The sequence below is a fragment of the Diadema setosum genome, chromosome 19 (assembly GCF_964275005.1).
Source record: "Diadema setosum chromosome 19, eeDiaSeto1, whole genome shotgun sequence".
Lineage (NCBI taxonomy): Eukaryota > Metazoa > Echinodermata > Echinoidea > Diadematoida > Diadematidae > Diadema > Diadema setosum.
In genome coordinates, this window is record NC_092703.1 from 25,676,377 (window position 1) to 25,737,324 (window position 60,948).

Genomic DNA, 60,948 nt, shown 5'->3' on the forward strand with positions numbered 1-60,948 from the left:
TTTTTATTTTTTACACTATTGAAAATAGAGCCATAGACACACGTGACGTTTCGGTTGATCGAAACGATGATACTGCTGAATTGTTTTTTTTTCAGGTGAATGAAGGTCAAAGTTTGGCTCCTATTGTTTTTGGGGTTAATCCGAAAATGATATAAGGGTCATTATTCATTGTTATTGGGAAGTTTCGTCAATCCAAATGTGAAATACGGCCAGTTTTTTCCGGAGGTTCGCTAATCTAACAATTAAGAAAGGGTCGTTATTTAAAGGTTCATAAATCTGAAAGTGAAATCAGTTTCGTTATTCAAACAATGTGTTAATCCGAGTATGAAATAAGGTTTGTTAATTAGGTTTGTAATTCTGAAGAGGGTTGTTAGTCCTCAAGTTCTGAATTAACGAACCTTATTTCATTAACGGACTATCAAACCTTCCGAATAATGAACCTTCTGAACAACGGTACAAATGCTCCTTATAACGAACCCATTTCATTGTCGGATTAATGAACATCTGACTCGGCATTCATCCGTTTCGGAATAACAAACCCTGTTTCATATTAGGATTAACGATCTAGCGGAATAATTCTGAATAACATAACCTTCAGGATTTCTCGTGTATTTCCGTGTCGCTCCCTTCTTAACTTTATATGAACCAATGATAGTTCGAAAATAATGATTTTATTTCTATTTTAAACACTCTGCATTTTAAAATGTTGGGCCACAAAGAAAAACTCTATAAATGTTTCTTCTCCCTCGTAATTTCGTAAGCGATGCGCATTTTGTTATAGCGAGACACATTATAATCAATTGTTGTTTTTCCTTATCAATGGCGCCTAGAAATGACTTCGCAAACGAGAATTTGCTGTAACCGTGTTTGCTTTAAGGTATATACATCAATATGCGGAAAGGAGTTGTAGTGCATTTTTACATCTTGATTGTTGAAACAGCAAACACAACGTATCCTATCATTCCAGACATCATTGCTACACGTATCGTATATTTCTACACAATCACTAACGCTTTATGATTTTAGATTAAAATTGGATAGATAGTAAAGCTTTATGGTGTATTCAGTTGTAATGAGGTCTGATTTTGTGGGGGATGCAAAGTACATAATTAGTCAGTATTAATAGATTTCACTGAAGCATTCATTGGTCATTGTCCTATGACAGATAGGACCATAGGACCATAAATCTCATTTTCAATTTCAATTTTAATTCAGTTACATGTCATTGACTTGAATGTACTTGCTACTGAACATAATAGCAACGTAAATGAGAAAATAGTTTGAGACCCACAATGACAGCAAATGAATTATTATTTTTTTTTTCAGTTTTCTTGATTGTGTTTTCTGGTATATATGTTAAATTCAGTTACATGTTATTCCAGTCAGATCAATCACAAAGTAAAGGGGAACATTCATATGGGAAAAATGATAGCAATATAATGTTTAACGTCAATGAGGTAGTGTAGGTAAGGGGAACATGACCCGAGAAGTTACACAAACACGCAACTTTTGTTGGGATGCCCTGACGTATATGCACACACGGTTACAGTTCGTTATTCCGAAGGTTCGTTATTCCGAAGGCTCTTTAGTCCGAAGATTCGTTATTCCGAAGGTTCATTGTTCCGAATTTCATTTTCGGATTAACGAATCTTTGGAATAACGAACCTTCGGAATAACGCCACAAATTTTCGGATTAACGAACTCTTTTTCATTTTCGGATTAACGAGCCTCTAGGTATAGGGAATTTGTATGTTTCGGATTAATGACCCTTCGGAATAACGAATCCTTGGAATAGCGAACCTTCGGAATAACGAACAACACCCGCACACACACACACACACACACACACGCACACAAATTGAAAAAAAAAAATCGTACTAATGAGAAAAAAAAAAAGAATACATATTCACAGACTTCGCCAAGCATAACAATAGTGTGTATGAATAAGTGTTTATCTACCTTGGATTAACAATTCTGACAAATTTTATTTACTTATTTATCTATTTTTAAAATGTACTGATAAAAAGGTTTTTTTTTTGAAAATCTGCTTTTGAAGTCATTCACAGATAAGACACTGGTAATATGGAGGGGTAGGCCTAGTGAGTTCGGCATTTTTCGTCCAGGAAATGGAAAAATTATACCGATATGACATTGTTATTGAAAGAACACGGTGTGCCACAGTGTGAGAAACACAGTGTGTACACATTGTGACCACAATGTGAGTCATCAATTCATAGTGTGAAACACAACATTACTGTGTGAACATTCTGTGAAAACCACGCCGTATTGTGAAATCATCTTCACACTGTTCAATTCGAGCGTTTTCACGTAGTCGAATATGTGAACACACTGTAGGACACTGTGTTCATTCCAGTAGGGATATTACTTGCAAGATGTATAAACACAAGCCGAAGATTGTGTGCTGTAATTATGAAAACTCTTGAGGGGAAAAGCCTCTAAAACAGGATGGTATGGTTTTGTTCATAGTTTTGTACGCAAAAAACACCTTGTTGAAAAAGTAGTACCGAGTATTGATAGACTGTCATCAGGCTCATTTCATAATAGTATTGTTCAGCATTAATTCTATACGGTATGCACAAATTAGTATTCGAAAAATATTATGCTTTATGATACTTTCTCAACTTCTCTTATAATTATGATACTTCCAACTTAACTTTAAAGGATCCCAAAACCCCAAAAGAAATGTGGACTGAGTGAAAGCATCCGCATTAGCAGAGCACATCAGTGAAAATTTTAGGAAAATCAGACGATCGATGCAAAAGTTGTGAATTTTAGAAGCGTTTGCGTTGGAACCACTGGATAACGAGACTACTTGAGTTTATGACATCATGTGGGGACAATAATATAAAGAAAATACACAGAGAATTCAACGTGCTTTCACTTTTCTAGCTTAATGAAAGACCACTTCCCTAACCACTTTCAGAAAGCAAGGGGAATAATGACTACTCTTAACATATTTCAGTATTAATTAAAATTTGATGGAATGTGTAATTTTCACGAATGAAAATGAATTCAAAATGAATTTTTGTGGAATTCTCTTCCTATTTTCTTTATATTGTTGTCCACACATGCCGTCATGAACTCTAGTAGTCTCCTTATCCAGTCATTACAACACTAAAATTCTAAAAATCGATAACTTTTGCATCGATTACCAGATTTTCCTCAAACATTTTATCAGTATTATTTTTACTATTATTACAGTTCTTATATAGCGCATAATTCCTTTGACAAGGTCTCTATGCGATTTCACTGTGTTCTGCTATTGTTGCTGCTTTCACTCAATCCACATTGATTTGGAGGTTTTGGTTTCCTTTAACCCTAAAAGGGCCGGGGGGGGGGGGGCGGAATCCGCCCCCCCCCCCCCTCGACGTTTCGCGCTATAATTCTGTAACGCGAGAAGGCCTCATCGCGAGGCTTCTTGACTTTCTTCGTTCAAGTCTCGCGCAACTTTTGAGACCAAATTTGCAACGTCCGCGCATACTTTTGCGAAGCCACGCCCATTTTTGTAACGGAATGTCGCTCCAAAACGGGCACAATTTTGTGATTTTGTGTACATTTCCTATGGAAAACAGTGCTCTGTCATGAAAGGCATAAAAACCTGATTATTTTTACAATTAATCACTTTCATTGATTAATTTTGTGCTAATTATGGTAGAAAAGTGGTCAGTGACAATTTCCAATGAAAAAAACAAAGAAAAAACAAAAGTTGAAAAACAAGGAAATACATAAGAAATTCTGAAAACAATAAAATACATAAGAATTGAAATGAGTTTTGGAAGTTTTTGTGATGTACAATTGTTGAATATGCTAAAACACATTTACAGATCAAAAATTAGACTCTCAATGCTTTTAATTAAGCTAAAATATCACCTTGAGCTTAATTTGCATAATTAATTAATTAAAATTAGAAATTGATTGTTTCAAAAAATCTTATGACACAATCTTGTAGATTATGACGCGGGTCTCACGCATGCAAAATTTCATCACGATCGCACCACCGATGGCCGAGATCTCGGGGGGGGGGGGCGGATTCCGCCCCGACCCCCCCCCCCCCCCCCCCGGTCTGAGCATAGCCAAAAAAGCCCGGCCCCTTTAGGGTTAACATGTTTAAGTCTCTTCATAAGCACCAAGGAACTTGGTGTATTGAACCAAATGTATTGTTACATCATTAATATAAATTCAAAGTGCAATTTAAGTCATTGAATCTTCTCCGATCACAATTTATTATTAAGATATATACATGTATTTTACTTTTACGGATTAACTGACAGTTTAAACACTTGCACTCACTCTCTGCAAATCATCATTTTGATTTTGTCTGCCTTTTAACCTCATTCGAATCTTTGTGTTTATGAATAATATTAGTGTCGTCTGCTTAAAGATGAAGTAAAGAAATCATACGGAATGAATTATCAAATGTCGTCATTGTGTAAAATGAAGAATGAAGTTCCTAGCAAAGAGCTCTGCGGGACACCACAAAATTGTTTGAGACGTGAAACAGAACATGTAAACTTAGAACATTGAGAGCGATTGGAGAGATAACTTTACTTTTGAACCAACCACTTCTACGAATACAATGGTGTCTCAATTTTGATATCGTGATACTGTGATTAATAGTATCAAACGCCTTTGATAATGTTTTGATAATGTCAGCCATAGCTCTAAATATGACTATATTCTTTTTAGATGGACATCCATCGACTCGTAGCAGAGTGTCTTCTTAGTAGTAGTATAGTTGTTATAATTGTTCTTCAAAAAAATTTGCATGATGGTAGTCATAACACAGTGTTTGGGGGATGGCGCCCGACTGCACTACTTAATGATTTTTACCGTTCGTTGTTTTGTGGTATTTTTTCCTGCTGAAAAGTATTTGACTCCGTAGTGAAAAACGGATGGTTCCGATTGTCAGCTCGTTTGCATTTGAAAGCATCTCTTATGGCGGTCCGGAACCTTGGGTACTGGGATGCGTATATGAAAGGGTTGGCGCAAGAGTTGACACAAATCAGCACAGACAGAGCGCTGTGAAGAGGGGTGTACAAGTACGAGTACAGATTTCCCTGTAGAACATATACCCCGGCAGTCACGTGATGGGGAGCAAAGGTCAGGATGTACGTCAAGACAATGAGGAAGGTCAACCTGGTGATACGGTTTCGAGCCCGTATGTGAGTGGACGGTATCCCGGTAGCCTGAGAAAGCCCCTTGCGAACGCGGTGTGATTGACGATGGAGTGACCACGCCGTAGCCGCTTGCGTTACGATCATGATGGTAACAGGTGTGCCAAACCTTATCATGAGCAGGTAAAACACGACCGTTTTACTGGACTCGCGTCCACCATGCAGGAGCTGGCAGGTGTTGCTGGCCACCTGCATTTCAACTAGATAGAGGCAGGATATAAACGACAGGACACACACACTCCATAAGTAAGTGTAAATTTTGCGAGTGGTGACATAGGATCTAAAATGAAGTGGACTCACCACTGCAATAGTGCGTTCGATGGATATCCCTACAAGAGTGTAAATGGACATGTGTATCGGGACCCACACATAGTAACGCGGGTATGCAAACTTACAGTACAGCGAACCAAGCGGCGTCCGCGGCACTCTTACAGCAAGAGGTAAGGGCATGATGGAAATGGATGTCAGTAGATCAGAAACTGCCAGTGCTCCGATTAAGATGTCGGTCGAGTGTTTTATGGTTCCTACCTGCATCCTGAGTGCGAGTATAACAAGCAGGTTTCCCAGTACCCCAACACAGGCACAGCTCATCTCAAGGGCATTTACCCACGTCCACCGAAAGACCCACGTCCACTGCAATGGGTCAAGCTTTGGTGTATCACCCGATTGAATTGTCTGTTCCATTTCTGCAGAGGAACTCCATGACTGATCGCTTGTGAGAATTCCTGAAGTTCCTGCATCTCCAACGTCTACGGCTGGGTCATTCGAAACAGCGGCTTCACCAGAAAATGCATCAATAGGCGGTAATAGGTTTCCTTGGACAATGAGACTAATGTATACAACCAAAGACCACATGATAGCGAAGACTAGGTAGTCTATCTTAATATTCCCTGAAATAAAAAAGAAAATAAACCATTTGAGTCGAATTACATTTCACAATTACTTGTTTTAACTTTCGTGCAGGTACTAAGACCGTAACGATTGAGAAAAATATTTTCCCTGTTTAATGCACATAATTAAACTTGCAAGAAAATTCCATGAGAGAAAGATCATAAATAAGTTTTTTTTTTAATTTCTGAAGAAGCTGCATTTCTTGAAATTTACACAATCCATACTTATTATTTTGACTTTCTCTGTGATAGGATATCTTTTTACGATATAGGAACTACTCAAGACAAAAGTCTGGTGTAATAAAGAGCTGCAATTATAGTAACCCTACTTCATGCATTGTGAAAGACATATGCAATCAATACGTATGAAAATAACAACTTTAGATAATTGAATCATTAGTCCATTCACACACCAAACATGACATGAAATAGCAAAGTGCAATGGGAAATAAGAATAGACGACAAAGAGAAAGTTGCGACTTGCTCAGAGAGAAGGGATGGTACAGTATTGGTGGAGATGAGAATTGGGCTTTTAACTTTTTGCGAGATACCAAGAAAACACTTATGAAATAGTACAGATCATACCATTTTAAGAGGAATTCAAAGTTTATTTGATGAAAATCGGGATTGGAATGACTGAAGCATCCAAAAACAAAGTAAAATAAAGCGATCGTAATAAAAAGGTGGGTCGCACACTTTATTAGAATCGCTCTGTTTTGGATATCTCATCCTTTCAAAACCATTTGTCATCAAACGTTGAATTCCTCATGGAATTACATGCTCTTTCATATTTCATAAGAGGTTTTTCATTATCTCACCACAAAATGTTAGAAACCTGAAACTAGGTCTCAACCAAAACTATACGGTCCCTTTAAAGCGAGAAAGGTGGAAGATAAGGGGATGGAATATCAAATGCTGTCAATATGACTGAGTGCTATATGCAATGACGAGATACAGGAATCATCAAAATATACTTGTACTTTAAACGACCTCTGAACACAGAGGGAGAGAAACTCTGTAGGCCTAAATGAACAAGATGCAACTTACGATATTAGTCGTATTATAGGATCCCTGTACCAGTTAACAGTGTGGCGAAAACGATATGATGAAAATGTCTCACAGTCTCAGTTTGGATTATTCCTGTCCGAAGCTGCCTATTTGTAGCCCATCCAGACAAAATGTCTTTGTCATATTTACTCCTGCACAAAGCAAGCTTCTGCAAACTCACTATTCATTATCGTCACATTACCACTATACCACCATGAATATAGATAACACCTAAAGTACGCAGGCGCTTAAAAAACAAGCTGCGCAAAGAACTCCCTGCGCAGTGTTATTCCACGATTTGATCTCTGAAAATAAAAATGGTATCACCTCCTACAAGGTGGGTGCGGTTTGTCTCCATTTTACACATCAATAGCGATTATGATCGTTATATTGATGTAGGCGGGAGGAGAAGATGAACTTCAAATAATAAGAACAAGAACAAGAGCAAGACATTTCTTTATTTTTCAATGTCATTTTGGCATATCATTAATAATAATTCGTGACGTGCCAGTATATATATATATATATATATATATATATGCATTGACATAGCTATGCATTTTCAAAATTGAATGTACTTGTTGCTGAGCATAGTATCAATGTAAATGAGAAAACAGTTTGAGACGCACATCAGTTACAGCAAACAAGTGTATTTTTTCAGTTTGCACGATTGTGTTTTCTTGTATATATGTATATATATATATAATATATATATAATATAATATATATATATGTATATAATATATATATATATATATATATATATATATATATATATATGTATATATATATATATATATATATATATATATATATACATATTTTTTGTAACCATCCATCGTTTGCTTGTTTTTTATATAAATCTGTTTTGTTGATTGTTTGGTTTTTCGTGATTCAGCCCATGCATGCGTTATATGTGCCATTGCCATTCCATTGTGTACTTTACCGTCTCATTTGAGTTTTTCGTTGACCATCTATATATTTCTAAGAATAAATGAATAAACCGTCCCTACAAAATAGCAAGTAAGGATTTTACACTCTTATAGCGCTTTGAAAAAGGACGTCTGAGTTTAAGAAATGAAATTGCATTCAAACGATGAATAAAGCTTTATGGTTGAATCAACGTTTATACTGCCTTGCATATAGTTACTCTACCGTTTCGATTTTTTTTTAATGCTGGGTCCCTTTCTAGTGACGTATATGATTCTGTATTGCTCTTCTTTAACGCATGCCAATAGGTATAGTAAGGGAGATTCAAGCATCGCAGTTTTCCGATTGGTTGTGTTTTGCACTGGTAAAACAAAATCAACAACAGGCATCCTTACGGTGAAGCCAATAAAATGCATTGATGCGAACAAAGTTTCAATTCACACTGACAGCACAAAAGAATTTCGCTGCTAGTCAATTTATTTTTCTTTTGTGCATGGCATGAAATAGCAAAAGACAGGGAGACATTCTGAGATCAATTTTGAATGTTTAGGTCTTTTTTTTTCCTTCGAAATGTCACTAATGGATTTCCATTCAATTAATTACCCTGCACTAGTCTACAGGAAAAATAAAGAAAGCTGGGAGTCAATGCCATCGTTGAATGCTATACACCATGCCTTTGTACAGATTTTGACTCTATCTTCCGACCATCGAATTTCTGCTTTCAATGGCTTAGATGTTACAATGACACGCACACGCTTGCTCGAAATTGCCCATAAGATATCTCGTAGTTGAACGAGGAATGTTCGTGAATAAGGTTCTTAAAAAAACCGAAGTGGTATCTTGAAATACTTATTTTCTTTTTTATTTTTTTCTGTTTTTTAATCAAAGTGAAATCTTTTCACTGCGACCAGAGAGAAATGGTCCCGGTGATATATTTGCGAACATTATAATCATAAAAGGCCAAGTTATTCCTATATATGTAGATAATGCAAAAAGCAGACCAGTGCAGAAAAGTTTTATGTGAGACCTGTGTTTTATTGCACTTCAACACGATAACGCAGCCACTATCAGCGAGATATACATTGTGTTATAGTTCAGACTGTTAAGACAGTAACTTGTTAATTCATGTTACCTAAATATTCATATATATATAATGATAACATGTCTATACACTCAGCAAAAAAAAAAAGAGAAAGTAAACACTTTTTCAAGTTTATCTTTCTCATAGACTATCTGGCTAAAAAATGGTATGTTAAAAGTAATTTAATTAGCTATCAACCTAGTAGGTCAATGGAAATGTTAATTTTACGCATGAGTGAATGCATTCGTTTTTCTCTTCTAAGGCACAAAATTAAAAATTGCAAAATGGGCAGGTTGTTGTTGTTCAAGCGTATTTGCTCTTCCATATAATAATGAGAACAAAAGACACATTCCACACAATAGAAATGCAAACTGATTTGAAAAAAAAATCAACCTATGATCTCAACAATGTCTCTGTAACCCTCCAAAGATAACGAAAAGCAAACAATAATGGAGGAAAATGAAGAATCTTCTGTCAAATACGCAGTCACAAGATAAAAGAGAAAAAAATATATGGTAATAAAGAAAGTTAAATTTGAAACGTTATTCCAAATCAAGAAAACTTGAAATAATATTTGGTTCTTGAATTTGTGTCGTGCATTCTTAAATTAAAAGGTAAAATGAAGAAATTCTGTCGATTTTATGACCTTTATGGCTTACTCTCTATGTCATTCAAAGTTTTAATTGATGGAAAATGCTTATGTTTCACCTTCAGTTTCCGCACTGTGTTCTTGTTTTGAATATAAACGGAAACAAGGGAACAGAAACTTATTTATGCTGTTTCATTTATGTCTCTCATTGAGTTAAATTGGTCTTTTGTTATCATTGCTATCTGGGAGGACATTTGCAAATGACTTCAAATATGTCAAATTTTGCAGTTTCTATTGTACTGCCTTAGAGGACAAGAACGAATGTGTTCACTCATGCGTAAAATGTCCCTTTGTATCAACTTACCAGGTTGATAGCCAATTAGATAATCATTGATGTGGTATATGACACATTGATTTTTATCTAAATCTTGCATGAAAAATATCAAATGGAAAAAGTGTTAACTTTCTTCCTTTGCTGAGTGTATATATTTATATGTAATATATATATATATATATATATATATATATATATATATATATATATATATATATATATAAATAAATACATATAATTTACATATATAGAATTTATACGAATATAATTTATAATCATTTACAATAATACCTATATGCATATCTATACCAGTATGCCTTTTTTATTATTTACGGGCGCTGGTATCAACCACAATGTAGAAAACATGGCCAATACCCACCTATATAAAAAGGTGTAAAGACGTTGTCTTTTGACATATATGGGCGTTGGTGATGTAGTAATACATGCGTAACACCATTAATATATACATTTTTAATACTTCATCCATTGCTAAATCTGTGGTATTTTATTTTCGTATTTTACATTGTCAAAAAATAGATGTTTAAAAGATATATGTAATGCTTGAGCGTATTTGCGTCTATGTCTGTAATATTGATAGAGCCTGGAGGGTTAATTTTCGGTTGGTTCTTGATGGTCTCCCCCCCCCCCCCACACACACAAAAAAAAAAAAAAAAAAACTTATAATATAGACGTGCATCATGGTGAAATTTAGAACCCTATATTCTTTCTGGCAAATGCTGTTGCAAGGCTCCAGCCTCTTTTAGGGTCATGGTCATATATTAGTGGATTTTTGTAAGCGCCACACACGTGGCGATTCTGTCGATCGAGTCAGTGATACTGGTGAAATGTTGTTTTTCATGTGCATGACGGTCAAAACTAAGTTAAACTCCTAATGCTTTTGTGGTTAATCCGAAAATGATATGTCATTAATCGGAAGATTCGTTAATGCAAATGTGAAATACGGTCAGTTATTCAGGAGGTTCGCTAATCCAACAATTAAGAAAGGTTCGTCAATTTTGAAGGTTTGTAAATCTGAAAGTGGATTAAGGTTCGTTATTCCAAAAGTTTGTTAATCCGAAAACAAAATTGGGTTGTCTAATTCCAAAGAGGGTTGTTACTCCTCGAGTTCTGAATTAACGAACCTTATTTCATTAACGGACATACAAACCTTCCCCATGCTGAATGTTCTGAAGAACGCCACAAATGTTCTTTATAACGAACCCATTTCTTTGCCGGATTAACAAACATCTGGCTCGGCATTCATATGTTTCGGAATAACGAACCCTATTTCATATTCGGAATAACGAACCCTGTTTCATATTCGGATTTATTAACCATCCATCGGAATATTCTAAATATATCAACCTTGATTTGATTTGATTTGATTTATTCTCTGTATGCCATTTTTTTTCAAATACATTAACTTTCTGCAATTTCATTAACATTCAAAAATCATCAATTCCGTCAATTCTACAATACATCTGTAATATAATTACAGTCATGAGTTACATGTTATAGGATTTTTCGTGTGTATCCTTGACGCTCCCTTCCTCACTTTATATGAACCAATCATAGTTCGAAATTTATAATTTATATCTAAATACTCTGAACTTCAAAGTTTTAGCTCATGAAGAGAAACTATGTGAATGTTTCTTCTCCCTCGTAATTTCGTTAGCAATGCTCATTTCGTTTAGCGGAACACATTACAATCAATTGTCGGTTTTTCTTTATCAATGGCGCCTAGAAATGACTTCGTAAACGAAAATTTTGCTATAATCGTGTACGTTTTAAAGTATATCTTGTATGTATCTATATACTGTATATATATACATATATATGTATATATACATCAATATGCGGAAAGGAGTTGTAGACATTAGTGCATTTTTACATCTTGTTTGTTGAAACAGCAAACACAAGGTATCCTATCATTCCAGTCATCATTCTGTCATTGCTACACGTATCGTATATCATTACATATTCACTAACGCTTTGTGATTTTAGATTAAAATTGGATGAACAGAAAGCTTTATGGTGTATTCAGTTATAGTGACGTCTGATTTTTGTAGGGGATGCAAAGTGCATTTAGTCTTTTAGAGTTTACTGAAGCATTCATTGTTAAAGGTTCAATGACAGATAGGACCATTGGATCATAAATCTCATTTTCAAATTTAGTTTTAATTCAGATACACGTTATTTCAGTCAGATTATCTAATAAATACAGGGGTACATTCATATGGGAATAGTGACAACTATTAAATGTATACAGTGAGGTAGTGTATAGTGAGAAGCTAAGGATGACATGACATGAGAAGTTACACAAACACGTAACTTTTTAGCAGTACATGTTTAGATAAAATTGATACAATAATAACATACATACACACACACATGAGCACACACGCACACACACACGCATACACGAAATAAAAGATAATAATGAGGGGGAAAAAGATACATATTCACAGACTTTCGCAAACATAACAATAATGTGCATGAATAAGTGTTTTTCTACCCTGGATAAACAATTTGGAAAGTTTTATTCATTTTTTCAAGTGCACTGAAAACAAGTAGTTTTTAAAAATCTGCTTTTGAAGCCATTCACAGATGAGACACTCGTAACATGGAGGGGTAGCGAGTTCAACAGTTTTGATTCAGTAAATGAAAAAAAAAAATTGTACCGGTATGACATTGTTTATGAAAGAGCACAGTGTTCCACAGTGTGAGAAACACAGTGTGAACACATTGTGACCACAGTGTGAAATCCCTTCACACTGTTAAAGTCGAGCGTTTTAACAGTGTAAACACAATGTCAGTCATCAATTCACAGTGCGAAACAGCATTACTATGTGAACACTCTGTGAAAACCACACCACAATGCGAAATCATCTTCACACTGTTAAATTCTAGCGTTTTTACAGAGTCGACTTTGTGAACACAATGTGAACACACTGTGGGACACTGTGTTCTTTCCAGTAGGGATATGACTTGCAAGACGTATAAACAGAATCCGATAATCGTTGTGCTGCAATTATGAAAAACTCTTGTTGATGGGGAAAGGCCTCTGAAACAGGATGATATGGTTTTGTTCATAGTTTTGTAAACACAACCCCCCCCCCCAAAAAAAAAAACACTCTGCTGAAAATGCAACACTGCGTATATAATGAATTGTCATCAGACCCAGTTCATAATAGCATTGTCCAGCATTATTTCCATAGGAGATGCAGCAACTATTGCTAGTATTCGAATGATATTATTTTGAAGACATTGGTGCATGCGCGTACCAGATCCCAATACGAGAAATAGGAACGGACGAGAGAACAACATTCGAAACAACTTTTCACACAATCAAAAAAGATTATATATGCCGAAGTGAGCAAAATACCGATGTTTTATGATACTTTCTCAACTTCTCTTATAACACTTCCAATTTAACTTTGAGCCTACATAAACCCTAGGAACTTAGGAACTTATGTACTCAACCATGGGTTATTTCCGCTTAAGTCATGTAATCTACTGTTATTGCTAAATATCTCAAAATTATATGTTTTCTTTTGCCAATTAACCGACAGTTTCTTGGCACAAAACCATATTGTGACCGTTCATCACAAAACCAACAAAAAGTCGCACGCATTGATTTTGTGTGAGAACTGAAAATAGGTGAAATGGGTCAACTTATGGCCAGTCTTGATTTTTTTTTCCATATTTTCTGAAAGAGCAAGTTTTTTTTTTTGACATTTAACTGAAGTTTGGGATCATAAAACAAACAGGAAATTGTTTTTAGCAGTTTTTCTCGAACACATTTTGGTAGGATACGCTGCTGTGATTGGGTGTGTCTTAGAGTATTCTTTTAATTTGTTGAAACCCTGTCCATACTCTTCATTTTCAACTCTAATAACTTTGGAAAGGATAATGCTACTGCTTTGAAAGTTGGCATTAATCATCTACAGAAAGTGTAGATAAAGCATGCCTAATTTCATCCTTTTTTTTTGTTCCATTCATCGCATAGCTAGCACAACTTGTTAAAGATTAAGCGCTTGAATAGATCCTGTACTTCAGAGCCTCTTCTCTCAGTTCACACTTTCCAGAGAGCGTGATTTATTTCTAATATGGATATTTTAAGAGAGTCCATTTGAATTAAGTTAAACATGATTTTAAAGCTTAGAGTCTGCTCTTTTACGATCTGCTTTTAACTAAAAATCCATGCTTGGCGACTTTTTGTTTTGTTTTTGGGATGAAGGGTCACATACTCTCTTTCCGCAAACCATTATTTCCTGCCTTTGAAGCTCATTCAAATCTTTGTGTTTATAAATGATATTAGTGCCGTCTGTTAAAAAAAAAGAAATCACAGGGAATAAATTATCAATGTCCTTATTGTGTAAACTGAAGAATAAAGGTCCTAGAAAAGAACTCTGAGGAACACCACAAAATCAATAACAAGAACACCACAATTTTGGTATCATGGTATACTGTGATTAATCGTATCACAAGCCTTTGATAGACTTGTGAAAATGTCAGTCATAACTCTAAATATGACTTTTTAGGTGGACATTTATCGACTCGTAGCAGAGTGTCTTATATATGTAGTTAGTAGTAGTAGATGTTGTTATTATTACTGCACTTTAAAGAGTTGTTTGAGGGTAGTCATATCACGTACAGCGCTTATTTATGGGTGGATTGCTCTTCTTGACGATTTTAACTAATCTTTGCTTTTGTGGTATTTTTTCATGCTGAAAAGTATTTGGGTCTGAAGTGAAAAACGGATGGTTCTGGTTGTCAACTCGTTTGCATTTGAAAGCATCTCTTATGGCAGCCCGGAACCTTGGGTACTGGGATGCGTATATGAAAGGGTTGGCGCAAGAGTTGACACATATCAGCACAGACAGAGCGCTGTGAAGAGGGCTGTGCAGGTACGAGTACAGCTTTCCCTGCAGCACATATATCCCGGCAGTCACGTGATGGGGAGCAAAGGTCAGGATGTACGTCAAGACAATGAGGAAGGTCAACCTGGTGATACGGTTTCGAGCCCGTATGTGAGTTGACGGTACCCCGGTGGTCTCAGAAAGCCCCTTACGCACGCGGTGTGATTGACGATGGAGTGAACACGCCGTAGCTGCCTGCGTTATGATCATGATGGTCACAGGTGTGCCAAACCTGATCATGAGCAGGTAGAACACGATCGTTTCACTGGTCTCAGGTCCATACGGAACCTTGCAGGTGTTGTTGACCACATCCGTTTTAACTGGATAGAGGCAAGATATAAACGACAGGACACACACCGTCGATATGTAGGTGTAAATTTTGCGAGTGGTGACGTAAGATCTGAAATGTAGTGGACTCACCACTGCAATCATGCGTTCAATGGCTATTCCTACAAGAGTGTAAATGGACACGTGGACTGGGACCCACACGTAGAAACGCGAGTTTGCAAGCTTACAGTACAGTGAACCGAACGGCGTTCGTGGCACTCTCACAGCAAGAGGTAACGGCATGATGCAAATGGATGTCAATAGATCAGAAACTGCCAGTGCTCCGATTAAGATGTCGGTCGAGTGTTTTATGGTTCCTGCCTGCATCCTGAGTGCGAGTATAACAAGCAGGTTTCCCAGTACCCCAACACAGGCACAGCTCATCTCAAGGGCATTTACCCACGTCCACCCAAAGACCCATGTCCACTGCAAAGGGTCGAGCTTTGGTGTATCACCTGATTGATTTGTCTTTTCCATTTCTGCAGAGGAACTCCATGACTGATTGCTTGTAAGAATTCCTGAAGTTCCTGCACCTTCAACGTCTACGGCTGGGCTATTCGAGATAGCGGCTGCTCCAGGAGATGCATCAATAGGCGATGATATGGACCCATAAAGTACGATTCCAATGATTAGAAACAAAGACCACATGATGACGATCGAGGCTAATTCGTCTCTCTGAATATTACCTGAAGAAGAAAATAATAAACGATCAGACTGGAACATTATCTTCAGGGGATCGTACAGGCTTGGATGAGATGAGGGTATTGAGATTTGACCTTTCTGCAATTCATGAAAAATCAAAGGGCATACAATTCTAAGAGGAGTTTAAACTTGAAATGATGAAAATCGTTGTGCAAATGACCTGATATTGGCCTGAAATATCAAGAGTAAAACAAACTGGTCCTATCAAAATCAACATCCCTTTCAAATGACGTGTTTAAATATTCAAGCAGGTAAGAGAAACACAACAATGATTCCATATATTCCCGTTATCAAAATTGCCAAAGGAAAATTCAAAAAGAAATTTGGAAAATGTGTTTTTCCGTTTCTGTAAAACGATGATTTCTTCAAAGTTTGTGGAATTCATATCTATCCTTTTGAATATTGCCGGCATCCAGCAAGGCCATAATCTTTTCCAAGATTTTCAGACTAAAAGCCCGGATTGTACTCACATCTGGCGTAAGTAAGTGGTACACATTTGTACTTATAATTTAGGTATTTTGAATGATAAATACAGGCATTCAGTAGACAAGAAAAAGATAATCTACTGCAAAAACAATTCATAACTTTAAATGAACTGAGCACAATAACATACACACATCAAACATGACAGGAAATAAACTGCAATTTGATAATCGAATTTAACTAACGACGGATATAACGTGATGCCGTCTGCTCTGATAGATAAAAATAAGAAAGGAGAAAGTGGTGGAGTAATCATGTCTGCATGAATGCTTGCCATCCCAGAACGTAAAATCCGGATCATCAAAATATACTTGTACTTTTAAAGAAAATTAATTGTGCTTTAAAGGAACTTTTAATCACGAGAAGGACAAGCTGTAAATGAAAATGATTCAACTTACAAATGAAGTCCGAATAGGTTCCCTTCACCAGGCGGGATTGTAATTAAAACGACGCCCAACGTATCTCACAGTCTCAGAATGGATTGGATCTATCGGAAGATGCCTATATGTAGCCCACCAGCTAGGAAGATACCTTTGTTGTAACTATTCCTACACAAAGCATGCTTCAGCAAACACAGTATTCATTATCGTCACATTACCACTACCACCATGCATATATAACACCTGAAATGCGCAGGCGCATTAAAACGAGTTGAGCAAAGAACTCCCTGCGCAGCGTTACTGGTAGATTTGATCTCTGAAAACGAAGACTCTATCACCTCCTACAAGGTGAGTGCGGAGTGTCTCTTTCTTTCACATATCATTATTATGATATATAGGATTGCGGAGACGATGAACTAAAATTTCTTGTGATCAAGAGCCATGGACACACACACTATCACCTTCGTGTCTTTCTGAACACCCAAGCGATTGCGAACTTCGGTTACAACGCTCGTTATGACAAAACTGATCATAACAGTTTTTAGCTTCCTTTAGTACTTGTCTGACAATTTGTTTTGATACAATTATAGCAGTTTAGTTGTAGTTATCAATAAACATCCGATCACTAAAGTATCATATCCTATTCACTATCAAAGAAGTCCAAAAAGTTTGTTTTCTTCGTTTTTCTAGGTACGACTCCATTGCCTTCCCTCTTGCCTACAGATGCTTCCAGAGGTCTCTACAAGAAAAATGAGCTTCAAATTCTGCCAATAGGGCTAATTCCATTTTCATTTAATGTCATTTATTTTCCATACCCAAATTATACTCTGTAATCACACCACGGTGTGTTGTTATCCGTTTGATAGTTTCAGAAATAAGAGCTAGTGTGAGTGTTTGTTTTTAACACGTCGTAACATCACGAATGATTATCGCGCTTTTGCGACCTTGATGTGCTACGTGACATCATTATAACCTATCCTTGGCACTGACATTGCATCACACGCACACGCACACACACACACACATATATATATATATATATATATATATATATATATATTGAAGAGTTTGTTTGCAAAAACCGATAAGTCCATATTTGTCAAATGGAGATATTTGCGATTAAAGGTCAAGAAAAATAAAGGGAATAATAAGAAAATTTTTGTTTCTTTTGACCATAACTTCAAAAATATACCTTTATATGTAGTGACCAATATATCATTTAAAAGGTATTATTTTGTACTTTATGACAGAGACCGTACTTCAAAATCTTCAAAAATGGACTTATCGGTTTTTGCAAACAAACTCTTCATATATATATATATAATTATATATACATATGTATTGTGCTTGTTGTTGGTAACAGTATATCATTGACGCGATTATTCTTTCTGATGGTACAATCCTTTTTTTTTCTAATTAGCATCTATCTTTTATAACGATGAAATCATTTGATTTTATGTTCTGCATGATTCAGCGCTTTTATGTTATTGCAATGTATAACTGTCATTCTACCCTATACTTTACCGTCTCATTGATAAGAGCTACGCTTCATATTCGGCTACCATTTATATTATTCGTTACCATCCGATAAATAAATAAAACTTTGCTTTAAAATAACGTCATAAATCTACACTCTTCGCATTAAAAAAAAAAGGACATTGGACTTTAAGAAATTAAATTGCAGTCAAAAGGTCATTACATGTATATATATATATATACATATATATATATATATATATATATATATATATATTTGTTATTTCTCTTTCTAATGTTTTCAATGATTCTTTCTTGCTAAAACTTCTCTAGCGCATACCGATGAATAGCAGAAAATATTCAATTATCACAGTTATTCTTTTGATTTTGATTACAGTTGAAGAAACAACAACAATAGGAATCCTTTCGATGACGCACCACGAAAATATATTCCGAACAAAGTTTCAGTGCACATTGACAACACTGAAGACTTTCGTTGCATGGTCATTTTTTTCCTTCTTCTACTTGGCATGAAATAGCAAAAGATAGCAAAACCCCGTGAGATTAAGCTGGAAGATTCAGATCCCTACTTTAAAAAAAAAAATCACTAATGGATTTCCATTCAATTAATTACCCTGCACCAGTCTCCAGGAAGAATAAAGAAAGCTTGGAGTCAATGCCATCGTTGAATACTGTTGATATACCATGTCATTGTAAAGATCTTCCATCTATCTTCTGACCATCGAATTTCTGCTTCTGGTGTTACAATGAAATCACCAATAACAGATCCTGTAGTTGAATGAAGGATGCTTCTAAAAAGGATTCTTGAGGATAACTAAGTAGTAGCGTGCTTCGCATTTTCATTTTATTTCATGTTAGAGTGATTTCCTTTTTTCACTACCAGTGGAAAAAATGTTCTTGGTGATATGGTTGCGAACAATTAATCTATGATGAATATAGCAAAATAGGATATTACGATATTGAATATAGGTTGTATGATGTCAAATCTTTACTTTATTACAATATGTAATAATTATATAATTGTCATTATGTGTACGTGAAATGTCCACAAAATATACATTAAAAATTCATCAGATAGTAGGACCTACACGCGCTTCGCCTTTGTTATTGATTTCGATGCTATAAAGCTTTTTAATTCTAAACAATGTTTTAAAAGTGTTTGGAATTTGTCATGAGTTCTGTGTATGAATATATATTTGTATATATATTTGTGTGTGTTTGTGCGTATGTGTGATATTCCATGAATACACTACACGATATATATGTATACATATATATATATATATATATATATATATATACACAAATACATGTGTATATGTGTACATGTGAGTGTGTGCATATGAAAGTGTTACATGTATAACGTTTAAAGGGGAAACGAGAACAATACATGTGGCTGCAAGATTATTTCCATTGTTGATATGCTACCACTCCGTGCACTTTTTGCATTCGGAGTATTATTTTTACTCTATAAAAAATATCATATATCGTATTTGGAGTATTCAATATACGGTATAACATAATGTATCGGTTTTGTGTTTGTATTTAGTATGACGCTATCTATTATGGAATGATTATATCAATTATTGCTAGAGACACATTCGTCGCAATATATATATATATATATATATATAGATATAGATATTTGTTTCTTGTGATGCCCGAAGCATTTTTCAAATTTTTCGTACGTTACTTGTACTTATAAATCTATCTATATTTTCTGGAAATAAATTTCATTGAGCCTGAATATAAACTCTGATGTAGTACAATATGATAATAATACAAATTAAATCATATTCGGAATAGTGTAGTGCATGGGAGAGCATGCCCTATTTTCCATGACAAAATTCATACGGTGTATCAAGAAAGGACTGACTACCCGCGCATGTATAGAGTTATATATAGGAAAAGACACTATACAACAGAAACGAGGACTGTCAGGCAATTCCCGTGGGACTCATATTTCACTGTTACATTACCATGGCTACAAATAAATGTAATCTGTCTTGTCTCTCGACCAGGTATGTATATATTTATCTCTTTCTGTCCATTTCTGGTTTAGTTTATATCTGTTTTTCATTTCCATTACAAAGTCACAAAACAATATCATATAGCCTTATAACAATGTATAAACTCATTGTTATGAGTAAATTTGAAGCTTTGTTTTTTCTATGTCAGACATAAGGCTGGCCTATAATAACGATATTGTAATGACTTAATGATTGGCTATGATGATTTAAGGATTTCCAAGATGATAATCAAACGATTGGATATGAATGAACCACAGAGTTTGTGGTGAAAAAAAAATACAAAGAGAAAACTAGGAAGACAATACACATATGCATCTCTGCATGAAAACAGCTATCTGAAAAGTACGAAATTCATTAAATTTTCAGCGTTTTTAACTGATAAGACACGAGTAGTTGAATATGGGGGGATTAGTGATAAATCGCACCAAGTGCTTCTGGAGAATGAAGATGAATAATACTGCAGCGACCAACATATGGTACACTAAAAAAATCGTGAAAAAAAGTTAAGGGAAATTTTTAAGTTGGTGTTCAAAATGATTTCCCATTGTTTTATAAAGAGGATTGTACATTCTTGTATGAAGACTGTTCTGTACCTTTTGCCAAGTTAAGTTAAATTGGAGTCAATTGTAGTTCGTAAGAGTTTAGTGGATTTCAAATCAAATAGATGTTATTTATCATTAACACTAATTACAATCAGTGATGTTATTGGTTTATGTAACTAAAAAAAAAAATCAGGGAGATTCCATTGAGGAATTTTGTCAAGTTTTCTTGTGTAAAGTATTTCAAAATCCTTATATGAGTAAGACAAATATGTGTCAACCGCAAATTAATCTAGTGAGAAAATTAAGAGAATTTCTTATCATTGACCTATACAGGAAACAACAACGATAATAGGATTGATTCCTGAGGTAAAACACATGCAACACTAGATTTCCGGGGTTTGTAATTAAAGATTTTGAATGATACATTATTGCCTTTTGAGTGAAACATTATCCTTCATCAATAAAAGCGGTATATCATGAATGTGATATCTTTATCAAACTCTAAACATTTGAATTGATATATCACGATATTGTATGAAATTTTTTGGAAAGATCAACACTGTTCCAATTGTTTGCCTCTTATTTGCAAACAAATCAGTATTTTGTCTAACGAATAGATCCGTCAAATAGATTTAACCCTGGAACAGTTTATTAAAAAAGAAAAATCCATATTGCAGCATCCGGTATACCACACAGTATAAAAAGTTTCAAGAACAATAACAGCTATTAGCACACAAAGAATATATCATAGATTAAAGGTAAATCAAAATTTGACTACAAAAAGAGTTCGGGGGGGGGGGGAATGACAGGGTTAACCAATTGCCGTGTTGATTTGTCTGATCATGCGATGGTATAATTTCATTATTAGTGAGTTTAACATGGATGGAATGTGCTTACGTATTTTTTTTTAGGAATTCGAGTGATGAAAATAGACGGATACCTGTTAAAACAAAAACAAAACAAAACATACAAAAACAAAGACAATTTAAGCGCACAGCTACAAGTATGATACCTGCCTTTACCACATTGCGATATCATATACATCATGTAATAAAGAATTAAGTGCAGTCCCGAGAAATTTATTTTGACTGCAAGAGTGGATGCAATTGAAAGTTGTCGTATGTTACTCATTTTATTTTCTTGAACGATTATTTCCTCCCATTATGATGAATTAGTATCCGTCTTGTACTTTCTTCATGCTCTACTTTATTAGATAATTTGTCTTCATGTTAATATGTTTGTACGTGTTCGTGTGCGTGTGTGTGTGTGTGTTTGTGTATGTGTAATTTGTCTTTCTTATCATTGTATAAAGACAGCCTTCTGAAAAAAATGTTTATAACTTATTTTGGGATTATTGTGAAGGAAAAAAGCGACTAAGTGGACAGTTTCAAAATGTAGGATTACGCAGAGAAGAAATTGAATTTGTTTGAATTTGTGATGAACGTTTGAAGAGCTGTATATATAATTGGTCGCGGGCATCTAGCTCGGCTTATGAATAGGTTAATGATCAAATTTCGATGAAATTACATCAAAGCAGTTAGATTTTGTGAAATATCGTCGACCAAGATCTATGAGTAATTCTTCATTAATATTCCACAGTTGCATAACTCAGACGTACGAGATACATCAAACATGATTTTTTTTTTTTCACCAAAGTTTTTCGAAGACTATTTCACAACTTTTATCTTAAAGCTCGGGAAATTTCTGTTTAACCTTCTTCATGGGGCACATTCCACAAAAGTCTTCTATGAAAGTGCAAGGTTGTTGAAAGTTATGTTATCCAGAAACTTAATTATGTAGAATTGGAAAATGCGTGTTAGGAAGATAATTGATACAGGCATATCCTACTAGGTAATTATTTAAGATCGAGGGCTGTAACACATGTTTAACATAATGCATTTGTTAATGGAAATATATAACAAGGCATTCCTGCAGTCCAAGCATGGTGAGTATATAGGGTGCTTAAATAGGAAGACTTTTGAGTTTTTTCACTTAATATTTTATTTAACAGGAAATAGTCGAGCACTTTCACCATTATTTCACATATTACATGATGAACCGTATTATGAAAGATTGCAATTACACATACGTCAGGTTTATTTGATTGCTTACAGGTGAATAAGAACTGAGACATACATGCACGAGGACTGGGAGGGTGAGCTGATTGTGTGTGTGTGTGTGTGTGTTTATGCACTTACCCATGGTGTAAAACAAGGACGCACATACGAGCTTTTCATTTAAACCGAGGACACACAGAGAACCGAGGACGTCCTCGGTACGTAGACCATTCCAAATGGTCTGCTTTTGCATGCTTTTGCATGTAGGGTTACATGTTTGTACATGTAGGTCCTCGATTAGCATTATTGTAAAAAGTCCTCGGTTGGATGGTAATACATGTATACGAATGAGTCCTCGGTTGACAAGACTCCTACTGACACACAGGTCCTCGGTTATGTGGTAAAATTCTTATGGGTTAAAACAGGTCCTCGGTTTCCACCATAGACGCGTATGTGTGTGTGTGTTTGTGCGTGTGTGTGGAAGTATATGAGTGCATGCACATCTATATTTTGGATGTGTGCTTTAATTAGAAGATGTATGGTGTAAGGGATGGTACAGTATTGGTGGAGACGGAGATTGAGGTTTTAACTTTTTGCGAGATACTATAAGAAATTGTTTATGAAATGTTAGAGAGCATACCATTCTATATAAAGAGGAATTCGAAGTTTACTTGATGAAAATCAGCTATGAAATGACTGACATATCCAAAAACAAAGTAAAACAAAGCGACCCCAATGAAAGGTGGGTCCACCTTTTATTAGTATCACTTTGTTTTGACTACCTCAGCCATTTCAACACCAATTTTCGTCAAATAAACGCTGAATTTCTTATGGAAATACACGCCCTTTCATATTTCTTAAGAAGTTTCTCATTATCTCACAAACAGAAGTAAGAAACTTGAAGCCAGGTCTCAACTGAAACTATACCATCCCTTTAAGTGTGTGCGTGTGTGTGTGGGGGGGGGGGGGCGGAGTTACAAAATCAAGATTTTTCACTCATATCAATTTTTTTTTTCAATGATGATCTACAAAATTAATCTTGAATATGCCTGTTTTCTCTCCCCGAGAATGATGCAGCTTTTGCAGTTTGTGATTTGGTTTTTTATACATTTTTGTACTTTGTACAAGTATGTATTGGTCAAACACGTAACTGAATGAAGTTGAGACATTTATCATGATTACATTGCATATGATTACTGAAGTGCAATACAGATGGTAAAAACATAATACAAATCAATTTAAACACTCTATCTTACACACATGCGCGCACACACACAGTCATGTAAAGGACAAGATGGCAACTATAAAGTGAGCGTCACAGATAGATGACTTAGAACTTTTGTTTTCGTTCTTGCATTCTTTCTCTCCTTTTTTAGGGACACATTGACATATTTTTCTCTCTTTTTTTGTTTCTTTGCGTATTAAAGCATTTCTCACTCCAAATTATTGATACTTTCAAGAAATTAATTTGATATTCAAGAGATTATTGATACTTAAGACGTCAGGCAGCTTTTTTTTTTTTTGATACCCAAATTCAACTTCAAGTGAATTAATAAGCTGCTTTATTATCAATTTATCATTAAGTCGTCGTGTGGTCCCATTCATTCTTCACTCTCTCTCACTTACTCTATACAATTTTCTGGCGAGTTTATTATACTTCTTTAGCTACAATTCAATTTCACTTTGTGAAATATTGAGATACAAAATCAAAGTATTCCATTCACCGCAGTGCGGACTAGGACCGACAGAATAATTTCATTCCAGAGATTACGACGTACACGTACACTGACGTAGAACATGAATATACAGTATGTATATTCAAATGCTATAATCATACAGTGTATGTGTTTGAAATGAAATACAACGAAACGAAAGAACGAAAGGAAACGGCATAGACAACAAGCACAGTATAAGAGCAAATTTATTGGTAAAAGTTTTGGATAAAGGCACAAGTGCTCATTGACACTGCACAGACACGAGCACAAAAATTACGGTGCATAGGCTTTCAAATTTGTTATCTTGTGTTATGATTTACGACATGAAACCCAGTAAATTTAAAAGAAAAAGAAAATTGAACGATTTGAATTGAATGTTTAGGTCTAACGTAACATGAAGTCTTTAAAGGTTGTGAAGAGAAGCAAACTATAAAAAAAAAAAAAAAAAAACTCGCGGACATTTCCTCTTGTCGTCCCTTCCAGACAGGGACAAAGAAGATAAGTACTAAGATTGAAGAGTTTTATTGGAATATGGGCTAAGCCCCATTTATTAAACATTTCAAAGTAAGTCCATCATCAGTTAGAGCAAAATTAAAGCGTTCCAGCAATACCTCACTTGTAACACAACAATCAATATTTTTGAAGTTATGATTAAAAATATTCTGTATGTTCTCATTGTTTTCGTTGTTTTTTAGCAGCATTAACCAGAAATATCTCAACTTAACAGAAATTGATTTAGCTCGCATTGCGATAAAACTCTTCACTTGTATACCCCTCAACCTAAAAAAAAAAAAAAAAAAAAAGAAGGACACATTGTTCCTGTTTGCACTAAATACTACACATCAACTCGTTGTCAAAGTCGTTCTCTTCGGTTGTCAGACGAAATGATTCAGCCCCAGCATGTTATAAAGGCACATGCAGGGAGCTTTTGGGTAGCGCGACGATATTTCTTTTATTAGGCATTCATTTTACACATGAAGTGGCGAACCTGGTCGCCGGTGCAAGGGAGATCGTTCCATCTTGCGTCACTCCCGTACCGATTCATGTGCACGCAGTCTTCGCGACCCTGATAGTTGTCCGGCTGGGTGGGCTTCCAGGCTCTGAATTTGAAGGGCGTTCCGTCACTCCATTCCATGGTGCCCTCCTTCCGAATGTCATTCAGTCCTAGCCACATCATTGCACTTTGCTGTCGAGTGAGGGCAATGTGGACATTGCGCATTTTTTACATTGCGTAATATATAAAAAAAGGTAATCCAACTTTGGAGGTATACAATTTTATAATAGTCAGCTATGGAGAGCGTAATGTTAGTTGTGAGGAAAGGGGAACTCTTCCTCTTTCCGTTGATACCTAATTATGTTGACAGATGTCATGCACGACTGAGCACATGAACTTTAAAGACAACAATGACAAATTGCACTTTTTCCAAGTTTGCGTGTTATTGTGAAGGAACAATGCATGTCTCACCTTGCTCACTGCATGGGCGAGATCTGTCGTTGAAAGTGGTCAAATTATCAGGCCAGCCTGCACTACTGCAAGTTCGTGTTTAGGGTTTCTTTTAATCTTTTATGGTTCATAACCTTCGACGTTGCCATGTTGTCGGTAACTTGGTTCTTCCCATAAAGGGTAAACCATTATCCATTTTTCTCTCCTCATATTCAAGACATGGTTTGTCGCTGCGAACTGTGTTTTGAATATTAACAGAGAAAATGGACTATGTGGGTTGGCCTCTGTGTGAGCGACCAAGTTATCGGACAGATGGCCATGTTAAAGGTTATGGACCATGTAGGAGAAACCCTAGACACAAATCCTAAACATAAACCTGCATTCGTACAGGCTGGCGTATTGACCGCTTTCATTGACAGGTCTCATCCATGCAACACGTAAACTTGGGAAAAGTGCAATTTGTCATTGTTGTATTTAAAGTTCATGTGCTCAGTCATTCATGACATTTGTCAACATTAGGTATCAATAACGTTTATTGTTAACCTTTCCTCACAACCAACATTGCGCTCTCCATAGCTGATGATTATAGAATTGTAGCCCTCCAAACTTTTTATACTCTCTGAATATATATATATATATATATATATATATATATATATATATATATATATATATATAAATGTTGCAAATTCAAGAATCACATTTAAATGTAGCGATTACGGGGCTTAAAGAAAAAAAAAACTGTGTAACCCAAACAACAAGAACAGCAAAAAATAGCATAATTACGTTGAACACTGTTGAAAAAAGTTCATCTTTCCATGAAGTACTTGATTAGTGAATAGTGAATATGAAAGACCAAACAACAGAAATGTGGTTTCTAGGGTTTGACACCTTAATACCTAAGCAGTTCTCGCGTGCTTGCAGAACTGTCGATTTTTACTCTAATCTACTAATCTATAGAAATGTATAGTTATTGTATAAGAAGTGTGTGAAAAAAAAAAACACAAAACAAAACATGCCGTAATAACACGACCGTTGAGCCGTCGAGTAATGACGAAAATGCGAAATAAGGCTGTGTCACACCTTTCCGGGCAAGCCTTGCGTGCGACTTGCGAAGAACAATTTTACTACCCGGAGGTCCCCGCAGATGATCCGCACATGACAGTACCTAGCACGTATCTCACCCGTAGTCGCCCGGAGGTGAGCACGCAAATCCTTTTAACCCGCAACCATGTTTAGGCCCTGTCACACCTTTCCTGGCAAGCTACGCGGGCTTGTTGCGTGTGGGGATTTTCCAGCATACCGGACAATTTCTGAGGGCGGACAAGGATTTGGGCGAGTCAGTGCATGTGTCTTACTTGCTGGACGCGTTCTACTTAATTTCTACTTGCGGGTATTCTGTGTGACCTGCGTGCCAGGCGCGTGGGGTATGACAACTCAGTGAAGGAATTCCTCTGGAGGAACGGCAGAAGGCCCTCAGAATGTCATTATCTTGGCCGCATACGAGGACTGCGAAGTACCTAGGTAGGAGTTGCCTGCGAGGTGCTGCCGCTAAGGGCCTCCTACTGGCGTTCTGCGTGGACCTCTGCTGGCAATCTCCGCGACTCACCCGGATAAAGTTTTAGTCATGCTCAAAACTTGGCTGCGGGTAAATCGGACTTGCGTGCGCATCTCCGGGCAACTACGGGCGAGATTCGCGCTAGGTACCTATCAGGTGGGAACAACTGCGGAGAGTTCCGGGTATGCCGGGTAGCAAATTTGTTTCCCCGCAAGTCAACCCGCTAACCTTCCCCAAATACGATATGACAAGGCCTTGAGCATGCTCAAAACTTGTTCCGAGTGAGTCACAGGGGTTCGCCCGCTGAGGTACACGTAGAACACCAGTAAGAGACTCTTACCGGCAGCACCTTGCAGGCAACTCCAGCGTAGGTACTGCGCAGTACCCGTAAGTCACTCGTAACAGAAAACGGGCAGGTTTCAAAGCTCCCACGCAGATCACACGGAAAACATGCAAGTAGAAGGCAAGTAGCACGCATCTAGCAGGAAAGACACAAGTGCGAAACTCGCAAACATTCTTGTCCGCCCGTAGAAAATTCTCCTGCGTGATGGAAAATCCCTACTCGCAACAAGCCCGCGTAGCTTGCCCGGAAAGGTGTGACACGGCCAAAAGTTCACCGGAAGTACTACAGTGTCTGAGCTTACGCGATCGTGGCTGCTACGGAATGTTTTCGAATGCGAAACATTCCGTGGCAGCCACGATCGGGTAAGCTCAAACACTGTAGTACTTCCGGTGAACTTTTCGTTAGGATTTCTCATTTTTGTCATTACTCAACGGCTATCGTGTTATCATGGCATTTTTATCTATTTATTTATTATTATTATTATTATTATTATTATTTTATTTTATTTTTTTTTTTTGGGGGGGGTTCACACACTTCTTATACGCGCGCAGTTTCCTCAAGACCGATTGAATGCTATGGTAGGCCTACTGCTAGGACACGATTTGATCATCACATACTATACTGCAAAAAGTCAGGTGTTTAACACCGATCTTGTGTCAAATTTCCGGTGCTCATTATTTATAGTGTTAGATTAGCACCTCTAGGTGTCATTTCAAAATATGAAATTGTATTTTGAATAGTTTTTACTTACTGTTCTTCTTGTTCAATTTGAACCTCAACGAGACAATCAAGAATTTCTGATAAAGTATTTGATTTTTGAAAAAAAAAAAAACGGTGTGAACACATTTACAAGGCAGTAACACCAGTTGATGGTCTCTTAGAAGCTGGACTAGTGTTATACCATTGGCATTAATAACAGCAATATCAAATCAACACAATGCGGTCTCATTATTGAATTAACACCAGCGCAGTGTCAAAAATATCACCACCTACACTGTCAAATTAACACCACGAAGTGCCAAGTGTACACCATCACAACATACTTTCTACACCTGTGGGTGTGGTCCTCTATTGACACTTGATCGATGTTAGATTTGACACCCATCGTATTAAATCTAACACCTACGTTTTTGCAGTGTAGCAGCGTTTCATACTCTCACTACTGAACGGGGGAGGGCGCTTGCGGTAATAAGTATTATACCAACTTTTATTATTTCACACTCTTTGATCTCGAAGTGGGCCTACTACTTTCTGGTAAATCGTGCCAGACAGACAAATTGCTTGGTAGATCTTTTCCAGTGTAAGCAAGCAAATTTCAAAATGGTGGAAGATGATTGTTAAGGCCCTGCCGAGTACTACATGTATATAGTTTTGACTTAGCCTATTAGAAGTTCCATTCTTTGTGAAAAATATTCTTACCCCCAGCCCACATTGAGACTTGAAGTAGTTGTACACAAAGTTTTGTTCCCCCTGGGAATGGATGGACGCCAGGTGAGCAGTGGCACATGGGCAGGTGATCGGCCTGAATGTCTTGCAGCGGTTTTCGGCGCCGTTCCAGGACAAATGTTGGTTGAAGTACCTGGCATTCACGATTTAAAAAAAAAATACCATAAATCTATATACAATGTAAGTAAGTCGATTAAAAGAACAGAGAAGGAAACAGGCGACAGCCACCAAAACACTAGTCGAAATCGTAAGCGATGAACAACTGAAAGAGCTGGAGGTCATGATACCTATTTGTCGAAATCAAAATATCCTGACTTTATTGTCGATGAGGCTACTATCTTTCAAAATTTCAACAAGTCGTAAATATATTATAGCTTTCAGCAGTGCATAATTACACCACATCTGTTTTCTTTGCTTCTTTTGTTTTCTTTGTGTGTGTGTGTATGTGTGTGTGTGTGTGTGTGTGTGTTCTGCTGTTGGTTTGTGATCTCAGCAACACTGATAGGCCTATAAAACGAGGAGAGAAGATAATATAAGCAAATTGCATGTAGTTACGCTTCGAAGGTACCCAGCACCACCACCATAACAACAATAACGGATATTCATTCAATACACAAAGACGATGTTGACTCTAAGATATTCAAAGGAAAATTCCTACTCAGAAACCGTACAAATTCAACTTTTGAAGAGAGTTTCCGAGTTATCTTAAACTTTTGTTGATGTGTTCTACTTATATTGTTACATTGTTAAGCCATTTACAGTATGTTTATTCTGGTTTCATTCCCCTTTAAAAGACATTAAAATAACAATGTTATGAATGGATCAGAAAGTGAAGGGAGAGATAGGGGGAAAACAAAATATTCACACACACTCAAAATATTGGTTTACTGTATACACTGTATATTCAAAAATATTATTGAACTTAGATGAGAAGGCTACTATTGTCTCTTACTTGTAGCAATGGCGACCGTAGGTCCTCCAGCCAGATGGGCAGGCGGCCTCTGCCCCTCTCGGCCCGGTTAGCATTCCGGTTAAGAGCACGATGAAGAGAGTAGTGGCAGCGAGCTTTGGAGTGGCCATCACGATGTCGGGCTTGGAGAAACACAAGTTTGGTGATCAACCGTCTCGATGTGTCTTTCTCCTGCAGAAATAACCCATATTTATACGATTTCGCCCTTGCAAAAGTAGCGGGATGTGACTTATCTGATATGGGCTTAGTTCTCATGTATCACGTTTTATCCACTTGACGAAGTGCCAATCACAAACAGCTTTCTGACGCGGGTAAAGAAAAGGAATCATGAGAAACCCAAGGTATCATCTTAACTCACCTTTTGATAACTAACATTAGTTTCCTATTTTCTATTCACATCACAGACACGCACATATTCAAAAATAAAGAAAATATCTACTTACAGGAACTTCGCAGTTCAAATGTATGTTAGCTTATATTGTTTCACGATATCCTGATGTTTAATACGTGACGAAGAGGATATCCAAATATGTCCAAATATTTTTGTCATTTATCTTCAGATTACTTCGATACGTCTACAAAAAAAAAACTTTCAAAATAATATTCTGTTACTGATGTCATCTGTCAATCATTGCTACAGTACTAATTTGTAACCATATTATTAATAATAATGAGTAGTCCACTTGACAAAGTGCCAATCAAAAACACCTCTCTGACGCGTGTTAAAAAAAAATCATTAGAAACCCAAGGTATCATCTTAAATCACCTTTTAATATACATGTATAATATTAGTTTTCTATTTTCTATTCATATCACAGACACGCACATATTCAAAAATAAAAAATAAAACATTATCTAGTATACTTAAAGGAATTTCGCGTAGCCAAAAGAATATCTAAATATGTGTCATATAATTATTTCAAATAGTATTTTTACTACTCTTCTTCAAATTACTCCGATACATCTTGCAAAATAATACTTTGTTAGGAATGTCATCTGTCAATCATTGCGAAGATACTGATATGTAATCATAATAATTATTATGTGATCTTGCATCACAATTAAAACCAACAAAAAGTAGCCAGATATGGATTTTAAGTTAAGGATAGATACTGGAAAAGCAGGCTCTAAGCTTTAAATTGATTTATACCTCAATTCAAATGGACTTTCCTAACCCATTTGAATAATAGAAAGAAAGTATACACTCTGGAGAAGAGTTTACTGAGAAAACATAGAAAAGAGGTTCTCAAGTTTTGGGTCTATTAAGTCCAGTGTCTAATCTTGCCCAACACTACTCATACTCTGTGCAGTATAAAATGGGACAAAAACAGGAAGTGTAACTCTATAACAACCACAATGAAGGGATCATCAGATTTAGCTGAAATTTGGCACACTCTATTAGCACACTCTTTCCATGACTATCACAATACCAACTTTCAAAACAGTAGCAACATCCTTTCAAAAATTACTAGAGTTGAAATTGAAGAGTGTTTAGAGGGTTTTCAAGAAAAGAAAATGGGCCTGTAAGATTTATAACTTATCACTTTATTGTACAAAAAAAGGTACCAGGAAAAAATACAAAAATGTGATTTCCCATTCGTTATATGATCCCAAAATATAAGAATTATGTAGAAGAAGAATGGTTCTTCAAGAAAATATTAAAAGCTTAACTAGGCTGACCCATTTCACCTATTTAGAGTCCTCACATAAAATCGGGATGTTTTACTTTTTGTTGGTTTTGTGATGCACGGTTTTTCTATGATATTGATAATGATAATTAGTCTAAAAAATATTAGAAATATTATCATAAGATATATGACACTTATCACAATTTTCATTTGGCCATGGAATATATGATTATATATTATTATTGTAATGGACATGTTAAGGTTATGACAAACACCTGTCAATCAAGTTAAACCGTGCAATCTGACTCTGACATGTACATTGGTGGCATAAGGAAGTGGGATGTTTTTGAGATGATACCATAGCAGGATTTCTGGCTTGTTATTATCTAACGTCAACATAATTTACGTCTGTGTTTCCCTGTATGGTGCTATAATATGATTGAGAGATCATAATCAGTGTACCATGAAGACTGCAACCATCATTATCTGACGTCATAATGATTGGCATTCTGTGATTCTTTGCCTGGCGCCATGATACGATCGAGCGCGAAGTATCATATTCAGTGTATCATGGAGAGAGAGAGAGAGAGTAGATCCACTATTATCTGATTATGATTTACAACTGTGTTCCTCTGTATGGCGCTATGATATGACTCGGCAGGAAGTATCATAGGTATAATGAAGAATAATACCGGGCTTGAATTCTTTGTTTGTTATTAGGCCTATCTGATGTCATTATGATATCTGTGTTCCTTTGTATGGCGCTGAGATATGATTGAGGAAGAAGTATCATCTGTTATTATTATTTAAGTGCATTATGGCGAATGAAACCATTCATTATTACCCTTGTCTTGATGCCACATGATTTACGACTGTGTTCCACTGTATAGCGCTATGATATGATGAAAGCAAGAAGTATCGTTATTTGTATTGAGTATGTTACGAAGAATGATACCCGACCAAGACTTTTACTTGATATTGTTATCATCATTCTAGTGTCCTTTGATTTACAACCACGTTTCTCTGTCATGTCTGTAAGGCGCTATGATTTATTAAGCAGAAAGTATCATACGCGTGCCTACTAAATAAATAGTTATTGGTTTATTCGAAATTTTGTATCATAGGAGATTTTGAGACTTAGACTCCTTTGCTGCTTGTTTTTTCTCAAGCTCTACGAATTTATAATGCTGATATCCTAGCAGGGAAGTTCAAATTCAAACCATGTTAATGTTTCGTCAATTGGCCTACTTTAGTCATAGTTTTCTCAAGCTCTCGTTAATGGTCATGCTGTTTTAATGGATTCAGAGCGGTGCATCACGTCACACAAAATCTCACTCTTTAGAAATAAATGCAGTAAAAATGCCCCCATATTGCCACCAGTCCTGAAGAGAATCCAGAATACCGCAGCTCGTCTTGTTCCTCGCACCAACAGTGACCAAGAAATCCGACCACATCATCCCAATCCTTCGCTCCCTTCACTGGCTCCCATGGTTCAAAGGATACAAATCCCATGCAGTACACACCCTAGATAGATCTCTGAATTATTAGTTACATCCGTGTCCTGCGATCCATCTATGTATTAGACCTGTCCCCATACCACGTATCCGCTACCATGCTTTCACCGTCGCCGCGCCTCAACAGGGTAGGCCCTACTTTGGACTAAGCTCCCCCTTTACATCAGAATCTTCACCCTCACTAGATATATTTAAAGGGCCCCTGAAATCCAAATGCAATCCCATGTTGATTTGTGTTGATTGATACCCTCAACATCACTTTTGTGGTGAAACGAATATCTAGAAACATTCCAAATATTTTTAACGATTTTTTCTTCCATTTTTCTTCAGATTACTTGGGAACGCCTACAAAAAATCCTTCCAAACCAATATTACTCAGATGACCTCATCTGTCAATCATTGCTAAAAGTACTGAAATGTTTAACAAAAGACATGGGAATACACCTTCTCCTCGACTCAGCATAACTTGCATATTTCTGTGATATTAATGTGACTAACAAAAGACATGGCGTTTCCAAGTAATCTAAAGAAAAATAGGAGAACAAAAATCGTTAAAAATATATGGAATGTTCCTAGATATTCGTTTCACCGCAAAAATGATGTTGAGGGTATCATAAATCAACACAAATCAACATGAATTTGGATTTCAGGGGCCCTTTAAGACCCTGCCGAAGACCCATTTAATGAAATCAATATAATTGGAAACTATTATGACACACACACACACACACACACACACACACACAAACGAACACACACAAACGCACACACACACACACGAACACACCCACCCACACACACACATTCACACACATATTATCATTGCGCTGAAAACACAATGATTTTTTCTTTTTTATCAAATTTCATTTACTCGACAGTTATCATGAAATTTATGACCATTATTATAAGGAATGATATACTTACTTCGAGTAGACCCAATGGAAAGGCACGTATATTCTCAATTTATTTGAAAGGATTTTGAATTAACCCATGCTATTTGTGACAGTTTTTGTTGCTTTAGATCCAAATCGCAATAACATCTAGTGTCACTCAAAGATGTCCCTTTTTAATGGCAAGGAAAAGGACAAAAATGAAGAAACAGTTAAAAAATTATAATTTCAGTCGATGGAGTTCCTTCATCGTTTAGGGCGATCATTAACTCGCCCACTAAATATGTCATAGTAAAAAATGAAACTACAAACTATCAATCAAAAACTTAGAGGCCCGAATTCACGAAGGTGGTACAAACGAAACCATGGTCTAAACCATGGACAAAAAGCATGGAGCGCCAAGTGTCAAACAGAATATTTCGTTACGAAATTGGTTATTTCGTCGACAAAATGACTGTCTCGTTAACGAAATTATCATTTCGTGGACGAAATGTTCATTTAGTTACAAAATGTTGTCATTTCTTTACAAAATAATCATTTCATCGACGAAATGACTGATTTCGTAGCGAAATATCCCATGCGACACATGGCATTCCATGGTTTTTGTCCATGGTTAAACCATGGTTTCATTTGTGCCACCTTCGTGAATTCGGGCCAAAAAGACCATTGCATTAAATTTGATGACTGATGAAAACACAAGTTAGTATACGACTGCGTTGCAGCATTGGGGTAAAAAAAAAATAGTTAAAAAGAGGATGAATGTGAGACAGAATTTGCCCTCATCAAGAAATCTCTTTGTACCAGCTCTTATAATCGTTTGTGATTTATGAGCGATACACTTTGACATGGATACCGCTAAGCATGGTAGTATTAGATATCTGTTTGCACAACCCTGTCTTTTTTTTTTCTTCTCTCTTTTCAAGTCTTTTTAATAACAGCCATGTATGGGAAAAGATAACCCTTGGTATGAGTGTTATGGTTATATTGTCGATAATTTGTTAGTTTTGCGCGTCTCATCACAATACGGATAAAGATGGCAGCGTATAGCAAATATTTGAAATTTCATGAATTTGGAGATTTTTTATTTCGTAACAATCTGCTCGTAACAAGGAAATATCAATCATTGACTTCACATCTTTTCAATTGCTTCTTTTCTTTTTTTTCTTTTCTTTTTTTTTTGGGGGGGGGGGGAGATGATTTCTGGTCAATAGTTGGTAGAGTTTAGGTAAACGGTCCCCAAGATTATATTTGTGAGAATAAAAATGTTCAATACATCGTACTGTTTGTTTGTTTGTTTGTTTGTTTGTTTATTTGTTTGTTCATTTCCATCTGAGAAGATGGTGGGATAGCCATATTCAGCTATTCAGATCGTGAGGCAGACGCGCTACCGACTGAGCCAACTCACCGCCCTTAAACTTCCCATACATCTCATATATGCAGCAAGCCTTGATAGATAGAGTATGGATTCACAGTATAATATGGAATCATTGTTTTGTCAATAGTACAGCAATTGGAACCTCCTGCCCTTATCAAACACATCGTTATGATCGCCGAAGTCAAAACGATACCAAAAGATACCAAAACGAATAAAAATCAATTTCTTACCTCTAACTTGCTCACATTTTCAGTTTTTAACATGTTTAATTTCTGCGTTCTTGTCAAAACATTGTTTTGACCGGTGTGCAATTATGAAAAAAAGAATATCATGTGAAAATACTTTCCATATTTAGGATACACCATTGATTCCCAGGAGGACCTAAGTTTGCTATTGATATTGATGTGGTTTTAGTTTTAATCCTTTTTTTTTTTTGTTCATTGTATGCGGAAGTTGACAGGCATTGACCTAAAACTCTAGGGTAATTATTATGCAACACACGTTCAACTGGTTTTTGCAGTGTTTTTTTTTTATAACAAACTTTATTGCTGTAGACATAATCTCAAACATGGCAACAAAATTCTGTCTATGGCATCAATTTATCTATTCCCGGTACTTCTGATTTTGTTTAGAATACCAAAATGACACTATAGTGTCAAGGTTTTGAATTTGGTAAACCTGTGTTTAAGTACACGAATTGAAATAATATGCATTAACGAAAGACACACTATGAAGAAAAAAAAAGACAAATAATAAAAAATGATATTCGTATATTGCAGATATGTGTTATCTTTTTAGCTACATAAAAAACAAACAAACAAACAACGTACAGGACTGGTGTATGCAACATACTATAAATTCCAGTCATACTATTTCTGTCCAACTTGAAAAGTACAACGTAGATATCTTATGCTATATTATCTAATAAGCTAATATATTAGATTTAATGGCACTGTAATTTTTTGGCCATTGATTCAATTGCAACAACAAAAGTCACAGATTAAACTTGGCTAGAAAGTTTGGTATTTGATATATTGTATCAATTCTTGTATATGTATGATATAAGACACACAAAATTGGGTGTGCTGGTATTTGATTTATGTTTTTTGTTACATTAACACATACATTATGCACAGTACCTTGTAAACACTTAGATACGAGGAACATTAATGCAATTATTTATGACATATCATCTCTTCTAAATTTTCAAATGGTGCCTAATCACTGAAAAATAAAACACACTCCATAATAGTAAAACCAATTCACCGCTTTCCCTCTTCAATTAACATCCTGGTATCTTTTCTGTTCGATTCTGTCACTTGCATAAAAACACACATTTATGTACACTACCCTGTAAGCACTTATGGTATACGAAGAAGCCATAATTCTGTAATCTTACTTATGTTAACTTCTAAACTTTAATGGCGTTGCCTATTAAAGCGAAGACAAGTTCTCCATAATAGCAAAAAGCAGTTCACCAAATTGTTTACATTAACCTCTTGAAGTTATATTACCAAAAATGAATAATGGTCTTGTAAACATTACCTCATCAAAAAATCAAGTTTTAGTATATTCTTTCACTAATGGTGCATGTTCATGACGTTGTGTATTTTGTCTACATTCTTATCTGCTTTTACCATGTTTACTATGCGGAATATACGTTGTTAATAGTCCATTTTCAACCAACCTCCTCACATCTTTCACACAGTTTTTGGCTGTGGATTTTTTTTTTTCGGAGAGGGGAACTGATGCCTCAAATATTCACAGAAGAACGACGTTACAGTTGCCGTGGTGATGAACAAAAATATATAATAAGATTTGTCAACACGACTGAGATGTCCATAATCTACAATTTTAGTCAGATACCTGAGAACATCATTCTATTTGAGAATGAGATTTCTCTGTTTAGAGATGGATCCAACATGACCGCCATCTATGTCATCGTTGTGGTGTTCCAAGTGCGCACACGTGTGCTGAATGCATAATTCATATTCAATTCACTTCCAATCAAATATTACACACGTATATATATATATATATATATATATATATATATATATATATATGATAAAAATAATAATAATATGCTAACGTGAACTGCATAATCGCATTGAGCATTCCCACATGCGTGCGTGAAAGGAGCACCGCAGGAATGGCGGGTTTTCTGCTAGGTGGGATCGGTTTGGAGGGCTCTAACGCGGCGACGGAGCTCGTTCGTTGTTTGCGAGGATCGGTTTTAATACTGCGGCCCGGGATGGGAAGGATGGGAATACGGAGGGTTCCCTCCTTTCTGAATGGAAACTGACGAACCTGAAAGGAATCGACAAGAATGATAACAAGTAATGACATTTGAATGGATGAATAGTCCTCTGAAGGATCACTTCGAGACAAAAATAAGAGTTGGAAAGTGGCAAAACCAGATACACCTAACCACTGACAGAGTTGTTTAATCCCGACGTACAGTACTGTTGTACAGTACCTTTCTGACTTGCTAAATAGCTTTATACGAAAAAAACCGAGGACAGCAACTTTTTCAACCATGTTCATTTCTGATCTTTTACTCTTATGTGGCGTTAAAGATTCAATGTCACTGTTTTGTTTTGTTTTTTGTTCAATTGACATCATTCGGTTTCCTCAGTTCCCCTGAATTCCCTCACATTATTATCAAACAATGCATTAATCATTTACCGTGACCGTAGGCTGTGTTGTAGGCCGCATTATACTGGCCTGTTGAAACACCGGGATAGGCCGGGCCAGTCGCAAGCGGCGCCACCGACGTTCTCCCCTGAACAACGATGGTTGTCTGCCAATTGGAATAGATACCAATACAGATTGGAATTAGTGAAAAGGCAGAAATTATGATATTATTATACACATACATATCATGTGTATGATACACTGTATATATATATATGAAGAGTTTGTTTGCAAAAACCGATAAGTCCATATTTGCCAAATGGAGATATTTGCGATTAAAGGTCAAGAAAAACAAAGAACATAATAAGAAAATTTTGGCTTCTTTTCAAGTTTCAAGTTTCAAGTTTACTTCATATTTCCACTTTCTCAGTGATGGGATTACAAAATGATTGACAATAAAACAAAAGTACAAAACATATACAACCATATATTCTTATGTTTTGACCATAACTTCAAAAATATACCTTTGTATGTAGTGACCAATATATCGCTTAAAAGGTATTATTTTGTACTTTATGACAGAGATCGTACTTCAAAATCTTCAAAAATGGACTTATCGGTTTTTGCAAACAAACCCTTCATATATATATATATATATATATATATATATATATATATGTAATATACTCTAAATGCAATAGATTTAAAATCAATCCGTAAGATTGTGGTTTTAATAAGGAAAAATCAAAAATTGGACTTCAAAATTAGATTGACTTCTAAATCTATCAGATTGAGAATTTCAATCTAACTTTAGATTTGTTCCTCATCTCAATCTAATGAATTTAGAGTATATATATCTATATATATATATATATATATATATATATATATATAAATGTGTGTGTGTGTGTGTGTGTGCATGTGTGTGTGCTCAAATGTGACAAAAAAAAGATGTCATGACACTCCCATGTACTGTACTTTTAATCTTTAAGACGTGACACATGTAACCAAGAACCAAGGGATCTGCCTAAAACTCGGGAGGTAAGAGTGGGCTTGAGTTTCAGGCACTGGGGAGGAAGGGGCAGTAAGAACTCTGTCTCCATGATTCAAAATACTGTGCATATGAGTCTATGTTAGTGTATTCGTAATTGTCGAAGGGTAGTTTTCTGTATTCACATCTTTCAATAAAGATCAATTTCCCACAAAAAATTTTTACGACGCAACTCTTTAGTGTTTGTTTGTTTGTTTGTTTGTTTGTTTGCTTCATTTTTCATCTGAGAAGATGGCTGGTATGATGGGTGCACGTCACGAGACCGACACCCACGAGTCATACAGCCCACAAGTCATACAGTTCACAAGTCATATAGCTCACTAGTTATACAGTCCACGAGTTCGACACTGAGTAAATAAAGCCCACGAGTTCGTCATCAAATAAAATATGCCCACGAGTTATACAGCCCATGAGTTCGACACTACGCACAAAAGGCTCACGAGACCGACACTATGCAAACAATTAAAGCCCACGAGTTCGACACTACGCTTAAAAGGCTCCCGAGACCGACACTATGCAAACAAAGCCCACGAGACCGACACTAGACAAAATAGGCTTACGAGACCGACACATACCGGTATACACCTTCTTAGAAAAAAAAATAATGGCTCAGTCGGTAGCGCGTAAAAGATCCCGCTTCATTCGTTCATCGCAAAGAGCAGGGTATTTAACCAGATGAAGTGGTTCCACCTCACATCCAACTGGACCCCATGGAAGACCAGCTTAACGTAGCTGAATATGGGCTATCGAGCCATCTTCTCAGATGGAAATGACCAACAACCAAACAAACAAACAAACTGAACTAACTCACCGCTCTTGCGATGTGCTGTAGTGTTCAGTGTTTAGAATACCATTTATTTTGTCGTTAATCTTTTCATTTTCTTAGATTGCTCATATACTGTAATGTCAAAACAACGTAGGCCTATTTCTTAATGCAAGCAGACTAGATTTCTACCTGCAAGTAGACACTAGTTCTCATTTACCGTTATTGGTGGAGGTACGGAGCAGCTGAGGCAAGAGGCAGTCAGTGACGCTATGAGTGTGATAAAACTCAGCGCAGCGATGGCCGCGTCAATCCCAATACGGCTCTCCTGCAAGGATTGAAATCAACGTTATTGACAGCAAGAACACATTTGATACTTCACGACGCTTGTATATAAGTGTAGGAAATGTGAATTGTAACCAATCATTCATTTGAAAGGAAACTTTTGTGCTCATTTCATTATTAGTAGTATTTTGAGGGTAGCTCTGGAGGCGTTTGTAGCCTATATAAGTAGGGCCTATACAACGATGTGATATTCATGCTCTCTCATGCAGTCTTACATTCTGCTTTAAGCATAGGCACTTATACACAAACCCTACTGATTGACCTTTACCCTTTTCTGCACCATGAAAAATTACAGCCAATCAGCACAGCTTTTTTTGAAGAAATTTATTCATGATACTCTTCGCATTGATGGATAATGAAAGGATATCACGAGTAAAAAGGACCAACCGTATTATTCAGTAGGAATGGTGACCGGGTTAGACTTCCTTCTGCCTCGTGAATAGGTATCTTCCCAAGGGCAGTGTCTCATGAAACTTGTTGGTCACTGACAACTGTTTTAAGCTACTGAAATCCTTGTATCTGATTGGCTGAGAGCAAATTTGTAAGTGACAAAACACTTTGATGAAATGCTCCACCGATCTCAAAAAGCCATCGCCCTGACCTCTCCAGTCTTTGGCTTTCTTCGTTCACGGCTGTCAGTGCAAACTGTGTGCGCCTTTGAAAGAGGCTAACTAAAAATGGACCTGTCATATCTCCCATGATAGTTAGCACTTAAAAGTATTATTTGCTATTTGCAGATGAAACAAAAACCGAACTTTAGTGCTTTAAAATAGTTCTAAACTGTGAGTTGGGGATAGAAACAGCCACTGTAAAAAATGTTAATCAGGATGATAAATGTTAAGTATTGTTAGAAATACAAAATAATTATGAACAATAGTTATGATAAAATTAATTGTTTCTAGAATAAAGCGTCTATGCAGTTAAGGTTTATTGAGAAAAATTGTGATATCTCCTTACATATTAGGCTTTATTGCAAAATGTCTTATATGATAGGATGCTTTGTGATACAAAAACAAATGATGTACGTAAATTATATGCATCAAATGTGATAATTCGAACATTTTTTAAAATCACTACTCCCAATTAGGTAAACTGTACCTTTAATATACTGTCTACCCAAACCACGTGGGCCATTACGCATTATAACGTATCTATTAAAGGGACTGTACAGTTTTGGTTGACGCCTAATTTCAGGTTTCTAACATTTTTTGGTGAGAGAATGAGAAATCTCTTATGAAATATGAAAGAGCATATGAGGAATTCAATGCTTATTTGATGAAAATTGGTTTTTGAAATGGCTGAGATATCCAAAAAAGAGCGATTCTAATAAAGTGTGGGACCCACACTTTATTACGACCGTTCTGTTTTACTTTGTTTTTGGTTGTTTCTGTCATTCCAAACCAGATTTTCATCAAATAAACATTGACTTCCTCTTAAAATGGTATGTTCTGTACTATAATCATAAGTGTTTTCTTGGTATCTCGCAAAAAGTTAAAAGCCCAATTCTCATCTCCACCAATACTGTACTATCCCTTTAAAAACGGTCAGGTCCTTCCAAAGCCTTGAATAAAGATTACGGCTCTGGTCCCGTCCCAAAAGTATAGCGCCACTTACGATGATGTACGTGCAAATGATTGCGTAATTAATTCCTGGCTGACATATTAACTCGAGCTCCTCTATAGCCGCAAAGATCGACAGACCGAGTAGCTGCGCTGCACAGGCCCCGGACAGTCCAGAGAGAAAGGCGTAAGCTGTAAGCTGGGTGCGGGGGGGGGGGGGGGAGAAAAAAATAATTTGTTTCTCGATTGATCCAGACGTTTTCTATTATGGAAGCCTTGCCGAAGCAATTATAAAGTTTGCAGATTCTGACTATCCAGAAGTTCCCACGGAGCAGCCCTTTGCATGAATTCTGATTTGTTTGTAATATACAGTACATGGTGATTGCAAATACAAGTGTAATATCAAATTTATTGCAACAAACTGCACATACAAGGTGTATCATTTCAAGGGTTTTTCAAAATGCATGTTCATTATGATAGGAAAAACATGTTTATTTGTTTTTCTGCACTTATCTATAGTCTTCTATGTCGTAAATAGGAGATATGAGCAGAGGTTGTTAGTTTGCTGGATGTTAATAACTGAGCTCAAGCAGTTTTGTGGCAATGACACAACGATGTTGTAACCAATTTGAACACTGCCAAAGAAAATGTATTAAAACACACACATTTTTAGTTTAATAACATTCCCTTATTGTGAAGCCGATGGAGTGACGTTCCTAATAGCATGTCAGTATGGCGGCGATGAACAAACAGGAAGGCCATCAGTTCTGTAATTATTTTTTTGAAATCTCTGCAACTTCAAAGCAGCCGAAAGTTAGCTGCCTTTGTGACCAACTTACCTTGTTCTGCCCCGAAGTGGACGCCGAGCCAATAGCCCCGGTGACAATGAAGAACTGTGGTAGGTATACAAGGAAACACACATTCAGCCTAAAACCCAGTAAATATTTCCGGTGCAAGACGTCAATAATGAGCAAAATCTGACATATTTAAGCGGAGAATAGGAAATAAAGTTTCAGTCAAGCGCAAATAATGCAAAGTCGCGGCAAAAATCATAGTATTTTGCAGCAGCTCAATCTGAATTTTTTTCACCGCAGAATCCATGCTATAATTACCTAGATTTTCGTCCATAAATCAAAACTTGTTTTGTATTCATGAGAAAGAACAATACACACTATATTGTTTCTCTTTCAGGTGATGTATTTTGCTTGGTTTTTACCTTGCGTATTGCAATAATGAGCTGTGAAATGTCAAGATATTGTAAATCATTACGTATTTATGCCACCTTTCGGTATGCATACTACTACGATATGAGAGCGCTGCGGTCCGACTGTGGAAGGTAATAAATTGATTGTCTTAAAGAGCGAACCATTTCGTGCCGTGAGTTGGTAATGACCAATTAAAAAGCAAATTATATTCCATATCTAGATATTAAACAAACACTCTACATAATGGACGTGTAGTTTGTTATCGAGAAAAAATATCGGGTAAAAGAATCTCCTATAAATAGGATTTAACACCACATAAGTAATCAAAGGAGTATAATGCGCAATCTTTCCTTTTTTACGATAACCAAAAGGGTTCTCCCAAAGAAATGGCTCCCAATGGGGTACTGAATGTTCCCTGTGCCAGAAGTATGCCTACAGCTGTACGTTTGTACCAGAGTGGTACTGTCTGGTTCGTTCTGGCGTGGTTCCATATATTTGACACTGGACGTATTACTGTACCATAAAACATGATTTAATTATTCGCGGCATGAAATTTTCGTGAATTGGAGCCGACGGCCTTTTTAGCGGCAAGAAATTTTCACGAAATGTCACAGACTATTCAATGCATAATAGCGTAGACAAGAACTTTCACGTGCATTTTACTTTCGCGAATGTTGGCGCTCGCGAATCATGTCGGGAAATTAAAATGCACGCGAACATTTCTCGTTTTACAGTAAGCATAAGCACAGTCTTTACCACCACTCCACTCCAGATGGCGTTGCCAATATAGGACCAGAAGCATTCGAAGACAATGGCTGTCCCACCAAGACCGCTGATTAGGATCCCCATGGTGATTTGCAGGCCCGCTAGGCTTCGGATCTTCATCAGCTTGCGGGTTCGCTCTTGGGTTTCTCGCAGAGAAACTGGGTCGATGGTGGTCGAGATGACTGGCTCGGGGTATGCTACGGTTGCCATTACTTACCAATCTATAGTCAAGAGAAAAACCTTTTAGTTTATGAGATGATTTTAAGGATCATTTTCACTTGATATTGATAGGGTCTTACCTCTTTTATTCACGTGTTTGTTTCTCTGTTACTCAAGGCCGTGTCACACCTTTCCGGGCAAGCCTTGCGTGCGACTTGCGAAGAACAATAATTTCACTACTCGGAGGTCCCCGCACATGACCCGCACATGACAGTACCTAGCATGTATTTCACCCGTAGTCGCCCAGAGGTGGGCACGCAAATCCTTTTTACCAGCAACCATGTTTAGGCCCTGTCCGGGCTTGTTGCGTGTGGGGATATTACAGCATACCGGACATTTTTCTGAGGACGGAAAAAGATTTGGGCAAGTTTTGCCTGTGTCTTACTTGCTGGACGAATTCTGCTTATTAAATTTTACTCCCGGGTATTCTGTGTGACCTGTGTGCCAGGCGCGTGGGGGCTGACAACTCTGTGAACGAATTTCTCTGATGGAATGGTAGAATTCCCACAGAGTGTCATTATCTTGGCCGAATACGGGGACTGCGAAGTACCTGCGTTGGAGTTGCCTGCGAGGTGCTGCTGCTAAAGGCCTCCTACCTGCGTTCTGCGTGGACCTCTGGGGGCAATCCCCTCGACTCACCCGGAAAAAGTTTTGGTCATGCTCAAAACTTGGCTGCTGGTAAATCGGACCTCCGGGCAACTACGGGCGAGATACGCGCTAGGTACTGTCAGGTGCGGACCAACTGCGGAAAGCTCCGGGTAGCAAATTTGTTTCCCCGCAAGTCAACCCGCAAAACTTCCCCAAATACGGTATGACAAGGCCTTGAGCATGCTCAAAACTTGTTCCGAGTGACTCGCAGTGGTTTGCCCGCAGAGGTACACGCAGAACACCAGTAAGAGGCCATTACCGGCAGCACCTCGCAGGCAGCTCCAAAGCAGGTACTTCGCAGTACCCATAAGTCGCTCGTAACAGAAAACGGATCGGTTTCAAAGCTCTCACGCAGGTCACACGGAATACACGCAAGTAGAAGGTCAGTAGCACGCGTCTAGAAGGTAAGACACAAGTAAGAAAATCACAAACATTCTTGGACGCCCGCAAGAAATTCTCCTGCGTGCTGGAAAATCCCTACTCGCAACAAGCCCGCGTAGCTTGCCAAGAAAGGTGTGACACGGCCTTCATATTACCAAGGAGGTTCAAGAGAATGGAGTCACAACTGTCTCATTTCCTTTGCTAGATGTTCGATGCCGCCACTCAAAAATATTTGAAGTATGTGCCAAATAGGATCTGCCACGCAGATAGGAAGACAATAGACTCGTGTCTCACCGGCCACTTTCTAAGAAGATATTTCTTTGTGATGGTAATTACTATCCCGTCGTATAAAAGGTAGGTTGTACTGACATGAGGACGCGCGAATAGAAATTGGGCAAAAAATACTGAAATAAAGATGAAAATTACTCGACTAGGCATACCCGGGCACTAGTCTGACATGTCTATCAATAAAGAATTATACTTGAAGATTATTCCATATTAGTTTCATTTGTGGAAATTAAGGGGAAAGGTGATAAAACCAGCTTTCAAGTATGGTACAGTTTTAAACATTTTCACATGATACAGCTCTGATTTACACTTTTGCACAACTTTTTCGACGGGACTGACTTTTGTTTTACATGCTTTATCATTAAGTGAAATTTCCTTTCATTTGATAAATAAATATGTGAAATATGGCCACATTATAATAACGTTCAAAATGAATCTTCAGATTGCTCAGCAAGACGGCGGCGTCGAACATCGATCATCAAAGGCACAAGTGCACCTGTGGAATTCTTTTGTACATCAATAGAAATCTGACAACTGTTTGAATAATTACAGCCAGTTGGAACTCCAACTCTTAAACCTCCTTGATATTACTCGAAAATTATGATCTAGTGCGGCGTACTGCGGCGTTGATGGAGGCTTCCCTTTTCAATTTTTATCAATATTCATCGAAATCACTCATCGGAAAAGAAGAGATCTGAGAAGTTCCTGGACCTATGAGTTCACGGCCATAACAATGAGTTCACGGCCATAACTGAAGTAATATTCACCTCATCACACTGATACACAAAATAACACTCAACGTACAAACCAAGATTCATCCCAACACAATGCACACCGCACTGCACCGCACGCCCTTCGCACAATAATTACTTCCCACTCAGTGAGTGGCAAGATTTTCTTTATGTATCTCTTCGTTGTGCCCTTTGCACAATTACCCCCCACTCAGTGAGTGGCAAGATCTTCTTTATGTATCTCTTTACCTGGGGCCATCTTCCTCGTCAAGCTTAGCTTATGATGATGGTCCCCTGCATTTCATTTTTATCATTTCCTATTGCTTCCTTTCATATATGATATTCGTTCTTGAAAAAAAAAATGTATGTAAGATCCAAACGTTACGAATATTAGCTGTGTAAATGACTATGTAAGTATTTTGTTGATTTGTGGATTTGTATTGATTTTGAAATGCAGAAATAAAAACTGAACTGAAATGAACTGAACTATGCAATGCGAGTCCGATAATGTATTTTGTTAATCACGAATACTTATAGTAACACGGAAACATGCAGGTTCAGCTCAGTCTACAGAAAGGTGTATTCCAGAGCTTTTTGTGGGGCCTACATCACATTCGTGGTTTAGCGGCGATTGACAGATGATGTCATGGACAGAATGGTGGTTTGGAAGATTTTTTTTTAAAATATATGTATAGGCGGATTCAAAATATTAATAATCTGAAGAAGAACGGTAAAAAAAAATCATAGAATACATATAGCACGTATTTAGATACTCATTTGTCCACAAATGGGATGATCAGGGAGTTATAAATCAACACAAGTCAACATGCATTCCGATGGCTTATGTCCTTAAATTTCATACACAAGCCTACGGTCAGGAAATAAGCATGGTACACAAAGGGTAAAAAAAAAAATATCACGAAGTATAAGATTTAAACATTGAATAACTGAAGAGCGCCATCAGGGGTCAATGAGTACTGAATAGAAAAAAAAAAAAAAACACCGCGAGGATTCGAACTTTTAACACATGTTACACAAGTACAGGTCGATATCTAACTAGAACCTGAAATTAATTATTTCTTAGCTGTTGGTTGGCGTACAGACGGAAGTGCTATCGTAAATGTTGCAGCGGGACAGAATCATTCGAAACTGATACTGTCTATAATCCCGAGATAATCTTTTCTTCTTCTTTTTTTTTTTTGGGGGGGGGTCGTAAATAAGTGTAAACCTCGTTACGCAAATTATATTTTGACAGCCACAAATCATAATTGTAGAATGTACGTGCTGTATTAGCATGCTTACATTCAAAATATGACATGGTTAAAAGAAAAAAAAAAACCTACAAATGTTTCAGATGTTGTCTGAAGTGACGTAATTTCTGAGAAAAGTATTTGGAGATGTAATCTTTGCATTGGAGGGAAAATAGAGGTGTGTACATGTTGTGTGTGTTCGTGTGTGCGGGACATGGGGAGGGGTTGATTCTTTTTTTCAGGTGGCACTGTCTTGTTCTACATGATAACAGTACTTGATAGCAGAACTGGGTGCAAGATAAGCATTAAGAAAAACATATAAGAGGAGGTTCACGTTATTTTCAGAGACCTTAAATGAGAAAGGGCGATGTTGATTCATACAGTCGAGTTGTCTTGAAGTCCATTAATAATTATCATTTCAACTTCCGTTTCGATCGAAAAGGGCGCTTATCGTAAAGTTTGTTTCACTTGACTTCACAGTAATTATGGTGATCATTGGTAATAGCTCAGTTTTTGGTTTCAACGAAGATAACATTATTATCGAGTACAATCTATTGGGATTATTGGGTGATTAATACATCACCGATATGGACAAGAAGTGTTGAAGTATCAAAGGCAGGGGCTTATGGAAGTGTTGTTTGGACATCTTTTTCATTTAATATCTAACTGAATAACGCATTTAGTAGTCACTAAGACACGAAGGCCAACGAAATGAATGATATTATACAGTCCAAGCAATGCACTTACGCACTTTGTATTGTCATAGAATTGCATTTATGGTACTTTAGTTCATTGTGCTTTCCCCCATTACAATACTTGATTTTGTGTATTGATATAATCGAATATCCAATATGTCTACCTGTGGATTGTACTTTTGTTTGATGAAAATGAAATGAAATGAAATGAAATAAAAAATAAAATGAAAACACACTCACTATTTAAAACAAAAACTCGTGATTATACATATTGCATAATATGAAACTCACCGAACAACGATGGACTAGTACCTCCTTGGACGGATAGACAGATAGGCCTACATAATGTAATATAGGTGAACAACTTTTACGTTTCCGTAGATCATAATCCATGTGATGATTATCTTTTTAGTCGTATTGTTACTATGTAGCTACAAATTACTGACAAGGAAGACCTGGCCATCACAATTATTGCGGCAAAAAGTTAATTTCGTATGATTCATAATCTATATGAGAAAGACATATGATTTCATGACATGCATTATTATTGATTGATGGAGATGACTGTACTTCTTTGATCTTGTTATGCTTAGAATGCACCCTCAAAATAGCATAATATAAGTAAATAAATGAAGTCGTTCCATCTGACGGGACAATTCAAAAGGTCCTAACACTGGAAAATCGCATTTCAACAATTTTTTACACGTGTTATGTGAGGTTGTCACATAAAGTAATATAATCCAAGTCATCCGATACAATAGAACAAATTTAAAACGTCTCAATAGAACAATATACAATAAAATACTGTATAAAATCAGCTCTAAAGAATATTAGATTACAAGACCTTAGTAGCATGCATTTTATGTAAGCCCCTTTATTTTCCTCTCTTTCTTGATGGGCTCTGTTATCTATAACAGTTCAGTAGATATTTTCTTCGTTGTATGCATACACTTTCATAGGGCCTACATTGTAAATTGGAATTCATCTTTCATTGACCAAATTTTAATGTTAAGTTTTGAAAAGACATCAGCTTTGACTAAGCTCTGATAATAAAGACAACGGTTTGAAGTCGAATGTTGACATCCAATTGTCTTTCCTCTTCCGGACCAAAATATTATACGTGCACACACACAGACACGGTCGTTTACAGGTGTCATTCTTAAATTACACTTTTCTGAAAAAAACAAACAAACCCGCAAAACATTACACAGTACACGTCGTATCGAATCACACCTATATAGCGGTAATAATGAGAAATTATTTCAGACAATTGTACATAATAGTAATCCCTGATCACTTTGATAGTAAATCCGCTATAACTTTGCATTTCAGTAATAAAAAAAAGCATATCGGTCAATTTAGCCGCAGTTTTGACCGTCTTCTGTCTCAAATCAAAGTTCGAGTCAATAAGAATCATGAATACATGTGACTCATTTCATCGATGCGGCAAATTTGATCTACACCAATCAATGGCGCATGCAGCAGCATCTCCAGTCGTACATGTACATTTGCAGAATTATATCCAGAGATTTTTTTTTTTATTGGTTTCTTACCACAAGAACAACGGTTGAGAAGATGAGAGAATCGGCTTCCAGCGATGAATGAATAATAACAGACTGCCTATGAAGTATAGCTACACTGTAAATGGTTTCTGTCGTCACGTCAGAGTCATCTTACAATAATGTAGGGTTCCGCGGGTCCGTTCACCTGCTTTTGCTAGCGAAACAGCTATGCGGATGTATGTCCGCACTTATCGCCGTTCCTTAGCAATTCGCAGTTAATCATTAATCATGGTTATAAATGCGGATAAAGTTGGTATAACTTGCATATAGATCGAGGCCCTATACAATGACACGCACTTGCAGCAAGCCCTCACTTTATTATGTAAACAAACGGAGCAACCCCTATCTGTGTACTGATGTAGGCCTACTGGTTGGAGTTGATTGAAAGGATGAAAAACATAAAGTTATTGAGATCATGGTCAATGAAACTGGACAAATCATTTATTCATTCATTTTGTTTATCAACTCTTTCTATTAATAGCACTTTCGTGACATACATCCGCTGTACAAATTGTGGGAGGGAATTTGAATGTGGCACGGTTTCGGGGGGGGGGGTCTGGGTGAAACCTCTAGAAGGGTTCGAAGCAGGGGCGTTGCGTCGATCCGTTCTACAGATTGAGAAGGAGGGGGCAAACATATATATATATATATATATATATATATATATATATATATATACTGGTATGTGTGTGTGTGTGTGTGTGTGTGTGTGTGTATCATACATCATATCTAACATATCAATAAAAAACAAAGTATATGTGCGAGGAAGCGGAAAGACCAAGCGGGGAAGAGTGTTGGAAGGGAATATCCATTCTTACACCAGGGATTTTTTTTTTTTTCAGAACGTAAATTCAAAGATGTGGTGCACACTTTTGGTGAAAGGTTTGGATTTTTCCATCAAAAAAAAAAAGAAGAAATATAAACATTCAGGGAAATGGGATTGGCTAAATCGCCGTATCAGTCACCTCTTGTTCCGCGCGTACGTCATCACTGATTACTAAAGTATACAAAGGTGGAGGGGGATGGATCGGGTATCCAGCCGGAGAGTATGTAGAGACGGAGAGTATGTATTTTATTTCATGTCAGATAACCTTATGTATAGAATACTTTGTATTTACACTATTTTCATAGTGCATATTCGGCCATTACTCCGGCAAAGGCAACTGAACGTGTTAACTTTGATATCATTATCATATCATATTTATTACCATTACTATTGTAAAGTAGTTGGAGTGGTACATAATTATACACTCTGTAATTTTCCCTTTTCTCCCTTTTCCCTTTTCCCCCTACCCTTCCCTATCCCCCCCCCCCCTCTCTCTCTCTCTCTCTCTCTCTCTCTCTCTCTCTCTATCCGCTATTCTATCCAGAGCAGCTAAGCATAGAGTCTCCATACCGTCAAGCCTCGGCTTATTTTGGAGACCCTTCCCTAAGCTGTTTGTATTTTGTCTTGTATAATTGTACTAAAAACTATGTGTTGATATACTGTTTGTCATAAATGACGTGTACATAATCATATCTGATGTAACGGAATTAAGCAGAAATAAATCAAATCAAATCGAAAAAGTTTTAAACTGACTCTTTACCTCAACCAATACTATACCATCCATTTTAAATAAGTATGCTTACATTGACCAGGTTGACTGCACTACAGAACCTCTAGCCCTAATACAGTTAGGAAGGGGCTCATATCAAGAGATCACCTAATCATAGCTTTTCTTATTCTATTATGAATTTGTTTTGTTTATTTGTGTCATTTTCCATCTGAGAAGATGACTGGATAGCCATCTTCCATTGGGTCCAGTTGGATGTGAGGCGGGACTGCTTTACCGGGTTAAACACCCTACTCTTTGCGATAAATGAATGGATAAAGCGGGATCTTTTACGGTGCATGAGTGGTGACTCTCTCACACATGGAACCTCCATTTTATGTCTTATCCAAGGGAAAGAGTGTTTTGCCTCTTGCTAGAGGGAACGGTATGATTACACACAGCATTGCTCAGGTGTCCGCCTGTCGTGCTATAACTTTGCAGATGCATTTTTACTCAATTCAAAAACCCTCGTTGCGCACAAATTTATTAGACACCGCGGTCCGGACGTTTGGAACGCTCTACCAGATTCGGTAAAATTACTCCCATCTCTGAATTCCTTAAAAGCTCACACAAAGAAAAATATGTTATGACAACAGGACCATTAAAACCCTAGAAATTACGGCAATTAAAAAAAAAAAAAAAATCTCTAGTCATATTGTGTACCATTCCCTATCAAAAACAAAGAAACAAAGAAACAACCAACCAACCAAACAAACAAACAAACAAAAAACGTGACGAATATTGTGTATATACAGTATACACACACACGCACACGTACACGCACACACACGCATAGATACAATGGTGTATAATGTAATATTGTCTTTTGTCATGTTTGTTGGCTTAAAGGGATCGTATAGTTTTGGTTGAGACCTAATTTCAGGTTTCTGACATTTTTTGGTGAGATAATGAGAAACCTCTTATGAAATATGAAAGAGCATGTAATTCTAAAATTTTATGAGGAATTCAGCGTTTATTTGATGATTTATTAGTTTTGAAATGGCTGAGATATCCAAAAAAAAAAAGAGCGATTCTAATCAAGTGTGGGAAGCACACTTTATTACGATCGCTTTGTTTTACTTTGTTTTTGGATGTTTCAGTCATTCCAAACCTGATTTTCATGAAATAAACTTTGAATTCCTCTTAAAATGGTATGATCTGTACTATATCATAAGTATTTTCTTGGTATCTCGCAAAAAGTTAAAAGCCCAGTTTTCATCTCCACCAATACTGTACCATCCCTTTAACGTGGATAGAAGAACAGCTGCTATTTATTTTGGAGGCAACCGTGGTAACTGCTGAATGTCAAGAATTCCCCTGTACTGTGTGGTGTGATATAACCATTTTCGCAACACAGAATAGTAGTGATGACCAAAGCTTCTGCAGTCTATCAGAAAAATGGTAAATTAGAAGCCAGACCAGGGGTCCATTGCATAAAAGTTACTACTATGGTAACTTTGCCATCCAATGGTAACTACCATGGCAACAATTAATACTCAACACCCAATCAAAATCAAGAATTCCATGGAAGTTACCACTGGATGGCAAAGTTACCATAATTGTAACTTTTTTTTTTATACAACGGGCCCCTGAAATCTATAATCATCTTACACGAGTCCAGATCTTCTTTCAATGCTCCCGGAGACTAATTCGCAGTGCAGTTATTGTATTTAATTCATTATGAACGTTTCAGTTCATAGGGACGTGAGTGAGAACAATAACCGGGCTGGTACGTGGAGGATTTATAGGTCACCAAGGCAAGATTACTATGCTTCGAAGGACGACAATTGAGTGCATTGTTATGTCAAGCTGAAGAAGGCTTCTCTGCTCTTGCGTGAAGCGATCTCAGCTTTAAAATGGTGATTTCGTCCTCTACGTGGTTAATAGGCCTACTGGGCAGATCTGTAGATAATAACACCTTTTTTTATTGTTTTTTTTTTTTTAGATAGAGAAGCTAGGGCTTTTAAAGCAGGCCATAATGAAACCAAAACCAATCATTTTGCGTAAGTTGACCGAACTGCACAAGACCGTTTGGTGGACAGGCATATACTAGTAATGGATCACTCCTATGGGATTGCGTGTCACCTGAGGATCCTGAGGTCTCCTGTCGTAATTTTCTTGGTCTCGCTTCTTTCTATCTTTTCAAAGACAACGGGAAACAGCACTTTCAAAAATGTCTCTCATCAGGGCGATTGTGAGTAAACCATCAAAGAATAATGAGTCAAAAACCAAATTCTACTTATGACGTATACGTCCGACCTCTTCTATCCGGACATGATTGTCGTGACCGGCGCTCAACCGGATAAAGGATGTGGCCGGATATGGGAGACTCAATAATATTGATACACGTAGCTGCCTACCCATTGGTAGCTACATGTATATGTATCAATTTTGCGTGAACATGTCATGTCCTCGTCAGCTGGTCTGTGTTCAGAATTCTCTGATAATTTGCTCAATGAACGTTCGCCGGTACCGTGTAGATGCCCTGAGTTAATGAAAAGTTTTCTATCCATGGTTCCTGCGGTGATTTGGGGATAGTGAATGTCTGAATGCATGTATTCAGATGAAAATTAGATGTGAATGTATGTTGGTAACGTTAGGAATATTATGTAGTTTAAACATGAGTTTGTGTAGGAATTTATGTGAGTTTGAAATCCCCCTTTTCACGTAATTATTAGATAAAACAAAAACAAAAACGCCAAGATCGCATCTAGATCAACTGAGATCGGATAGGAGAGGTCAGACTGTACTCACTCTCTCAGACACAAAACAGAGCGTTATAATATGCATGTGTTGTTCTGGGTACTACAATAAAGTGTTTTTTTTTTCGGCCTTTTTCATCTCTCCACTCAACATCATTAACCTTTACAAGTTGATTTACCACGTAACAACGTCAGATCGCAGCAAGATAATTGGTGAAGGTTTCAATTTTTGCTCATCCACATTCGGAGAATTTGTTCCGGAGAAGAAACCTTCGTCCAAAATTATTATCAACAGGAGTTATCAACTTTCCCACATCTTCAAATTCATGAAATTCTCCCGTAGAGTTGTTTTTGTTTCAACTGAATGACAAATTGCCCTACATATAGACGCAATTGAGCTCTGTATCGATCAATGTTTTGAGTAGTAGCCATGACACGGAAGAATTTTCAGCACTAGCTGTTGGGCGGAAGTTCGGTGGTCTGAGTGAATAAGACGCCTGTCCGGAGATCAGGAGGTCGTCAATCTTAATTTTATTTTCTGAAAGAGCATTTCTTCTCTGTAGTTCTCAAGATTCGATTTTTAAAAAATGGGAAATTGCATTTTTAGCATTGTTTTAATAGATTACTAGTGTGAGTAAGTTTTTCTTAGAGGCCCCTTTTCATTTCATAGAACCGTTTTTTTTTTTGCGCATTGCTCATTTTCAGTCATGAATAGGATATGATTAATGGATGTGAAAAATCTTAGCTTAATCTGATAATTCCAACATTGTGGTTATTGCAGAGTTTTACATTGTTTGTTTTTTTGTTTTTTTGTTTTTTTTTTTTTTGGTCTCATTCATTGCACAAAACACAACTTTTTTCTCAATGAACGCTTTTCAAAACAGGCGTGTAGGCCTACATTCTTTCTATTTTTGGACCAGTTAGGAAGGTGCATTTGAATTGAGTTATACATCATTTTAAATCTTAGTGTCTGTTCTGGCATATGCCTTTGAATTAAAAATACATGTTTGGCGACCTTTTATTGGTTTTCTTATGGGTCACAAATTATAATCGTATTTTAGACAAGCTTACAAAATTCCCATTCATAGAATGATCGCCGTACCAGCAACACAAATCCTTTTCTCCACAAGCAAGCAAGCAAGAAAAAGGAGGGGGGGGGGGGGGACGAAAGCGGACTTTCAAACAACATACATTGACTAAGCAGTTTTAACATCATGAAATTGCAAACTTGGGGTTCTTGTCGGTTATGCAGTCACCAGGGGATCACACAACCAGTTGCTGAGAGACCTGCTGTCGGACTACGGCCCGCCAAGCAATAGACCAGTTGCTAACACCTCTCTGGCAGTAGAAGTTTATTTCAGAACGCTGATTGTGCAGGTCATCGAATTTGTAAGTGCAATTAATATCGAATCAACTCTGTTTAATTCAAATTCACTTCATATTTGACTCGACCATATGAGACAGAGTGAAATGGAACAAACATAAGAGTTTTATGGAGAAGTTATTCATGCTTTCGCCAACCAGCTATATGCAATCCGTATCACATATGCAAATGAGATGCTTTTTATTACATGACGTTATAAGAATATCAGCCTTTTACATTTCCACTTCTTATTGTATGGACGTTGAAAGTGGCTTATTTTATACGTTCTTGAATTGTTACAGGAAAACGATCATATATCATGTCACGAGTACTGAGTATCTTATTTCGTTGTTTTAATCTCATTCCCCATTTTTCAACATTATTCCTTCACAGAACGAAATATCTCAAACTATTTCGTTAAACGGATGGACTGCGTTTGTAAGTACATGTATAATACTCTGTTAAAAGAATACTTCGATATGATAGAAGGGGAGGGGATATATTGTGTCTGACATTCCCCGCAAACTCATCAAACCCAATACATATCTTTTTGGAACTTATACAAGAATTATGACTGAATGCAGATTTAAAGACTCCTGTTTATGGAAGCCTGTATATAATAGGTCCCTGCGTGAGTTTGACATTTTTGTTAATTTTCCAGACTCTAAAGATGACGGTATACATTATAATTTGCTCCTCTTTACTTGCAAATGCTTAACTCGGGAACGGTAAGACAGGCAAACATAAGTTTTAAGAAAATGATCTGGGTAATCTTTGAAAATATAATTATACTGATGAGATCAAGCGGTTGGGTTGTTTAGCACTATCGATTAATTCAGAACTTTTTTTTTGCGATCAAACGCAACAGTTTGATCGATGTGAAAGGTTTAAAGGCATTCCAAAAATTAAACTTTCGATGATACAAAAGAATTTAAAGAGGAGTTCTTGATCTTGAGCATCATTCCGGTATCTGATAGCTGATCACAGCCCCATCCCCCAATATGAATATACAAACTAAAAAAATTAATAAATAGATAGATCAATACATAAAACACAGCTTGCAACAAGAGATGTCCATGGCAGACCTACTCCCTCCCCCTTTCCTTGAAAAAGTCCAGCAGCAACTGCAGTGTCGTTGTCAAGGTATAAGCCATGTTTGAAGTTTCTATTTTTACGTGAGTGTGACAAATTTCTCAGAATGCACTGATCCGTCACCTGTTCATTGTAATCGGCCTTGGTTCTGATCCATTGCATCAACAAAATACAGCGGACAGATCCGGCTTTCAGGTAGCTTTATCAAGCGTGTCAAGGGTTAGTTTTGATGATCAGGCTCTGGTTAAATGCATCAATTAACCCATCACAATCCTCGGAGAATTCTATACTATAGTGAAATTATCATCGTTATCCGCACATGATCTATTTATCTATTATCAATTTATTCATCTATATCAACATATTTTGGGAGGATAACAAAGATCAGCACGTGAATGCTGTGTCATCTCATGGTTCTCTTCGATCCGAGTTTAAAAAAGCACAACTACGAAATCATATTACATAAAAATGACAAATATACAAATTGGTTATTAGTAAGTCTGTTTAAACTGCGAATCTTGTGATGGAGAAAAAGTGAAAAAGTTAAATTCATCTGATTTTAATGAAATCAATCAATTCAGCATAAATCTGCTGAGAGATAGAAACAGCAACAACAACAGCAAACATTAAATCTGACAGGAATATAAAAAACCCAATAACTTGTCTATTTTGATTGATTATAAGAGTTTTGTAGACCCGTTACGGTGAGCAATTGCAAGAGTGTCATTTTCTCACTGGAACATTTTTTTTTTCATTGCCTGTTGTAACTTAGAAGTGGAAAGACGAATTTTTGAAATGGGATCCTGCTAATTACGGTGACATTGACCACATCGTAGTGGACAGCAGTTTGATCTGGAAACCGGATCTAAACCTCCTTGAAAAGTAAGCAATATCATTTTCATACACTTCTTGATATTACCGGGAACGACTTTTGTAAGGAATATACTTTTTAATGTATGCATGTGTTTGCTTGTTTCTGTTTATGTGTGTGTCTGTGTGTGTGTGTGTGTGTGTGTGTGTGTGTGCATAATGTGTGTCATAGTATTTTAGCTCTAAAGAGCTTATAAAATAGATTCAGAGTAAAAATGAAAATCTTATTTCAGAACTGATTTGCTATTCAAGATAACTCAGTATAATAGCCAGGGCTCAACATTATTTTTTTTTTGTTTCCTCAAAGAAATGTAGCGGTTCGAAATAAAAGAAAATATGAAAATCATTTAGAATCTTAGCTGCCCGATCGGGACACCAATAATAACTTTTGGAACTTTGGTGGCCTGACATCAATTTTTAGTGGACCCAGATAAGTCTACATGTCGAGCCTTGGCTTATCACTCTGAATTCTTGTCCTTTTGTTAGTGACAGAAATGCTAAATGTCTGTTGATCTTGACGCAAGTTCTTTTGTCTATCACAGCGTATCTCCCGGCTTCGTTCAGCGAGACGATCAGCCTGTCGATGTCTTCAGCGACGGGACGGTCGTGTGGTACGTGCCGACGATCACGACCACGTCTTGTCGTGTCAATGTTCGTTATTTTCCCTTCGATTCTCAATCCTGCACTCTGACGTTCTCCTCCTGGCTGTACGACAGCAGAGGTTTGAATCTCCTCTTCTTGAATGACTCGGGAGCATCGGAGGTAAGAATTATCATACAATACTTTAACTTTACATACAACATAATTATTGGAGTGGCCCATGATATTCAGCAAGGCAGCCATCCGCAGGGTCTAGACTCTAGAAGCCCGTTTTTAATCCTTTCAATTATTGATGAAGTCTTTCTCAAAGTAGCAAGAACAATTATATATAGTTATTCTTAAGGTTCGTGATTCCAAGGATTCTATTAGAGGCACCTTCCTTCTGTTTTCGGATCAGCGGACCGTATTTTATTTTTTCGGATTAAAAACCTTCGGAAAATCGAACCATATCTCAGTTTCGAAAAGTAAATTAACCCTAAATGTTATACATGTATTTAAACAAATGACAGAACCAAAGCTTAGAGTCAATAACGAATACTTCATTTACCATAACTGGGCACGTTGCGACAACTTCTCTGTTTTTGGTTGTTTTTCTTGTTTTGGGGGCCTATTGTTTGCTCGTTTTTGTTGTTATTGTATATAGGATCAGTTCTTCGAAAATGGTGTCTGGTCCATTAGCGTGACAGCCAAAGCTCAGGACAGGTATTACCCTTGCTGCTCACATCCTTACCGGCTGATAGTTTACACCGTCCACCTCCATCGCCATTACCAGCATTACCTCTTCAACATGGTGATACCTGCCGGCCTCCTCTCCTTCCTCAACGTTGCCGTGTTCCTCGTCCCCCCTGAGTCCGGGGAGAAGATTTCGTTCGCTGTGGCCAATCTTCTATCCGCCATCTTATTCCAGCAACTCGTCAGCGAGTACATGCCTCCCCTCGGATCGTCCATACCTCTCCTCGGTGAGTCCATGAGTAATGTGGCTGTATATAGTTGACCAGATCCCCAACAGAGACTTTAATAGTCATTTTGTATGGCTATCAATTCTTAATTATTACAGCAATAATGACAATGGTAATGGTAATAATTAAATAATGATGATAATGATAATAATATTAGTAATAATAATAACAATAATCATCATCTCATCGTCATCATCATTCATCAGCTAAGAGGGACGATAGATGGAGACATTTTGTCCAAGGACTGAAGGAGGTAGGCACTTGACGGGATTCGATTTGTGTTGAAAAAAAAAGCAACAACAAGCAAACTCGCTTTTAATGAAAGTGGTTTGATTTTATTTCTGAAAATTGAACCACTGCACAGGTATCTACTTCATGTTCAGCGTTATGGCGAGTTATTTCTCTCTCATCGTTGCCATGGTCGTGCTCCGTGTTTACCACACAGAAGAATCATATCCAATGCCGAGGATACTGCGCATGTTCACCGGTATTGCATCATCGCCGAAAAATAATTCTGACCCTGTGACAATTAAGCAAGACGTCGTCACGAATGCTGCCGTCGCGGATGCATCATGCAGTTGCAACAGAACAGAGACGGACCTCGTGGTGGAGAACGGAAGAAGCAGCGTCGAACCCAACGAATGGCAGCGGCTTGCTCATCGCATAGACCGCTGTCTGTGTGTGGTTGTCTGTATTTGTACTGTAGCGGTAGATGTTTATGTGGTCGTCATGTATCTTGTCCAAGTATAAAGAGAAAACAAGAAGAGACAGGATTTTTTTTTTTTTTTTAGATTTAAAAAAAAAAAAAAATCTGTCAAAGTTTTGGGCAGTATACAGATCAACCGCTCACGTCATTGTTGTGGGGTTTTGTTTGTTGTTGTTTTAGGGTTTTGTTTGTTGTTGTTCTTTTGGGGTTTCGTTTGATGTCATAAGTGTAGTTGTAGGCCAGTTGAAGTGATCAATTGTATCGAATCCGTTCTTTTCAAAAGATTAATCTTTTAAGAAATTGATCCTAACAACGTAGTCCTAGTACGCAGGTAAACCATGGGACGGGTGGGGGCTCTGTGTTCCCCACACTTTTGACTTGTCAAAAATTAAAAGAAGAAAAAGGAACCATGACTTTCCGACGATCGATGTACACACAGTAAAAACGGAAAGCAAACATTTTCAACTCATATTTCTCATAGAGTATTAGGCTAAACATTGATATTTATATACCAAGTGAAAGGCAATTTAATTGGCTATTAACATATTATAATTGTAGGTCAATAAAAGGAGATGCTTTAAGCATGAGTGAACACATTCATTTTTCTCTTCCAAGGCACAATAGTAAAAATTGCAAAAATGGACAAGTTCCCATTCATGCGCTTATGCTCTCCCGTATAACAATGAGAACAAAAAGACAAATCCAATGCAAGGAGAAACACAAATTAATTTGGAAAAAATACTTATTGATCTCTACAATGTATTTGTAGCCCCAAAGATAAAGAAAGGCACATATAATCTGCAATATAAAAACTCTTCTATCAAATCCAAATTCAAATGACTTTAGAGGAGAGGCAATTTGCACAAAATCTGTAGAAATTTGAAATGTTATTTGTTAATGAAGCACATTGAAAGTGATAACTGGTCCTTGAATTTGTTTCATGATTTCTTAAATTTCGAATTCAAAAGAATGAAATAAAAAACAACAACTTTACATTAATTACCAAATTTGCAGATTACTGCCAATGTCGTTTGAATTTGAGTTGACAGAAAATTCTTACTTGCCTACTTTAGTTT

The 60,948-nt window shown here is 36.9% G+C and overlaps 4 protein-coding genes across 4 annotated transcripts; 1 reads left to right on the forward strand and 3 right to left on the reverse strand.

Moving 5' to 3' along the window:
• Positions 1-14,715: 14,715 nt before the first annotated feature.
• On the reverse strand, positions 14,716-15,963 carry LOC140242377 (allatostatin-A receptor-like). The gene has a single exon (XM_072322114.1). It carries the CDS (start codon positions 15,961-15,963, stop codon positions 14,716-14,718), a length of 1,248 nt encoding a protein of 415 aa, XP_072178215.1.
• Positions 15,964-25,676: 9,713 nt separating this feature from the next.
• Positions 25,677-30,714, reverse strand: LOC140243150 (echinoidin-like). Its single transcript, XM_072322879.1, has 3 exons — positions 30,465-30,714; positions 29,486-29,645; positions 25,677-25,907 (listed from the first exon to the last, which is right to left on the reverse strand). Exons 1-3 carry the CDS (start codon positions 30,590-30,592, stop codon positions 25,677-25,679), a joined length of 519 nt encoding a protein of 172 aa, XP_072178980.1. The 5' UTR covers positions 30,593-30,714.
• Positions 30,715-38,125: 7,411 nt separating this feature from the next.
• LOC140242715 (uncharacterized) lies at positions 38,126-44,298 on the reverse strand. The gene is made up of 6 exons (XM_072322476.1): positions 44,206-44,298; positions 43,084-43,137; positions 42,300-42,443; positions 40,561-40,668; positions 38,578-38,692; positions 38,126-38,199 (listed from the first exon to the last, which is right to left on the reverse strand). Exons 1-6 carry the CDS (start codon positions 44,296-44,298, stop codon positions 38,126-38,128), a joined length of 588 nt encoding a protein of 195 aa, XP_072178577.1.
• An 8,962-nt stretch (positions 44,299-53,260) lies between these two features.
• Positions 53,261-59,916, forward strand: LOC140242379 (acetylcholine receptor subunit alpha-L1-like). The gene is made up of 6 exons (XM_072322115.1): positions 53,261-53,309; positions 55,535-55,671; positions 57,510-57,619; positions 58,150-58,369; positions 58,851-59,166; positions 59,531-59,916. Exons 1-6 carry the CDS (start codon positions 53,261-53,263, stop codon positions 59,914-59,916), a joined length of 1,218 nt encoding a protein of 405 aa, XP_072178216.1.
• Positions 59,917-60,948: the final 1,032 nt, after the last annotated feature.

Excerpts from the sequence above, each read along its gene's own strand:
- LOC140242377 (XM_072322114.1), bottom strand. The coding sequence starts at position 15,963 with ATGTGGTCTTTGTTTCTAATCATTGGAATCGTACTTTATGGGTCCATA.
- LOC140243150 (XM_072322879.1), bottom strand. The coding sequence starts at position 30,592 with ATGGCCACTCCAAAGCTCGCTGCCACTACTCTCTTCATCGTGCTCTTA. Across the intron at positions 29,646-30,464 it reads TACGGTCGCCATTGCTACAA|GTACTTCAACCAACATTTGT; the intron begins GTAAGAGACAAT and ends CGTGAATGCCAG. Across the intron at positions 25,908-29,485 it reads AGTCTCAATGTGGGCTGGGG|CAAAGTGCAATGATGTGGCT; the intron begins GTAAGAATATTT and ends CTCACTCGACAG.
- LOC140242715 (XM_072322476.1), bottom strand. The coding sequence starts at position 44,298 with ATGGGGATCCTAATCAGCGGTCTTGGTGGGACAGCCATTGTCTTCGAA. Across the intron at positions 43,138-44,205 it reads CCATCTGGAGTGGAGTGGTG|TTCTTCATTGTCACCGGGGC; the intron begins GTAAAGACTGTG and ends TACCTACCACAG. Across the intron at positions 38,200-38,577 it reads CAACACAGCCTACGGTCACG|GTTCGTCAGTTTCCATTCAG; the intron begins GTAAATGATTAA and ends GATTCCTTTCAG.
- LOC140242379 (XM_072322115.1), top strand. The coding sequence starts at position 53,261 with ATGAACGTTTCAGTTCATAGGGACGTGAGTGAGAACAATAACCGGGCT. Across the intron at positions 53,310-55,534 it reads TGAGAACAATAACCGGGCTG|TCACCAGGGGATCACACAAC; the intron begins GTACGTGGAGGA and ends TCGGTTATGCAG. Across the intron at positions 59,167-59,530 it reads ATCGTCCATACCTCTCCTCG|GTATCTACTTCATGTTCAGC; the intron begins GTGAGTCCATGA and ends ACCACTGCACAG.